At 33.5% G+C, this 72,089-nt stretch overlaps 1 protein-coding gene across 1 annotated transcript; it reads right to left on the bottom strand.

Annotated features, from left to right (window-relative positions):
- Nucleotides 1-11,853: 11,853 nt before the first annotated feature.
- On the bottom strand, nt 11,854-63,234 carry LOC114335411 (uncharacterized). The gene is made up of 2 exons (XM_050659656.1): nt 63,098-63,234; nt 11,854-12,361 (listed from the first exon to the last, which is right to left on the bottom strand). The coding sequence occupies exon 2, from the start codon at nt 12,277-12,279 to the stop codon at nt 11,911-11,913; it is 369 nt and encodes a 122-aa protein (XP_050515613.1). The 5' UTR covers nt 12,280-12,361; nt 63,098-63,234; the 3' UTR covers nt 11,854-11,910.
- Nucleotides 63,235-72,089: the final 8,855 nt, after the last annotated feature.

Below are 72,089 nucleotides of genomic sequence, written 5' to 3'. Positions count from 1 at the left end.
GATAATGATCTTTTTCTAGTTCTGTTGGAGTTTATCATTCTCTTAACTTTCACTCCAACAGAAGTTATCTTTAATGTTACATTAAAAAAAGGAACTAGGAATTTCAAATTAAAGACACGTGAATTTGGAATTTAAATACAGAATAGATATGATTTCTTTAAAATAATTATAGGATACTTATTAATAATGTTGGAATAATTCAAAAGAAATTTTGACTTTTGTATAATAAAAAAAAATAAGGTTAGTATTTTCTCTGAATGAAGATTACTTATAGATATTGGAATAACTAAAGAATACTAAATTCATTGAACAAATTTACTGGAAGATTTAATAGGAAAGAGATGTCACAATAAAACGGCTATAAAGATATAAGTAGGTAGTTACCATGTGACGATATTTTATGCAGAAAACCCCATTGGTTTGATTCCTTATTTCTTCCCAAACATTCCTGAATAAGTTTGGTGATCCATACTTCGAAATTCACATATTTTCACTATAAAACGAGGTCTTAACCTGTAAATTTGACCCAATTTGTCACATGCCACTCGTCGTGACCACCTCCAAACCAAAGTTGATGAGAAATTTCTCTGTCCGTCAAAATTAAGACTCAGAATACAAAGTCATATTTCTCACTAGGTGGCGTATAGTACAAACTCACCAGTGATACCACAACATAATTAGGTGTGCCATCATTGCAAGAAATTTTAAATATAAAGATAAATTAATTAAGAAATCAAGAGAAATAGATTTCGGGGAAAACTCATTACAACTTATTTAAAGTGTTTAAAAAAAGCTTCATTTTTGTTTTATAAAAAAAATTCTAGCATCAAAATTAAACAAGTTACGCTCAAAATAAAGTTAGTCCCTTTTGGTTTTGGTAAAAAAATCGAGAAAATCACCCCCTAATTAGTATCTTAATTGAACTTAATCGTTACGACTTCACAAGTTTCTTAACTCGTGTGAATATTGTTTATATAATCTGTAAGTTTCATCGGTTCAAAGTCCTTATTATTGAAAGGGCTGTAGTTAAAAGGGGTTGAACGGGTCATTGATCACGAATGTATGCAAATTTAGAAACACCAAATCTTAATCAATTTTTGTCTAACAGAAAAACAAAAAAATACATGATATTTAGAAAAGCAAATCTGACTTTTTTTTGTTTTTCGAGATTTTTGGAATCTCTAGCAATTTTTAAGTAATTTTGAAAAAAAGCATATTTTTCAAAATTAAAATTTTTAAAAATCTTATTTTGAAACCAAATTTTTTCAAAAATAAGCCCTTTGCATCGATAAAACTTACAGAATACTTACAGAATAAAGACGACATAAGTAAAATAATTTGTGGAGCGGTAACGATTAATTTCATTTAAGTTGCTAATTAGGGGGTGGTCTTCTCGATTTTTTTTTGCAAAAACAAAAGGGGCCAACTTTATTTTGAGCGTAACTTGCTTAAATTTAATGCTAGAAACTTTTTGTAAAAACAGAAATAAAGCTTTTTTTAAACACTTTAAAAAAGTTATAATGGGTTTTCCCCAAAAAGTTTTTGGATATTTCACGTCGAAATATTCTATTTGAAATTTGGTGAATATGAATCTATTTTTCATTGGCTATAACTCTGGTTTTACGAGATCCGGAGACCTAACGCGTACAGCATTTTTTTACTTTTTTATAAGCTATATTTTAGCTAAGAACGTTTTTTTTTCGACAAAATATTTACTTTTTGAGTTATTTGCGAAAAACCGTCTAAAAATGTGGTTATTTTGTTGAAAGATGAACATATTCACTCGCAAATAACTCGAAAAGTGTTGACTTGGCGAAAAAGCTCTATAGAACAAAAGTTACTTAAAATTATTCAGTTTACCCATTTCCGGACTTATTTTGGACATATATTTTTTCACCACCAAGAGGGGGTGAAAGTCACCCCCAGGGCAAAAGCACACATCGGCACAATATCACTTTTTTTCTTTGACATGTAAGCTATACGTATGCCAAATTTCATGTCAATCCAAGCGGTTCTTTAAAATTTAGAGCAAAAACCGTGAAAGAATGGACTAAAAATAATTATAAAAATAATTAAAGAGTTGAAAAATACTTTCGTAACGTGACGAACCCTTACACTATTGTGTGCACCACTCATATTTACGGCCTTTAGCGGTTTTTTATTCTTGTATAGATAGACACGATATGTTTACCATATTAAAAATAATAGTTATTTATGTACCAAGTCAGTAAAGTGACTCTATATCGAAAGAGTCTGATATTACAAGCATAGCGAGCGAGGCGAATAACAGACGAATTCGATAAAGAGTTTTTACTGACGTGGTGCATACAAAATTTTATCGCCAACATAATTTGATATTGGTTTTAACACTAACTTACAATTTACAATTTAAGAGCATTTTAAATTGTTGACGTAATAAAAATTTCATGACACTGATGATAAATGACTTGGCCGCTTTCGATTTTTAATCAATAGTACCTAATCAATATTGAATAATTACTAAATCAGTAAAGTTTTGATTTATATAATTACAAAATACTACAAAATTTCACTTTTTGACATAAATTTTAAATTTAATTAATAATATCGTAAATTTTGTACAATATTTTTAATTATTAAAGTAAATAACTCAAATAAATAATCGATTACTGCTATCGACCACTTACATTAAATCTCGGTTAACTTGATTAATATTTGCGGCAGGTAAAGTTCTTATTCTTTCAGTAAAATAAAGTGGTACTTTACTGCCGACGACTGGCGATAAAAACAAAAACACAAAATAATGCAACTACACAAAAGGAAAAATCGTCCATTTCCAATTTATTTTGAAAAAAAAATATCTTGATAAATTATTTTCTGAGGTTTCAAGCTGGACACTAAAAAATAATGAACTATTATTAGAACAGGTATTTATTTATACGCACAACGTGCGTGGTTATTTATACGTTAAGACCTAACCCTTAAACGCCCAACCTTTTTTAGGTTCCATGTACGCCCAAGGGTGGGTAAAAAATGTCCACCTCGAAAATAGCTAATATATTTATTGAGAGTTGTTGGAAATGGATTAAACTTAAGAATCATATTATGCTTCATAAACACAGCATTGTCTAAAATATTAATATAAACAATTTACAAACCTTACAACAAAATTACAAAGTACATCAAAATTAACATCCTAGTAAAAGCCAGTAAGTCAGATTTGTCGATTTTCTCCATATTCTTCCTTTCAACCTCCTCATTGGCGGATAATTATGTAGATTATGTAATTATACGTCGATAATTATATGGATTATCTTCCTACCAACGAGAAATTGTATAGAAACCTTTAGTAACAAGTTTTACCAAGGGTGTACTTTTTATGCCCACCCATCTTTAACTCAAGATGCTACTTTTATTTTCAAAAATATCGGTAGGACCAAATTAACATTCGATAAAGAGCTGTCTTTTTAACAATAAATAATTTTTTGAAAATTTTTAAACACGTAATAAATATGTTACAAGGGAATACGCATTAGGTGGACATTTTTTACCCACCCTTGGGCGTTTAAGGGTTAAGGCATTTTATAAAACATAATCCTGAGATTAACTAAATACAATTATTTTAAACAGAACTTGAAGCTAAGTACAGTATGCGGCAAAATAAACAGTACTGAAATGAATATCGAAATGTTTATGATTATTTGTATATCTAGTATATGATAATAGGTCTGGATCCCGCGTATGAAAAAAAAGTTGATTAATAGCAAGCTGAAAATTTGTTAATAGCTTAAGGGTGTCTGGTCGGATAAACTTTGATATATAGGAACTCTGGAACAGGGGCAGTTTTAATTGTGGAACAGGTTAAAAATTTGGAACGGTCAGACCACGAAAACGGCACATTTATTTTGTCCGACAGAACAGACTTAAACTCTCCGAACAGAGATTAAACTCTCATGCAAAAATCAGACTGCTATTTATCACCTGTCATAATTCCTGTCATTTGACATATTCTACATGTTCCACTCATTAAAACGCCCATTTGGTGATAAATAGCAGTCTGATTTTTGCATGAGAGTTTAATCTCTGTTCGGAGAGTTTAAGTCTGTTCTGTCGGACAAAATACATGTGCCGTTTTCGTGGACTGACCATTCCAAATATTTAACCTGTTCCACAATTAAAACTTCCCCCGTTCCAGTGTTCCCATATATCAAAGTTTGTCCGACTAGACACCCTTAAGCTATTAAAAAATTTCCAGCTTGCTATTAGTCAACTTTTTTTCCATACGCGGGATCCAGACCTATAAATTAGCCTTGATTATTCATGACGACGCACGTTTCCGATAAAACAGCTGTTAAAGATGCCCTCTGGAGAGTGGCGGATCTAAGGGGAGGGAAAATGAGAATGTTTTCCCCCTAACAAGGTCCACAATTAAAAAAAATTGTTTAAACATAAAAATATATTAGCCGACATGAAACCGAAACCACACAAAGACAAATTAAACCCAATAAACAAGCTAGTTAGGAAAATTAAAGAAACTTAATGCCTACAAGTGATTATTTACGTCTTTAATGTAATCTGAGTTTATCTTTTTTATGACTTTTGGTTGGTTTTTCGTTGTTTTCCCACTTAAGGCAAATTTCCCCTCCCAAGGCAAATTTCTAGATCTGCCACTGCCTCTGGCACGAAAAATCTTTAATTCTAATCCCCAATTCCGAAATGGCAGACGATGGATCTGTCTGACCCCTTCAGCATTCTCCATGTGTACGCATCTGGTGGCGTTAGTTCTGGTGAACGGAAACTCCCAAAATGATCGAGCAGTATTCGAAGAGACTCCTTGGCAATGTGACAGGTTGTCCCGTCCTGCTAAAACCATTGTTGATTTTAAGCTTGGACCGTTTTCGTGACCGTTTCCTTATGACCAAAAATAATACTCCACCATAAAAATTTTTTCTGTAAAACTGAGAACCATTCTGAAGCACCTAACATTATCACGACATTCACATACGTTATAAAGACGTTCTGAAACCACTCAGTATTTGAGGCATACGAATTTCAGTACTGTTTATTTTGCCCCATACCGTATATACAAAATTCCTACCTACTGTGAAGGACCTGATAAACAATAATTCTCCATTCACTTCTATTTTGTGCTTTTCTTTTCCAGTCCATCACTTTCACGTGCTTAAAATCTTCCTCAGCTTTATTAATCCACCTCGTTATGGGTCTACCTCTTCTTTACGGACCGATTAGTATTTTAGTCAGAACACGTTTAGGCATTCTGTTCACTGTCATTCTTTGTGACTCGACGAACCTGGTGATGGTAAGTTCTTTGTACAAACCCACTAATTCATTGTTGGTTCTTCTCTCCCACTCGTCTTCTGTCTTCCGTTCTCCGAATTCCCGTCTCAGCATTTTCCTTTTCCATCTTTCCAGAATATCCCGTTCTTTCTTATTTAATGTCTATGCCTCGCAGGCATATATTACTGTGGGTCTAATTACTGTTTTATATATTCGGAGTTTGCTTTGTCTAGAAACATATTTTGAGTTCATTAAGGCTCTTAAATTACTTAATTTTTTATTCCTTTTGCTATTCTGGCATCGAGCTCCCATTTCTCTAATCCATTTTCATCGATTACTACACCCTTCTTCTTCTTCAGTGCCTTATCCCGTCCGGATGTTGGCGATCATCAAGGCTATCATTGTTTTGTTGACTGCTCTGCGAAACAGCTCCGCGGAGGTTATCCCAAACCATTGTCGGAGGTTTTTCAACCACGAGATACGACGGCGTCCCGGTCCTCTCCTGCGAAATACTTTGCCCTGCACGACGAGTTGAAGAACTCGATATTTTTCTTCGTTCCGCATCACGTGGCCAAGGTACTCAAGCTTACGTTGTTTTACTAAATTAAGCACTTCTTTTTCTTTTGTCATGCGCTGTAGGACCTCAATGTTGGTGACATGGTCCACATAAGATATTTTTAGTATCCTCCTGTAGATCCACATCTCGAAGGCTTCAATCCACTTTTCAGTGGCTTGCGTCAGTCTCCAGGCTTCAACTCCATACAGTAGCACTTAAAGAACGTAGCACCTCACTATCCGCATCTTGGTTCCCAAACTGAGATCACTGCAGCACAGCAAGGATCTCAGCTTGGTAAATGTAGACCGTGCCATTTCAATTCTGGATCTAATCCCTTGAGCGTGGTCCCATTGTGAGTTGAGGGTAGTTCCGAGGTAAGTGAATCTGTCGACTCTCTGGATCTCTTCGCTATCTGCCATTAGTGCCCCGGGATCTAAATTCACACCGCTTACAACCATGAATTTAGTTTTCTTAATATTAAGGTTCAGTCCGTATGTTACGCTCACAGTTCTCAGACGGTCTAGTAAGTCCTGTAGATCATTTAGGCTGGTTGCTAGTAATACAGTGTCATCGGCGTAGTGGATATTATTGATGTGTTTACCGTTCACTCGGATTCCCATCTCTAGGTTTGTGAGGGCTTCAGTAAAATTACTACACCCAGGTATTTAAAATTTCCCACCCTTTTAAAACTATAGCTTTTACCACTTACAGACCTTACAGTAAATCCTTCTTCTTCTTTTTTTCCTCTGTCCCTGCCATGATCATAGGTTTGGTTTTGTCTTCATTTATTTCCAATCCAAATTTCTATGCTTCTTTGGGAAAAGTGAAAATTTAGGGTTCTATATATCTTTTAACCATATATAATTAAAAAAACAGTTTGCAAAAAATAATAAAAAAATGTCAGTGGGACAACCCACCTTATCACTTAGGTTGGTCGTACTAACTTAGAAACATTCGCGGGCTCATGTACAACAACTTTGCTCAACACATGATAAAATCCATAGTTACGATTCTATAAAGGACATGCAGACAGCCATTCATTTTTACCTATTTATATAAAGGGTGATTTATTTAGAGGTACTTTTTTTGGTGAGAATTTGTTGGGAGATCGGGCATTAATGGTATCACCTAAAGTTGTTTTCTTATTCAGTATTGTTTGACATTTCATCCTAGAAAGACTTAACTCGGCACAACGTCTAGAAATTATTTAGCTGTATTATGAAAATAGGTGTTCAATGAGGAATGTGTTTCGTGAGCTTAGAGCAAAAAAATGTTTTCCGATGAGGCCCGTTTTTGGCTTAATGAGGACGTGAATAAACAAAATGCCCGTATTTGGGTTGGTGAGCAACCCAAAGAGGTCCAAGAGTTCCCAATACATTCAGAAAAAAACACTGTTTGGTGTAGTTTATGGGCCGGTGTAATCGTCGATCCATGTCTTGGACCGCCGGCCAGAATGTTACTGTGAATGGAGACCATTATCGCGTCATGGTAACGGACTATTTGGTCCCAGAAATTGAAGTTCGTAGTTTAAGTGACAGTTGGTTCCAAAAATATGGCGCCAACTGCCATACATCCCGTAAAAGCATGGCTTTACTGAGAAAACGGTTCGGTGAGCAATTTAGTTCACGCTTCGGACCAGTGACTTGGCCGCCTATATCCTGTGACATCACACGTCTAGTCGTTTTACTCTGGGGCTACCTCAAGTCCAAAGTCTACATGAATAAACCGGCTACGATTGAGGCATTGGAGGCCATTATTACTCGAGTCACTGGTAAAATACCAATCGAAAAGCTCGAACGCGTCATCGAGAATTAGACCTTCAGAATGGACCGTCTTAACCGCAGTCATGGTCAACATTTGAAAGAAATTATCTTTAAGAAGTAATTGTAAAGAATGGTTCTTTTTACGACAATAAAGATTATCAAATAAAATTCATTTTTTTTTTCATTGTTTTTTCTTTTTTAAAAAAGAACCTCTAAATGAGTCACCCTTTAGAAGAATAGGTAAATATTTAGATGGCTATTAGGGGTTGGTGATAGAAAAGTGAAAATTGAAGGTTGTATGTATCTTTTATTTCCACATACTTAATATAAAATTAGCAAAAAACAGCCCCCTTTCATACAGGTTGGCGTACCAACTTAGAAACCTTCGTGTACTCATGCACAACAACTTTGCTTAAGATCAACACATGATAAAAAGCATAGTTACGATTTACGATTCTACAAAGGACATGCAGACAGACGTTCATTTTTACCTATTTATATAGAAGAATAGGTAAATATTTAGATGGCTAGCAAGGGTTGGTGATAGAAAAGTGAAAATTGAAAGTTAGATGTATCTTTTATTTCCACATAATATAAAATTACCAAAAAACAGTTTGCCCAAAAAATAAAAAAAGTGTCAGGGGTGCAACTACCTTTCACTTAGGTTGGTCGTACCAACTTAGAAACCTTCGCGTGCTCATGCACAGCAACTTTGCTTAAGATCAACACAACATGATAAAATGCATAGTTACGATTCTATAAAGGACATACAGACAGACATTCATTTTTACCTATGTAGGTATATAGAAGAATAGGTAAATATTTAGATGGCTATTAGAGGTTGGTGATAGAAAAGTGAAAATTGAAGGTTGTATGTATCTTTCATTTCCACATAATATAAAATTACCAAAAAAAAGTTTGCCCAAAAAATAAAAAAAATGTCTGGGGTGGCCCCTTTCTCTTAGTTTGGTCGTACCAACTTAAAAACCTTCGCAAGCTCATGCTCAACGACTGTGCGTGAGATTATCACATGGTCAAATGCATAGTTTACGATTCTATAAGGTACATACAGAAAAATATTCATTTTATCTATATGAAAGAGGTACATATTTAGATTGATATTAAAAATGGGGGTTGGTGATGGAAAAGTAAAAATTTGGGGTTGTATATATCTTTTGGTTCTACATCATATAAAATCAAGAAAAAATCAGTTTGCCCCAAAAATAAAAAAAATGCCAGTGGGACAACCAACCTTATCACTTAGGTTGGTCGTACCAACTTAAAAACCTTCGCGGGTCATTCACAACAACTTTGTTTAAGATAAACATATTATGATAAAATGCATAGTCACGATTCTATAAAGGAAATACAGAAAAACATTCATTTTTATTGATATAGAAGAAAAGGTAAATATTTAGATGGCTATTAGGGGTTGGTGATAGGAAAGTGAAAATTTAAGGTTGTATGTATCTTTTATTTCCACATCATATTATAAAATTAAGAAAAAACAGTTTGCCCAAAAAAATAAAACAAAATGTAAGGGGTGTAAACCCCTTATCACTTAGGTTGATCGTACCAACTTAGAAACATTCGACGGCTCATGCACTACAAATTTTTTTAACATCATCACGTAATAAAATTCATAGTTTACGATTCTATAAAGGATATACAGACAAGCATTCATTTTTATTTATATTATAGATATACCTAGATAAATTTCGCATAATAATTTTGCAGTTTAGTTTTTTTAATGGGCTTTGAACTATAATGTACTTTTTACAAGAAGACTAAGTTTTCAATCTAATAACACATAAAACAATACCAAAAATATTACTCTACATCCCACCAGATTGAAAACAATGGGAACCTTCTATGGTTACACCTCCGAGGCTTCTAAAATTTGCAAGCCATAACGGATGCTGAGACTAAAGAAAATGAGGGAATTTTACAATTTATAATTCACGTCCCATCTGCTCAGCGCGGTAAAGTTCCAACGAGAATGGTTCCCTTCGTACTTCTAACAGAGTAAACATGTAAATCAAAAATGAATAACCATTTTCAATTTCGTTGCACGAAACTACAGCCGCATTATATTCTAGTTCAATCAGAGAGTGCAGCAATTACCTCTACCGGTTACGAAATTTATTAGTCTCTCATCAGGAGGCACATATGCTGCTCTCTCTGTGACCCAACCAGGACAAACCCCGGCATGCAGTTACGGATTGCAACGAACGAAATGGAATGGATGCCCTAGGGGCAGCTGCTAGCAAAATACTAAGTTTTCAATCTAATAGCACATAAAATAATACCTACAATATTACTCTACATCCCACCAGATTGAAAACGATGGGAACCTCCTCTGGTTACACCTCCGAGGCTTCTAAAATTTGTAAGCCATAACGGATGCTGAGACTAAAGATGATGAGGAAATTTTACAATTTATAACACTGGTAAACACACAGTTTGCTGCCGGAATTTTTTTTACTATTTCTGGGTAATTTGGATCTGCTGAATCCAAAAATGCCACCAGATTTGCTCCATCAGATTGTTTTCATAAAATACGACAGACCACATTTCTAACATACCTATGTAATTACCCTAAATGGGTAATTACCCTATTACCCATAGGGTAATTTAACTCAGTACCTACGTAATATATGTAGTAATATAGTGCTGCTACCCATCAAATAAACAAAACACGAATAAAAAGTAAAATATTTATTGTACAATAATATACTTACAAAAACCATCACATATATCTGCCAAAAAAACATAACTTTTCATCTAATCAAACCAGCATCTCAGCACAAATCTGTTATTCGGCGTCACCCAAAAACTTCCTTTTATATGATTTTTTTGTAAAGGCTTTAAAAGTACGATCCCTTGGAAGACTCCAGCATTAATTTGCCATCATGTCAGTGCTCATCTCCCCTGATACCTCTCTTCCATGGTTTTGATATCTTTGTGGAAGCGTTCCCCTTATGTTCCTCAGTAAGGTCACCAAGATTTTCTGGGAAACGGTCTAAGTGGCTGTAGAGGTAATGAATTTTAATACTCATATGACAACCGTGTTTGTTAATATTGTTAAGCATTTCTTCCACTATATCCCGGTAATTTTCCGATTTATTGTTTGCAAGAAAATTTTTCACAACTTTCACAAAAGAGCACCATGCATTACATTCAATTTCAGTCATCGATTCTGTAAAATGCGAATCTTTTCAGGAGAAAGTTCACCATCTTAAAATCAATACAGATCACCCACTGATGTTGGCCATACTTATGTTTTTAGCACCAGCGGTATTGTTTTATAGTCTTCTTTCATTTTTGCAGAATGCCTAATGATATACTTCTACATTTGTTGCCATTATGTACACTTTAAACTTAGTTTGGAACTGTCGATAAAAAGACGCCAGTGATCTGGTGTATACGTTGATACACTTTAATTAAGTACACTTTAATTAGAAGTCATTAGTATGCATTTGGCTTAGAATTTGTTAAGTTTGTTTATAAACATATTGCAATTATAGTGGTGGAATATACAGATATGTAAGAATATTTAAGAATTTGATAAGTATGTTATATCTCGAAAACTAGAGCTGGTACAAAAGGTTTGTATTTTTGGAGTCAACACAGTTGAATTAAACAAAATCAGTTGATTTTTTTTTCAGCAGCAAGACAAAAAAATTTTTTGTTGGGCTGTGTAATTCACGTCCCATCTTCTCAGCGCGGTAAAGTTCCAACGAGAATGGTTCCCTTCGTACTGCAATCAGAGTAAACATGTAAATCAAAAATGAATAACCATTTTCAATTTCGTTGCAACACGAAACTACAGCCGCATGAGGGGTTTGTCTTGGTTGGGTCAGAGAGAGCAGTATATGTGCCTCTTGATGAGAGACTAATAAATTTCGAAACCGGTAGAGGTGCTTGCTGCACTCTCTGATTGAACTAGAGTATAATGCGGCTGTAGTTTCGTGTTGCAACGAAATTGAAAATGGTTATTCATTTTTGGCATATACTTTTTCTTTCGGTCGTCTTCTATAAATATATTCATGATACTCACAACACATATTATAATGATAAAAACGATCGGTGTTATACCAAAAATACCCAAAAAAACTAAGTTAAACCAAATTGAATTTCAAAGTTTAAAATCGGTATACGTAAAAAAATGTATTTTCTCCGTTTCCAATAGAACAATTTTCTTCGTCTTACTTAACAGTTAAACATAAAATTTAGTAACCGATATTTTACAAAACATCGTTTATCAAGAAGTTTATTGCTGCTTTTTGCAAATTAAATATAAAAGTTCATTAGTTAGATTTCTTTATAATTAGTTTCATCTATAAGTTCTTCATCACTTTCAGCAAAATTGGGATCGGACTCCTGGGATCTATTTGCCTTCATTACATCAGAATCTCCATTTATTTTTGGTTCTTCTTTAACTGAGACCTTTTTCTTTGAAAATTCCGCTTTCATTTTTTGTCCTTTATATTCGTCTTTTTCCATAAAATCTACTTTATCTTTTGGATCTTTTGCGCTTATAAGTTTAGTAAAGCAATTTTCTGGGAGAGGTGGAAGGCCAAACAGCTCAGGAACCATACATTCTAAACTGTCTAGTCTCAGTGTTGCACGTTTCCAACTTTCATACGGAACACTCGGATCTGGTATCATTACAACCTGCATACCAGCTGATAAAGCTGCGGTTACACCATTCGTAGCGTCTTCGAACACCAAACACTTTTCGGGGCTAGGGCTATCAGGAAATCTACATATTATAAAACACAATTAAATGGTAATATTACTAGAGCTTTTAACACATAATAGTTGATTGATGACCAACTGTTAGAATTAATAAAACATGTTTATATTAGTTTGTATTTAATTTTGATTAATTTTTTAAAAATATTCCGAATTCTAATTTTGGTCTAATTTCTATCCGTCTACAATAGCAGTAGGCATTGCCATTTTCTGTCTTTAACTCGTTCTGTGGATGTAAAATGCTCTGCTCATTATTTGCTAGTTCAGTTCCGATTTGTAATTGAAGGAATTCAGGCGTTGATATTTCAGCATTGATTCTGAATTCGTTCAGATAATGAGTTAATTTTTTATCTTATAGAAAAATCGCCAACTGCGTTAGGGCGTAGGCTCCATGTCTTGAGCTTTTCTTGAGAACCTTTAAGTTACCTATTTTTTCTGGATGCTACCTATTTCTGGATAATATATTTTCTGGATGCTACCTACTTCTGTATAATATATTTTCTGGATAACCTTTTCTGTATAATATATAGTTCTTAGGCCCCCATATAAAATTATTATTTATGACCACACCGTTGAAACTTTTTGTGCTTGTTATTTGGGTGGAGTCGGACAAATTTGGAGCTTAGCACAACATGGCAGTGGGGCGTTTGTCTGTCAAGCGGTCACGAAGTTGTCAATTTTATGCAAGAAAAAAATTTATAACCACATTGGTCATTTTATTTTAATCAATGGTTTTTATCATATAAACAGCGAAAATAATTTTGTTGGACAAAAATATTGGGGCATAGGACGCGTCGGACACGCTAAATATGTCAAATTTATGAAAATAATAAATTTATTACCACATGGATAATTTTAACGGTATCTATCATAAAACCTTTTTACAATCATGTGGTAACCTTGTCGGACAATTTTTTTTATTTATTACCACAGATGTCATTTTTATTTTGTACTGTTCTTTTACATGTGTAATGCATATTGGATCACTTGTCGGACAAAAATAATGGGGCGTTTACCGAGATACAGGGTGTCAAAGTTAAACTTTTTTTTTATTTATTATTGAATATTTCCTGACTGGTATGAGATATCAACATGAAATTTGGTATGTGGGGGTTTTTTGGGTCGATAAAACTAAATTCCCTACCAAAAATTATGCATTGCCCAGAGGGCGCCACATACGCCTTTCAGCACTTATTTATTACGTTCAATTTTTTTTATTCCTCACTCTGTATAATTTTGACATTAAAATTTTTTCATCTCTCTAAACTCAACCGTTTCGAGATAAACGCATTTTAAATCTGCGATACACCATCATTTTAAGCATAATATCATTGTACATAGTCCCACCCGAAAAATAACTTAAAACCATAAAATTACCCAAAAATGTATCGCAAATTTCTTCAAATGGAATTTGCGATGCAATGACATAAATTTGAGAACTGGCACAATTATTACGGTATTAAGTTATTTTTCGGATGTAACTACAATGATATTATGCTAAAAATGATGGTGTATCGCAGATTTAAAATGTGTTTATCTCGAAAACGGTTGAGTTTAGGGAGATGAAAAAGGGTACCCTTTTTAAGTAAAACTAATAGGAGAATAAAAATTTTAATGTCAAAATTATACAGAGTGAGGGATAAAAAAAATGGAACGTAATAAATGGGTGCTGAAAGGCGTATGTGGCGCCCTCTGTGGCAATACATAATTTTTGGTAGGGAATTTAGTTTTCTCAACCCAAAAAACCCCTACCTACCAAATTTGATGTTGTTATCCCATACCTGTCAGGAAATATTCAATAATAAATAAAAAAAAAGTTTAACTTTGACATCCTGTATCTCGGTTATTATAAACTTTGTACCAAGGTAAGTTAGCTTAAATCGGTCTATTTTAACCTCAGGAACCTGAGGTTAAGCTATGACCCATTCTTTACTAAACACCCTGTATATAAATTAAATGTATGAAGTTGAATATATTGCTTCTCGATTCCACGTTAAGATAAATGGTCGCCTTTCTATAATTATCTCTCAAATGATCTAGTGTCCATTGAATGTACACTAGAGTTTTTTTCTATTCGAAATAGAATAAAAAATTATTTTAATGGCCGGTAAATGAACTCGGATTGCTCTATTAAATTTAGCGTCGCAAGCACTACAACTACATAAACCATTTCGGCGATAATGGTCAAATGGATTATACTTTTGGAACTAGATACCTTCTAATCGGTATAACCGATTTTGATCACTAAATGTGAGAAGTAGTGTCGGATGCATCCAAGGTCAAGTATGATAACTGAAGGTATTATAGGAACTATTGAGCTTGAAAAACCGTTTTTCCCATAGGAAATAGATTTGATCACATTTATGAAGGTTATAACTTAAAAATTCGAATTTTTCCTGATATTAGGTATACACCGTTAGACGCGTCTAGAGTCCTCCTCAGTTATTGGCGCAATTCGTAGGTTGAAATTTTGAGTAATTGTCCAAAAACCAAAATTTTCAAAGTTTAGTTTTTCAGTTTTTCAGCTGTACTGAGCCGTGTGTATCTCTGATCCTAACCACTTAGGCACTATTTGAAAGCTTAATGTACGAATTTTATACATAAGAAATGTTTTTAGAATAATAAAACTTTTAATGAATTTAAATATAAATAAAGTTTTACAAATTGTACATGTTATGTATCTGAATGTTGAATGAAGAATGTCCTCGGGTTCTGTGTCCTTCCGGGGTAGTCGGGGTTGGCAGATGTCGGTACCAGGTACGAGCGGTACGGCCGCGCGGGGGGTGAAGGGATGGTTGGCCTCTGCATCTTAATATTTGTACTACGGGGGTGATCGAATAGTTAAACATACCGGCCCCCTTGACAGCTGGTAGGCTTCAACAAGCAACTAATGATTGGGAAGATCCTCTGGAAGTACACAGATCTTCATGGCGGGTCGTTTGTATACGGCGGAGCCAGTTCTAATGGTAACAGCTCTGACTATACCATCAACACCAGGATGAATGAGTTCAATTATGCCAATTTTCCATTTCATTGGCGGGATTCCATCTTCTTTAACCAAGACGAGGAGTCAGGTTTCAAAATTGTGGGGTAGGTCTTTTTCCATTTAGACCGTTGCTGGAGTTCGGAAATATATTCCTTTGACCATCGCTTCCAGAAACTTTGGATGATTCTTTGAAGACGTTGAAACTTGCTGAGCGAATTTTCTTTGAATGTAGAATAGTCATGGTCAGGTAAAGCAGTAATGCGTTCTCCAATTAGGAAATGTGCAGGTGTCAAAGACTGTGGATCATTGGGATCATTGGAAATCTGGGATAAAGGTCGGGAATTTAAACACGCTTCGACTTGATGAAGAACAGTTACGAAATCTTCGTAAGAAAGTGGGATTTGACCGAGTACCCTCTTTAAATGAAATTTAGTGAATTTGACTCCCGCTTCCCAGATACCACCAAAGTGAGGAGCATGAGGAGGTATAAAATGCCATTTGACATTTTCAGAATTTAAAATAGATTTGACTTCATTTTCACTCGTGCGTAGAAACTTATAAATCTCATTTTTAGCGCCAACAAAGTTGGTGCCATGATCAGAATATATATTTGCGCTTAAACCTCTTCTAGCGAAAAATCTACGAAGAGTAGCAATAAGAGCGTCTGTAGTAAGACTGTTTACAAGTTCCAAATGCATCGCTCTCGTTGAGAGACACACAAAAACACACACGTAAGCCTTAATTGTTTTGTAATTTCTAGTTTGTCGATCCTTTAATAAAAAGGGTCCGCAAAAATCTGTACCTGTATTATAGAAAGGCCGTTGAGGCGTTACTCGATGCTCTGGTAAATCTCCCATCAAATATGGAGTGGGAGAAGCACTAAAGCGAAAACAAGGTAAGCATTGCCTCACAACTTGTTTGATTAAGTTTCTGCCAGAAGTAGGCCAAAACCGTTCTCGTATTGAGGCTAGTAATAGTTGTGGCCCTGCATGAAGAAGGCGCAAATGTTCTTGATTTACAATTAATTTAGAAAGTACATGTTTACCGGGCATTATTGCAGGATGTTTCTTTTGAAAATCAAATTTGGAGTGTTTAAGTCTGCCACCAACTCTAATTATGCCCTTGTCATCTAAAAATGGGGCTAATCGTAAAATCTTACTTTTAGAGTTAATAGGTTTAGATTTTGATAAGTCAAGATATTCATTCGGAAATTCTTGCCTTTGAACAATTCTAATAAGAGTATTTAGAGCATGATTAAGTTCTTGAGCATCAAGTGCTCCGGATTTTCTATTTGCCTTAGGTACACGGCAATTATCAAAGAATCGATAACAATAAGCAGTGACTCGTTGAAGCTTGTTAAGACTAGAGAATCTGTTGATAAGATCTAGTCCTTCAGTAACTGTAGACTGAAAGGAAATTAACTTTTCTTTGCGCCTCTCAGGTAGATCAGAATTACCTATAGTGTTTGAAACACCAGTGGGCCATTGTTCTTCAGGATACAGCAACCACTTAGGGCCATTCCACCATAGAGAATGATCAATTAAAGACGTAGGGCTAAGACCCCGAGAGAGCAAGTCTGCTGGATTTTCATGAGTATTGACGTATCTCCAAGAATCTGAATTTGTTAATGATTGTATTTGTGTCACTCTATTAGCGACAAAAATTTTCCATTGAGTAGAAGGAGATTTGATCCATGATAAGACTATAGTTGAGTCACACCAGTAGAAGATTTGAGTAATAGAAAGATCTAAAGAGATTATGACCTTTTGAGTCAACTCTGCCAGCAACAAGGCTGCACACAATTCGAGCCTAGGAATCGTAATTGTTTTGAGGGGAGCCACTCTTGTTTTAGAGCAAAGTAAGTGGCAATGATAAGTACCCTCTGAATCTAAGGATCGAATGTATATACAAGCACCGTATGCCATTTCACTGGCGTCAGAGAAGCCATGGATTTCTAATAGAAGTGGATTGCTAGGTAGAACATGCCTAGGTATTTTTAATGTATTTAAATCTTGAAGTTGATTATGGAATTTAATCCAGCTGGTATAAAGGTCTTGTGGGATTGATTCATCCCAATCAAGTTTGTGTTGCCACAATTTTTGAATAATGCATTTTGCTATGATTATTGCAGGTTGAACTAATCCTAATTGGTCGAATATTTGAGAGACACAAGATAGTATTTTTCGTTTTGTTGGACATGAATTGTAAGGAGATTTTATTGAAAATTGTAGTGTGTCAGATTGAGAGTTCCAGAGAAGACCTAAAGTTTTGTTATTGCAATCCTCACCGAAATTTAATATGATATTATCTCCTTCAGATTGTTCACAAAGTACTTCTGGTGCATTGCACATGAATTTACGGAGTGGAAAGCCACCAGAAATGAGAATTTCAGAAAGCTTTTGATTAAGATATATTGCCTCATCAACTGATGAACACCCTGTGCAAAGATCATCAACGTAAAAGTCCTTTGCGATTATTCTGCTAATGTCTGGATGTGTATCTTTACATTGTATTGACAGTTCCTTTAAGCATCTCGTAGACAGAAAGGCTGCAGGTGCTGTGCCGTATGTAAGTGTATTTAATTGATACGTGTGTATTTCTGATTCAGGATTAGACCTCCAGAGAATAAGTTGTAGCGAGCGTTGTGATGAATCTACCAATACTTGCCGGTACATTTTAGTTATGTCTCCGGTCAGCATAATATTATGTTTTCTTGCCCGTAAAACTATAGAAAATAGATCATCTTGAATAGTTGGACCGGCTACTAAAATGTCATTAAGTGATAAGCCACTAGTTGTTGTAGCTGATCCATGGAAAACGACTCTTAACTTAGTAGTAGTACTTGACTCCTTTACCACGCCGTGGTGGGGTAAATAATAGCAAGGTTTATCTGATAATTCAGAGTCATTTATCTTGCTCATGTGACCAAGGGCTTCGTATTCGCTTAAGAAATCTGTATAGTTAGACTTTAGTTCAGGATTTCTCTGTAATCGTTTCTCTAAATTGAATAAGAATTTGGTTGCTACTTCCTTTGAATCGCCAAGAGAGCAAACCGGTTTCTGAAACGGTAGTTGGACGATAAATTGACCCGAGTTTCTAATTGTAGTAGTTTTGAAGAGTTCTTCACAGAGAATGTCATCTGAAGGAAGATGAGGATTTAGGAACATTGATTTCTTCAATTTCCCAGAATTTAGCTATTTGTGAATGAATAGCCTGATCAGAAGTGCTTAGATTGCATAAGATAGAAATGTTAGAAGGTTGTATGAACTGGGGTGAATGTATAGTACCCGAGACGATCCAACCAAATTGAGTTTTTTGCAATGTAGGCAAATGCTTGCCAAGTTTTACCTGACCTACCATGAGCGGATCCCAGAAGTTATCAGCACCAATCAAAATGTCGATTGGACCGGGTTCATTGAATGTTGGGTCTGCTAGTATCAGATTATGAGGAATTTTTAGGCTTGACGTATTAATAAAGTTTGAGGGTATTCTGCTTGTGATTTTAGGAATAACTAAACATTTGAAACTTGTTTTAAACGGAACTTGACGTGCTTGAACCGACACAACAGTTTGTTTTAGAATATTTGTGGTTTTTTGCCCAACCCCTGTAATAGAACATTGTATTGGAGTTGTATTTACGTTTAACTTGTTACACATTTCCTCAGAGATAAAACTTGACTCACTGCCGCTATCAAGAAGTATACGACAAGAAAATACATTACCATGATTATCAAAAATGTCTACCAGGGCAGTTGACAATAAAACAATGCTTGGGGAATTATTACCTGCAATTAAACAATTTGAGCTAATTTCAGGAGAATCAGAAGTTTCAGTGGAATGGTTAGCATTAAAATTGGAGTTATGATTATTTTGCGAGGTATTTCTTCTAGATGTATCAGGATTATTCGAGTTGAAATTTTGATTGTTATCTGGATTATTGACACCAAAGTGTAACAGGGTGTTGTGATTACTATCACATTTTCGACAATGCATAGACCGACACTGGTTAGTTGAATGATTATTTCGCAGACAATTGACACAAAGTTTCAATTTTTTGACCTCAGCTAGTCTAGACCTTGGACTTAACTCGATAAATGATTTACAGTTATAAATTGTATGCTCTTTATTGCAAAAATAACAAGTTGGAGAATTACTTGAAAAAAGGCTTTTTACATTTTGTTTGACTTTATTACCTTGAATATTTAAAGTTTCCAAAATTCTGCATTTTTCAGAGAGAAAATTGCAAAATATTTCTCTAGTTACCTTGTCATGTTTGGCGTATTCACTCTCCCATTCACGACGAGTTGTTGAGTCCAGCTTTATGGAGAATAAATGAATTATCAATGCGTCCCAGGAATCTACAGGTTCTTCTAGGACTTTTAAGGCTCTTAAATGCCGATTCATGTCATCTAGAATGTTTCTTAATTCTACATGGCATTCTTTTGTAGCAGGTTTTGTCTCGAATAAGGCTTTTATATGGTTCTCTTTTAATAGAGGTTTATTTTCATAGCGTTGAACTAGTAGATTCCATGCGACACTGTAATTATTTGCTGATATTTCAAGCGATTTCAATAAATCCGCTGCTTGACCTTTTAACGATAAGCGCAAGTAATGGAATTTATTGATATCAGGTATGGATTTGTCATTATGAATTAATGCTTGAAAGGTATCTTTATAGAACAAGAATTGATCGAAACTCCCATCGAAATACGGTAAACTTATGGAAGGCAGCTTAACGTGGTGTGTTGGTGCATTAGAACTATTAGGATTGCTAGAGATTGATGCATTTGCTACCTGCTGATCAGTAGACTTATTTAAGATTGCTTGACCCTCAGAAACGACACTAAAATAGCTATCTTCAAATTCTAGACGCTCGTTTTGATTTGCTACATCATTGCTAGTCTCTACAACATTCTATTTGAATCTGAATGTCATCGAAAGCTTGAAAAAGAGGTTCAACTTTTGATAGTCTAATTTCAAGCTGAGCAAAATCAGGATTATTTTTTGATTTTTCTTTATCTAGATAGGTTTTGAATTTTGTTATTTGAGATTTACAATTTCCACGCGTAATGTGGAGCCTTTTGAGCTCAGAAGCAAGCTCATCGTTTTTTTGGGATGGAACATTTTGTTCCTGCGACATTTTGAATAATAATAGTGTTAATAAAAGTGTTATGTACTGTTAAATGTAAACCTACCTTAATATGTGTAAATGTAAATAACAAAAATGTAGAATGTGATGTAAAATGACAAGAATAAGCCCGTCAGTAGACAACGTAAGGTTTAAAATGGTTTAAATGCTTGTTATAATCGATAGAATTAAAAAAAGGCTAAATATAAGAAGTGACGCAATATAATGTAAGTATGAGTTTAAAATAATGTGAAAAATGTATGTAAATTCAGAAAGAAATAATGTTATATTTTATAAAAGTAATGAAACGTTTGAGAAAGAATAAAGTGAATAAATCAAGTCGAAACGAGGATAAAATCGTAAAGGAATTGGTAGAATAGAATATAGAACGCTTACACTGACCTTTTGATTCTCGTTCCGGATGATCTGCTTCTCGTCTGCTTATCGTCGAAAAATGCGGCCTGGATTGTCACAGCGATTTTTCGGAATTTTGCACAATAACTAACTAATAATTATAATTGCACTGATTAATGAGGGCTTGAAGGAACAATTTAATTATGTACGAATTTTATACATAAGAAATGTTTTTAGAATAATAAAACTTTTAATGAATTTAAATATAAATAAAGTTTTACAAATTGTACATGTTATGTATCTGAATGTTGAATGAAGAATGTCCTCGGGTTCTGTGTCCTTCCGGGGTAGTCGGGGTTGGCAGATGTCGGTACCAGGTACGAGCGGTACGGCCGCGCGGGGGGTGAAGGGATGGTTGGCCTCTGCATCTTAATATTTGTACTACGGGGGTGATCGAATAGTTAAACACTTAACTCAAAGCTATTAATTTGGTGTATCTGCGGTTTTCCTGTCTCTCCTTGAACCTAAGATATGTATGTACCCCCCAAAAAATATGCCGTTTTGTACCTACCAAGTCTTATAGCTGGCTTAAGGGTGGTCTAAAGTCACAAGCTACACCGGTTCTGAATCGGCCTTGACCCCTTCTTAAAACATAGAAAAAAAAATTCAGATCGGTGTAACTTTTCCACAAACACACACACATAAAAAAAACATTTTTCCCTTTTTAAATAGAAATTGAATAAAATTTCTGAGATCGGTAACTTTTGAATGGTATAACTAATTTTCAAAATTAAACATGCGTTGGAAAGGTAATGATCAGTACTATAAGAAGCTGTAAAAGTCGGACTTAATTTTCGAAATTTTTGGGAGTCTTGGGGACGAGAACGAAAAACAGACCCTAAATGGGAAAGGCCGTAAAATCCACACCCTTGGACCAAAATGGATGATTGACATTTGGATGGGCGAGTCTTTCCCCATACTTTAATATTGGATTTGACCCAATTTTTGAAGTTATACTTCTTTACGGGCGTAATGACGGTGAAATTTTATATGGGAAAACCTAGCGACCGGGCGCATGCGCATTATAACTTTGTTCTGATTGGATGTTCAAATGACATGACAAAAATTATCCAATATGGCAGCTGTGGCACAGCCGTGGGACTGTGGTTTGGTTATAATGTATGCTTGTTGCGTTTTAAAATTTGTAGGAAGAGAAACAACAAACAAAAAGTTAGTTAATGGTTATACTGCCTTTTTAAATAGTTTTCATATTATATTTTTGGACTTATTTACATAGAAGAGATGATTGTTGCATGCCAATGTGAAAGCTCATCAAACTGTGACTAGTATGAGTGCCGCAGATCTCGCTTATTCAAAGCTAAAGAATCTTTCACTGGTAAGTGTTTTATAAATAGTTGATCAAATTTTGTTATGATATTTGAACATAGCCACTTTGCACGACGCAAGTGATTGCGAAATTTATTAGTCCTTATACGGGCTCCGATACCTACCTTGAACCTACCAAAATACATAAGTAGTATGTAATACTTTTATTTAAATAATATTCACCTAATATATTGTTTTCTTACTCTATGTTTTGTTGTATTTTTTCAATTCTAAATAATTTCAATTCAAAATCAAAATAATTTGATTTACATAAGTTAAAAATGTCAAAAGGTTAATCTGTTTAGTTAGACGATCTTCGCACATAATGACAAGCTGTCTCTATGGCGAAGTTTTAATGCGAGTGAATCCGAATACAACGCAAATACCAGCCGCTTGGTAAGTTGGTTCGAATCCCAATAGAAACTTTTATTTTTTTATTTTTTTTTATACATTTTATGATTGTAAGTATATTTATTATATAATTTGATTTTCAGAAAATACGTATTTAGTTAAAAAAATTTCCGACAATTAATGTTCAGAAATCATTTGTGGTATTTTTAATGTACTTGTGTGTGTTTTATTTTTTTATTATTTTACTTTTTGGCACTGTTTTAATAAAAATGTTTGAGAAGTAGTAAGTATAAATTAATTTAATATTTAAATAAAATATAAATAAAAAGTATATTAATTTCGTTTATAATCATATAATCATATAATAGAAGTATAACTTATTACGTGCGTACAAAGTACACACACATTCTTTTTTTTAATTCAGTCACATTTAGAAAATAGAAAATTTCTTGTACATATATATAGTGTCACAAGTACGGGAAGAGCCGTTCTCTGGGATATAAAAAAAATAATAAGCATCAAGGAGGCCAAAGCGAACTATAAACAATATTTCTCGGTTAGCTCTACATAGATCAAACTAAAAATTTGTAGAAATACTCCTTATAATATAAGGGCGTAACGTAGAGAATTTCCAAAATTTTCGAAAAATTTTCCGAAATTTTCCCTTTTGTCGAATTTTTTTAACTTCGAAAAAAAAAACTACAGAACGATGTTTGTCATTGTTCGAAGAGTATGTGCACAAATTATCAGATAACAATTTTTCCTAAATTTTCCCTGTTGTCGGAATTTTTTTTTGGAAAATTTTGGGTACAACTCTACGTCATGCCCTTTTAAGTGTTTTACTTAGTGTGTGTACCAATTTTCAGCTAAATCGATTCAAAAGTAACCGAGAAAAACTGTTTTAAAATATTATTTCACAACACCTCCTCGTCGATAGCCTAAAATAAGTTTTCTTTCGTTTGCCCCAACATTTTTGTCAGACCATTACATTTTTTGTTTAAGAATATAATTACTTATAACCCACTACTTTTGTCGGAAAAATGTTTGTGAAGATAAGGGATGCAGGAACTCAGCATAGCTTAAAACTATAGTTTGCTAATAAAAATTAAATTTTTTGTCCGACCATCGATTTGCCCCAATATTTTTGTAGGACACTTAAGATTTTTTGATTTAGAATATAACTACTTATAACCTCCTACTTTTGTCGGAAATTTTTTTTAATTCGAGAAAAAAATTTACAGAACGATGTTTGTCATTGTTCAAGAAGTATGTACACAAATTTTCAGATCATAATTTTTCCAAAATTTTCCCCCTTGTCGAAAATTTTGTTGGAAAATTTTGGATACAGCTCTACGTCATGCCCTTTTAAATGTTGTACTTAGAGTGTGTAAAAATTTTCAGCTTAATCGATTCTAAAATAACCGAGAAAAACTGTTTTAATTTTTTTTTGACAATACCTCTTCGTCGATAACCTCAAAAAATTAAGTTTTCTGTTCGTTTGCCCCAACATTTTTATCAGACAATTACATATTCTGTTTAAGAATATCATTACTTGTAACTTACTACCTTTGTCGGAAAAATGGTTGTAAAGGTAAAGGATGCACAAACCCAGCATAGTTTCAAAGTATAATTTATTAATAAAAATTAAATTTTTTGTCCGACTTTGGATTTGCCCCAATATTTTTGTCGGACACTTAGATTTTTTGATTTAGAATATAACTATTTATAACATGATACTTGTGTCAGAAATTTTTTTTAAATTCGAGAAAAAAACTATAGAACGACGTTTGTCGTTTGTTCAAGGAGTATGTACACAAATTATCAGTTCACGATTTTTCTCAAATTTTCCCTCTTGACGGAAAATTTTTTGGGAAAATTTTGGGTACAGCTCCACGTCATACCCTTTTAAATGTTTTACTTAGTGTGTGTACCAATTTTCAGTTAGATCAATTCAAAATTAACCGAGAAAAACTGTTTTAATATTTTCTTTGACTATACCTCCTCGTCGATAGCCTAAAAGAATTAAGTTTTCTGTTCGTTTGCCGCAACATTTTTGTCAGACAATTACATTTTTTGTTTAAGAATATAATTATTTGTAACTTACTATTTTGTCGGAAAAATTGTTGTAAAGATAAGGGATGCACGAACCCAGCATAGTGTCAAAGTATAGTTTATTAATAAAAATTAAATTTTTTGTCCGACTTTGGATTTGCCCAATATTTTTGTCGGACACTTAGATTTTTTGATATAGAATATAACTACTTATAACCTGATACTTTTGTCGGAAATGTTTTTTTTTTTTAAATTCGAAAAAAAACTATAGAACGACGTTTGTCGTTGTTCAAGGAGTATGTACACAAATTATCAGATCAAATTTTTTCTAAAATTTTCCATATTGTCGGAAAATGTTTTAAGAAAATTTTGGCTACAGCTCTTCGTCATACTTTTTTAAATGTTTTACTTAGCATGTGTACCTATTTTCAGCTAAATGGATTCAAAAATAACCGAGAAAAACTGTTTTAAAATTTTTTTTGATAATACCTCCTCTTCGATAGCCTAAATGAATTAAGTTTTCTGTTCATTTGCCCCAAAATTTTTGTCAGACAATTACATTTTTTGTTTAAGAATATAATTACTTTTAACTTACTACTTTTGTCGGAAAAATGGTTGTAAAGATAAGGAATGTACGAACCCAGCATAGTTTAAAAGTATAGTTTACCAATAAAAATTAAATTTTATGTCCGACTGTCGATTTGCCCCAATATTTTTGTCCGACGCTTTGATTTTTTGATTTAGTATATAACTACTTATAACCTGATACTTTTGTCGGAAATGTTTTTTTTTATTCGAGAAAAAACTATAGAACGACGTTTGTCGTTGTTCAATGAGTATGTACACAAATTATCAGATCACAGTTTTTCTAAAATTTTCCCTACTGAGAAAATCTGTTTTAAAATTTTTTTTCACAGTGCTTCCTCGTCGATAGCCTAAAAGAATTAAGTTTTCTGTTCGTTTGCCCCAACATTTTTGTCAGACAATTACATTTTTTGTTTAAGAATATAATTTACTTTTGTCGGAAAAATGGTTGTAAAGATAAGGGATGCACGAACTCAGCATAGTGTCAAAGTATAGTTTATTAATAAAAATTAAATTTTTTGTCCGATTTTGGATTTGCCCCAATATTTTTGTCGGACACTTAGATTTTTTGATTTAGAATATAACTACTTATAATCTGATACTTTTGTCGGAAATGTTTTTTTTTAATTCGGGAAACACTATAGAACGACGTTTGTCGTTGTTCAAGGAGTATGTACACAAATTATCAGATCACAATTTTTCTAAAATTTTCCCTATTGTCGGAAATTTTTTTAAGAAAGTTTTGAGTAATGCTCTTCGTCATACCTTTTTAAATGTTTTACTTAGCGTGTGTACCTATTTTCAGCTAAATGGGTTCAAAAATAACCGAGAAAAACTGTTTTAAATTTTTTTTTGACAATACCTCCTCGTCGATGGCCTAAAAGAATCAAGTTTTCTGTTCGTTTGCCGCAACATTTCCGTCAGATAATTACATTCTTTGTTTAAGAATATAATTACTTGAAACTTACTACCTTTGTCGGAAAAATGGTTGTAAAGATAAGGGATTAACGAGCCCAGCATAGTTTCAACTTATAGTTTATTAATAAAAATTATATTTTTTGTCCGACTTTGGATTTGCAACAACATTTTTGTCGGACACTTAGATTTTTTGATTTAGAATATAACTACTTATAAACTGATACTTGTGTCGGAAATGATTTATTTTAAATCCGAGAAAAAAAAACTATAGAACGACCTTTGTCGTTTGTGTAAGGAGTATGTACAGAAATTATCAGATCACGATTTTTCTCAAAATTTCCCTCTTGTGGGAAAATTTTTTGGGAATATTTTGGAAACAGATGTACGTCATACCCTATTAAATGTTTTACTTAGTGTGTGTACCAATTTTCAGCTAGATCGATTCAAAAATAACAGAGAAAAACTGTTTCAAATTTTTTTTTGATAACACCTCCTCGCCGATAGCCTAAAAGAATTAAGTTTTCTGTTTGTTTGCCTCAACCTGTTTGTCAGGCAATTACATTTTTTGTTTAAGAATATAATTACTTGTAACTTACTACCTTTGTCGGAAAATGGTTGTAAAGGTAAGGGATGCACGAACCCAGCATAATTTCAAAGTATGGTATATTAATAAAAATTAAATTTTTTGTCCGACTTTGGATTTGCCCCAATATTTTTGTCGGTCACTCAGATTTTTTGATTTAGAATATAACTTTTTATAACCTAATACGTGTGTCGGAAATGTTTTTTTTTTTTTTAAATTCGAGAAAAAAAACTATAGAATGACGATTGTTGTTTGTTCAAGGAGTATGTACACAAATTATCAGATCACGATTTTTCCCAAATTTTCCCTCTTGTCGGAAAATTTTTTGGGACAATTTTTGGTACAGCTCTACGTCATGCCGTTTTAAATGTTTTACTTAGTGTGTGTACCAATTTTCAGCTAAATCAATTTAAAAACAACCGAGAAAAAATGTTTTAAAAATTTTTTTGATAATACCTCCTCGTCGATAGCCTAAAAGAATTTAGTTTTCTGTTCGTTTGCCGCAACATTTTTGTCAGACAATTACATTTTTTGTTTAAGAATATAATTTACTTTTGTCGGAAAAATGGTTGTAAAGATAAGGGATACACGAACCCAGCATAGTGTCAAAGTATAATTTATTAATAAAATTTAAATTTTTTGTCCGACTTTGGATTTGCCCCAATATTTTTGTCGGACACTTAGATTTTTGATTTAGAATATAATTGCTTATAACCTGATACTTTTGTCGGAAATGTTTTTTTTAATTCGGGAAAAAACTATAGAACGACATTTGTCGTTGTTCAAGGAGTATGTACACAAATTATCAGATCACAATTTTTTAAAATTTGCCCTATTGTCGGAAAATTTTTTAAGAAAGTTTTTAGTAATGCTCTTCGTCATACCTTTTTAAATGTTTTACTTAGCGTGTGTACCTATTTTCAGCTAAATGGGTTCAAAAATAACCGAGAAAAACTGTTTTAAATTTTTTTTTGACATTACCTCCTCGTCGATAGCCTAAAAGAATCAAGTTTTCTGTTTGTTTGCCGCAACATTTTTGTCAGACAATTACATTTTTTGTTTAAGAATATAATTATTTGTAACTTACGACTTTTGTCGGAAAAATGGTTGTAAAGATAAGGGATTAACGAGCCCAGCATAGTTTCAAAGTATAGTTTATTAATAAAAATTAAATTTTTTTCCGACTTTTAATTTGCCCCAATATTTTTGTCGGACACTTATATTTTTTGATTTAGAATATAACTACTTATAAACTGATACTTGTGTCGAAAATGTTTTTTTTAAATTCGAGAAAAAAAACTATAGAACGACCTTTGTCGTTTGTATAAGGTGTATGTACAGAAATTATCAGATCACGATTTTTCTCAAAATTTCCTTCTTGTGGGAAAATTTTTTGGGAATATTTTGGAAACAGATGTACGTCATACCCTATTAAATGTTTTACTTAGTGTGTGTACCAATTTTCAGCTAGATCGATTCAAAAATAACAGAGAAAAACTGTTTCAAAATTTTTTTTGATAACACCTCCTCGCCGATAGCCTAAAAGAATTAAGTTTTCTGTTCGTTTGCCCCAACATGTTTGTCAGGCAATTACATTTTTTGTTTAAGAATATAATTACTTGTAACTTACTACCTTTGTCGGAAAATGGTTGTAAAGGTAAGGGATGCACGAACCCAGCATAATTTCAAAGTATAGTTTATTAATAAAAATTAAATTTTTTGTCCGACTTTCGATTTGCCCCAATATTTTTGTCGGTCAGTTAGATTTTTTGATTTAGAATATAACTACTTATAACCTGATACGTGTGTCGGAAATGTTTTTTTTTTAATTCGAGAAAAAAAAACTGTAGAATGACGATTGTTGTTTGTTCAAGGAGTATGTACCCAAATTATCAGATCACGATTTTTCTCAAATTTTCCCTCTTGTCGGAAAATTTTTTGGGACAATTTTTGGTACAGCTCTACGTCATGCCCTTTTAAATGTTTTACTTAGTGTGTGTACCAGTTTTCAGCTAAATCAATTTAAAAATAACCGAGAAAAACTGTTTTAAAATTTTTTTTGATAATACCTACTCGTCGATAGCCTAAAAGAATTAAGTTTTCTGTTCGTTTGCCGCAACATTTTTGTCAGACAATTACATTTTTTGTTTAAGAATATAATTTACTTTTGTCGAAAAAATGGTTGTAAAGATAAGGGATTAACGAGCCCAGCATAGTTTCAAAAGTGTAGTTTATTAATAAAAATTAAATTTTTTGTCCGACTTTGGATTTGCCCCAATATTTTGGTCGGACACTTAGATTTTTTGATTTAGAATATAACTACTTATAACCTGATATTTTTGTCGGAAATGCTTTTTTTTTTAATTCGAAAAAAAAAACTATATAACGACGTTTGTCGTTGTTCAAGGAGTATGTACACAAATTATTAGATCACAATTTTTCTAAAATTTTCCCTATTGTCGGAAAATTTTTTAATAAAATTTTGGGTACAGCTCTTCGTCATACCTTTTTAAATGTTTTACTTAGCGTGTGTACCTATTTTCAGCTAAATAGATTCAAAAATAACCGAGAAAAGCTGTTTTAATTTTTTTTTTTGATAATACCTCCTCGTCGATAGCCTAAAAGAATTAAGTTTTCTGTTCGTTTGCCCCAACATTTTTATCAGACAATTACATTTTTTGTTTAAGAATATAATTGCTTGTAACTTACTACTTTTGTCGGAAAAATGGTTGTAAAGATAAGGGATGTACGAACCCAGCATAGTTTAAAAGTATAGTTTACCAATATAAATTAAATTTTTTGTCCGACTGTCGATTTGCCCCAATATTTTTGTCCGACATTTTGATTTTTTGATTAAGAATATAATTACTTATAACCTATTAATTTTGTCGGAAAAATGGTAATAAATAAAAAAATTTCAGGAAATTGACATCTTCGGCGCATCCGACTGCGCATATGCCCCGTGAAAATTGTCCGACAAGGTTACCACGTTATTGGAAAAAGGTTTTATGGTAGATTCATTTAAAATTATCCATGTGGTAATAAATTTATTTTTTTCATAAATTTTACATATTTAGCGTGTCCGACCCGTCATATGCCCCAATATTTTTGTCCGACAAAATTGTTTTCGCTATTTATATGATAAAAACCATTGATTAAAATAAAATGACCGATGTGGTTATAAATTTTTTTCTTGCATAAAATTGACAACTTCGTCACCGCTTGACAGACAAACGCCCCACTACCATAATGCGCCAAGCTCGAACTTTGTCCGACTCCACCCAAATAACAAGTACAAAAATTTTCAACGGTGTGGTCATAAATAATAATTTTATATGTGGGCCCAAGGCCTAATAATCTTACCTATTATAGGTAAACATTGTTTCTTGTTCTGGATATAAATTTTGAGGTTGTGTATTATTGGTTTCTTCCCAGTATTCCCATCTTGAAGACATTTATTAGGAGTTTTATAGTTTCTTCTCGCCCGGCGTTAAACACGATTTTTATGGTGGGCTGAGTCCACGTGTCATATGGTTACATTCATGGAATATGGCAATGTCTAAGTTATGTAAATACAACATTACTGTTAGTCTAAGAGCTAGTGAACCCTCCGACTAACGGTCGTCCTGTAAGGCTAGAAATTTTTCTAGTGATAATTCATCGCACATCAAAACTAAAAACCATGACCTGGCAGGCATCAGCGGTGCACGTGTATCTACCAGGTGAATCGAAAAGTGCAAATTTAGGGGGTAAAATAAAGTTTCTCCTGTAAGGTTTAAATTTAAGTATGTGTTTGAGTAAGTCATTTAGAAGAAATTTGTACAATGACAGGCGATTCTGAAGAGCATAAGACATTGCCAGGCAAGGGGAAAGATTAGGGGTTTTTTCCTAAAATTATCTTTTTTGCATCGAACAAACTTTTTAGGTTTTTTGAATCATTCCAAACAGAAAAGGTCTTTAGTTATTTTTCTCTTAAGTTAATAGTTTTTTTTTAAATAAGCCATTAAAAATTTTGAAAATTGCGAAATCGGCCATTTTTAACCCTAAATCGGACATTTAACTAAAAATTTCAATGTTGTTAAGGTAAGTAGATATTCTTTAAACATTGATTGATGAAATCCCGAAGAGTTTTTTGCAATACAGTATCGAAAACCCCTTTGTTTTTAATTGCTAATCAAGCTGGCGCGACACTGTAGTATAAATGAGGACGTTTGAGTTTGCATAAATTCATTATCTCGAGAATGGGCAAATTTGAAGAGAAATACTCAGACAGGTCGATTTTTATTTTTAAATTAGGACTTTTGGCATATATATATAATACTAGTGACGTCATCCATCTGGGCATGATGACGTAATCGATGATTTTTTTAAAAAAGAGTAGGGGTTGTGTGATGGCTCATTTGAAAGGTTATTTAATTCTCTATTCAGTAATATAAACATTAACATAATTATTTATACAGGGTGTACAAAAAAATTTTTTTATTAAATTAATTTAGACGAAAACAAGAAAAAAATTTTTTGTACACCCTGTATAAATAATTATGTTAATGTTTATATTACTGAGTAGAGAATTAAATAACCTTTCAAATGAGCTATCACACAACCCCTACTCTCATTTAAAAAATCATCGATTACGTCATCATGCTCAGATGGATGACGTCACTAGTATTATGTATATGCCAAAAAGTCCTAATTTAAAAATAAAAATCGACCAGTCTGAGGATTTTTCCTCAAATTTGCCCATTCTGGAGATAATGAATTTATGCAAACTCAAACGTCCTCATTTATACTACAGTGTCGCGCCCGCTTGATTAGCAATTAAAAAACAAAGGGGTTTTCGATATTGTATTGCAAAAAACTATTCAGAATTTCATCAATCAATGTTTAAAGAATATCTATCTACCTTGGAAACATTGAAATTTTTAGTTAAATGTCCGATTTAGTGTTAAAAATGGCCGATTTCGCAATTTTCAAAATTTTTAATCGCTTATATAACAAACACCACTAACTTAAGAGAAAAATCACCAAAGACCTTTTCTCTTTGGAATGATTCAAAAAACCTAAAAAATCTTTGTTCGATGCAAAAAAAAATTATTTTAGGGGAACCCATAATCTTTCCCCTCGCCTGGCAAGGTCTTATGCTCTTCAGAATCGCCTGTCACTGTACACATTTCTTCTAAATGACTTACTCAAACACATAGTTAAATTTAAACTTTACAGGAGAAAGTTTAATTTACCCCCTAAATTTGCACTTTCCGATTCACTTGGTAGATACACGTGCACGGCTGATGCCTGCCAGGTCATGGTTTTTAGCCTTGGTGTGCTATGAATTATCACTAGACAAATTTCTAGCCTTACAGGACGACCGGTAGTCGGAGGGTTCACTAGCTCTTAGACTATGTGTTAACTTTACGAGCTATTTAAGTTTTAATTTAATTACAAATTCTTTTTAAATACATTATTTATAATACCGGGTGTCCACTTATATTTTCACCCATTTTAACTACCTATAACTTCTAAACGGCTCAAGTTAGAAATATGCGGTTTTCGCTGAAATGTATTATTTTAGTAAAAGTTTTGTCTGAATGGATTGAATTTTTTATATTGCTTTCAAGTACGAAAACAAAAATAGCGGATTTTTGAAAAAAACGTTGTTGATTTTTTTTAATGGAACACCCAGTATATTTTTTGTAAATTGAAAGAAAGGTCATTTACCTATCCAGCGATATAAAGTTTTTTAAAATCGGTTGTCAAATCACTGAGTAATTATTTTTTAAAATGAGAGGTGCAACATGGATATCACATACTTAAATAACATAACTAATAATAATATAAGCAAATATTGATATTATGTTATGTGATTTCCACATTGCATCTCCCATTTTAAAAATTAATTGCTCAGTCATTTGATAACCGATTTTAAAAAATTATATATCGCTGGATAGGTAAATGACCGTTTTTTTCAAGTTTTTAGGTAAATGACCATTTTTTATATCGCTTTTAAATAAAAAATGGCGGATTTTTGAAAAAAAAACGTGGTTGACTTTTTTTATTAAAACACCCGGTATATTTTTTTGTAACTTGATAAAATGGTCATTTACCTATCCAGAGATATAAAATTTTTAAAAATCGGTTGTCAAATGAGTGTGAAATTAAATTTTAAAATGAGAGATGCAATGTGGAAATCACATAACATAATATCAATTTGCTTAGTTATGTTATTTAGGTATGTGATATCGACGTTGCGCCTCTCATTTTAAAAATTAATTACTCAGTGATTTGACAACCGATTTAAAAAACTTTATATCTCTGGATAGGTGAATGACCTTTCTTTCAATTTACAAAAAAATATACTGGGTGTTCCATTTAAAAAAAGTGAACAACGTTTTTTTCAAAAATCCGCTATTTTTGTTTTCGTATTCAAAAACCGCATATTTATATATTGAGCCGTTTAGGAGTTATAGGCAGTTAAAATGGGGAAAATATAAGTGGACATCCGGTATAATATAAAATAAAATTATAAAATTATTAAATAAAACATTATTTATAGCTGGTTAGCATCTTTGGCACAGAAGTGTGCAAAAGTTACACCGTTAATATTCACGAAGATTCTGTCTCCCTGACACTATATACAAACTAATTATTATGCTTATTTTCATGAGCATTTTTCAATGCGTCACAAATGATAGAAAAAAAAAGGTAAGTCCGTGATAATATACATTTTAGTGACATGACATTTTAGTTAAATTTGACAGTTGTCACATTTTATTGGCAATTTGGCATAAAATCAAATCAATTGTGTTTATTACATTTATACAATGGTATTTTCTTTGATTTGTATAGTCTTATAAATTGTTTAGATTATATTCGTAGATATATTATATAATTCGCAAATTATTTTATGTTCGATTATGGCGGCATCTATTGACAACTAGAATAAATGTTATAAATGTCACCGACGAAATGTAATCACCGACGTGCGTTTTTTCTGTCACATACAATTTAATGCGTTAGACAGAAATCGAAAAACTGTGACGCACTGAAAGATCCTCATAAGAAAAAGCATAGTAGCAGTAGTAAGGAAAGTAAACTTTGTAAAGAATAAAATTAATATTATATCAGCTTCCAAATCATTGTTTTATATTTTGAAAACAATTTCCAAAGTGGATATCGAAACGTCAAGTCAGTAACCTTATTTGAAAGTAAAATTGTGACTTATTTCCAATAAAAATGGCATTTGAAAAATATGCGATTTAATGCATAAAAATAATGGAACGTATTAATTTGTGGAAATGGTGAATTCGCGAAATTAATCAGAAAAAGAATCAGGAAACAAACGGAATCAGAAAAGAGTTACTGTTGGGTTTATCAATGCAATAAAAAAACAAGAAAAGCGAGATATAAAGAAACACAAGCTAAAACAAACAGGTGAACAATATGACAAAAGTATAAAATAAATTCTTTATCTTAAGCAGGACTCAAACGACTCGTGTACTTGGTGAATAATCGTCACTTGCATATACTTGCCATGTCGTCTGAGTGGGTTATTCGTACAATTATTTGTTACTCGTTGCCACTCGTTAGTCTTTCAACTGGTGTCGGTAAAAATGACCCGAGTCAAAGGGATCACGATTATTCGCACACTTGCCTAGTACATACTTGTCTATACTTGCAGAGGCGGTCAAACGAAATGTATAAATAATTGGCATTTACTGCGATTATTCATTTAGACCAGTGCTTTTAGCACTAAAAACACCGGAGTAAATCGATTTTTAAATACACCACCTAGAGACTTGCTAGTTTTGCATTGTGTTGAGGATGATGTCAGGGAAAAAGTCTACAATAGAAAAATGGGTGGGAATGACTAATTAATAATTGCTTTTTAAAGTTTTAACAAAAACTCCCGAGTAATCTGTTTGCATAAATTTATTGCCGAAAACCCTCTAAACTCTAGATGACGTGCCTTAGCAGTAAACCTGGACACCAGGTGCCCCGATGGTCAGTTCTGATGGCGTATTCGTCCTCAGCGACCCAAAAACCCCCGAGTAACAAAATCTGGCCCTAATACACTTATTTTGACATGTTTATGCACTTTTGGATGCATGTCATGCACTTTAAAATGCAACTATGCATTTTCAGCCATTTTTCTATTGTTGACTTTTTTCCTGGTGTCATGAACACAATGAAAAAAGTTGCCCTGGTCTATTTATTAGTAATCACACCACTGATTCATTTGTCAAGGTCTTTAAGCCAAATGTTTACGCTCGCTTACTTGTAAATTGTACATGTCGTGTGAGTGCCCTGTTTGTCATTGCAATCGCAAACTCGTATACTTTCCAAGTAGGCGAATAATTCTGTACTTGCGAAGTACACGAGTGGTTTGACGCCGGCTTTAGAAACAGACGACGTAATGTCCAACACCTATATAGTAATTTACGATGTTTAAAAATTAAAATTGGCGTGTTTTAAATTTTTTTTAAAAGTCTTCTGTTTCTGAAATTATGAATAGGATTATGAGTAGGATTCCATGCATCCTACTTAACTAACTACATAATTTTGGTTAACCCTGTAGAAATAAATTTATAGTGAAGACGATTAGGAGACCTTCTAAATCATATATTTGTATTATCATATTTTCAATTTGTATTTAAAAAATCGTCGATAACTTCATTATGCAAACACTGATGGCGTCAAGTCCAACGCATAATATATAGGTCTTCCACGCTATCTTTTCCCATGCGTGAAATTATTTACGAATTACTTTATACTAGGTCTCTTTTTAGCTAACAGAAACTAGTATCGCAAAATAAGCCGCTTTTCCATAGAAATCACAATAAGTTCAACGAGGATAAACAATACGGAATTTTTTTGCTAGCTTATGAATTTTGACGTTTATAATTTTCAATGACAGTGACAGTTTATTGGTATATTTGCATTTATTGTTTATTTGGTTTTATATTTATTAAAAAATAAATGTAATAGTTCAGTTCAAAATAAAGGAAGAGTTGCAATACTGACTTTTGGGTCCACAGACAAAGACCAGTATTATGTAGTAATATCGTAGTGTTGATAACTCAATTTGTGAAAAATTTTCCCTTTTATCGCTGTTTCCCCAAAGGTAGGTACGATATATTAAAAATATTAATAATTTATTTTATGTAATTCACTCGATATTCAACCTTAGGCAATTTTAAGTCTTAATATTAACTTTTTTGTAGTGACTATTTTTAAATTTATTTCTTACCGTTATATATTTCGCTTTATAGGTCTGATTTTTATGTTTAATGTTGAGTCCATCAATCTCCTCGATAGTGAAAAAATATTAAACACTTCAATAAAAAAATTTTATAAAATACGTCAACGAGATAACAGGCTTTTCCTAATTATTACCACTTAGTATCACATCAATCTTTACAATAGATCAATAAAGTTAGTAAAAAATAAATATTTTTTCGACATAACTGAAAAGACGAATTTTGACAGTTGAAATGTGTAGTAAGAGATATTATAAAAATACTAATATTTAGGGATTCATCAATTTTTTAATGAAACAATTTTTAAATAAACAATAACAATTCAAACTTAGTTTTTTGCTCATAACTTAAAAACTTGTTTAATTAGAGATTTTACGTCTGCAGGTAACTTTTTCAAAAAAAAAAGATACTCCCCATGAGATACGCTAAATGAAAATCGGTTAATAAACAAAAAACTTATTGCAAAACGGACGACAAAATCGCTGTTTTTGAGTATTGTTAATAGAAATTTGTATTAATTATTATTAAAATTTGTTTAAATGTACCTAAACTTGGGGGCATTACGGTGTTTGAATGGTGTTCAAAAAATGGTCTAGATCTGTTGAATAGTTTTTGCGAAATTAAATTTGTTTATAAATTTATTTGAAAAACTAGCTAACTTCTGAGGCTGGTCCAGTTAATTTGGCAGAATATATCTCAATGATCCGAGGCTTATTTCCTTTGTTAAGATGTATACTAATAGACTATGAAAAAAAAAAAGAGTAAAAAAATTACATGTATGTTCACAAAATCATTTCTTAATAAATAGAACTTTTTAAGCTTAAAACCAATTACAATAACTCCTTAAAAATTAGATCAAATTAAATGGCAATAAAAAATACGGAAAGCTGGTTAAAATACACAACTTAAAAAAAATAAAGGTCCTATAACCCATCCAACATTAAGAGCTGAAATTAACCAATCTTTTATAAGAAAAGTCAAAGTTTTTAACAAAAGAAAAAATATTACAAATAATTGTTTAAACAGGATTGTTATAATAAAGAGTATTTTGCGTTCCGACTAGAGTAGAAAATAGTGGGCGTAGCCGAATGAAAATCCCCCACAACCCCCTTTTCCCTTCCCCCACCAACAAAAACTTCATTTTTCGTTTTTTTTTTTAGCTACGATGCAATCAGTTTTTAAAATTCAAAAAATCATGTCTATTTTTTGGGGACCCGTAGGTTGAGTGTACATAACCTAAAAAAAATTCTATTTTTTTTAAGCGTTTAACTTTTTCTGGAATGGCTGAAGTTCTATTTTTTTAATTTCATTTTTTTTAAGCTTTTTGCGTAAGATTCGCCACCTTCAAAAATACAAAAACTGTTTTTTAGGGTTTTTTGGGGGTTTGAATATACAGGGTGTTTGGTAAAGAATGGGCCAAAGCTTAACTTCAGGTTTCTGAGGTTAAAATAGGCCGATTTAAGCTAACTTACCTTAGTACAAAGTTTATAATAACCGAGATACAGGGTGACAAAGTTACACTTTTTTTTATTTATTATTGAATATTTCCTGACAGGTATGAGATGACAACATGAAATTTGGTATGTTGGGGTTTTTGGGTCGAGAAAACTAAATTCCCTACCAAAAATTGCCCAGAGGGCGCCACATACGCCTTTCAGCACTCATTTATTACGTTCAATTTTTATGCCCCACTCTGTATAATTTTGACATTAAAATTTTTATTCTCCCATTAGTTTTACTTAAAAGAAGTATACTTATTTCATTTTCCTAAACTCAACCATTTTCGAGATAAACGCATTTTAAATCTGCGATACACCATCATTTTTAGCATAATATCATTGTAGTTATACCCGAAAAATAACTTAAAACCATAATAATTGTGCCAGTTCTCAAATTTATGTCATTGCATCGCAAATTCCATTTGAAGAAATTTGCGATACATTTTTGGATGATATTATGGTTTTAAGGTATTTTTCTGGTGTAACTACAATGATATTATGCTAAAAATTATGTTGCACCGCAGATTTAAAATGCGTTTATCTCGAAAACGGTTGAGTTTAGGGAGATGAAAGAGGTATACCTTTTTTAAGTAAAACTAATAGGGGAATAAAAATTTTAATGTCAAAATTATACGGAGTGACGGATAAAAAAAATTGAACGTATTAAATGATTGCTGAAAGGCGTATGTGGCGCCCTCTGGGAATCACGTAATTTTTGGTAGAGAAATTAGTTTTCTCGTCCCAAAAACCCCCACATATCAAATTTCGTGTTGATATCTCATCTCTGTCAGGAAATATTCAATAATAAATAAAAAAAAAGTTTAACTTTGCACCCTGTATCTCGGTTATTATAAACTTTGTACTAAGGTAAGTTAGCTTAAATCGGCCTATTTTAACCTCAGCAACCTGAGGCCCATTCATTACCAAGCACCCTGTATTTTCCCATTTATAAATAATCTAAGGGACTTAGTTACATACTTAAATTTTCATATAACCATAAAAAACACTGATTTGATCTATTTTTAAATCTATTAAATCCGAAAAATCTCCAAAAACCCCATAAGAAAAACAGTTTTTAGAATTTTTGAAGGTGGCGAACCTTACGGAAATATCTGATAAAAATTGGAAATATAGTGTTTGATAAAATACACAAGATAAAAAAAATATACGCTTCTTTCCGAAAAAAAAAATAAAAATTTTTTTGAGGTTGTGTACACTCAACTTACGGGTCCATAAAAAATAGATATATGTTTTTTAAAATTGATTGCATCCCACCTAAAAAAACATACGGGCAAAAAATGAAGTTTTTGATGGTGGAAGTAGGGGGAAGGGGGTCGTAGGTTACAATTACGCTGACTCTTATTTTTTAATCACATACAACTTAAAAAAATCAAAAAGATTGAATTCTGTTAGTGAGGGAGGGTACCTTTTAATTGATTTATCCCGTCCATAAGTGGAAAGTTTGATGCGCCACTGTGGACGCATGTACCGCTAAAAATTGACGGCACAGTGTTCATACGTTTTCTTTTAGGTTCTACTATTTAAGGTATATACTCTTATCGTGCCTAAAATGATTACCTAAAATAAATACCGGCTCTTAGTGTAGTAGCGCGCGAAATCATTTCCATTCGCCTACGCCTACTATTTTTCACTCTAGTCGGAACGCAAAATACTCATTGTTTATAACACTCCTGTCTTAAGCCCCGGATTATTGAGCTCCATTCAGCCAAAATAACTGGACCAGCTTAAAAATTAGCTCGATTTTCAAAAAAAAATTTATAACCAAATTCAATTTCGCAAAAACTGTTTAACAGATGTGTACCATTTTTTGTACACCATTTAAACACCATAATACCCTCAAGTTTAGGTACATTTAACACATTGCGTGCCACGTCGCTCATATATGAGAGACACAGATATTTTGCCAGGGGCCACGTGGTTCATTTTTGTTATACACATATGACTTACTTTCATGGCCGTGGATATGAATAGCCCCTGAGAGTAGTATCCTGATTAAAGCGTGGCACTCAATTTGTTTTGTGAAACAAATTTTAATATACAATAAAATTTGTATTAAAAATATCGAAAAACAGCGATTTTGTCGTCCGTTTTGCAATAACTTTTTTGTTTAATAACCGATTTTCATTTGTATCTCATTCGATGTATCTCTTTTTTCTGAAAAAGATACACATGGACGTCAAATTTCTAAATAAACAAGTTTGACGTTTTGATTGTTTATTTAAAAATTTTTCAACTGCAAAATTGATGACTCCCTAGATGGTAGGCTTTTTGTAATATCTCATACTACACATTTCAACTTTCAAACCCTGTCTTTTTAGTTGTCGAGTAAAAACCTAACTTAATTGGCCTAAGATTAATATAACTACAGTTAATAAATACAACTATTACACATCAATCTCCTCAGTGGTGAAAAAGATTAAACACTTTATTAAAATAACTTTATAAAATCCGTTCACGGGATAATAGCCATTTTATAATCAGTACCACTGACACTATGACAGTATATATGAATGATATATGTTTACTACACATCGACGTACGATTCACTTTATTTTTTTATTTAACTTGTTTGAAAATGAATGCATGGGAAAGGTTAGAGTGGAAGGACTACAGCAATTAATGGCTATTTAAAAATTAAAGTTAGCGTGTTTTAAGATTTTTTTAAAGACGTCTGTTTCTAAAATAATGAAGGTATTCCATACTTTTGCAACATACTGTATACCGCAAAACGTAATTAATGAACTTTTTAACCTTTTAGCCGCTAATAAAAATGTATCAGGTGCAGGTTTGCCATGAATGACTTCAGGATCAGTGCCACCACAAACTACATGATGAAAGAGATCAAAAATCTCTCTTTTTTTGCTAAACTTTATATCAGCTGAATCTTGAGGAGATGAAGTGCCGATGGCTAATGGTATGCCATGTTGATGTAAATGTTTGATAAGCGTTACAGCACCTAAAATAAACATAAACGCCTAACTTTTTAGTCTTAATACAAAAGGAAATAAACAACTAAAAATTTTCCTTCAAATCGATATAGATGTTTGTAAAATTCCATATGAGAGTAACTTAAAAATATAATCTTTAATTCTTCAAGAATGCAATTAACAATTATACAGGGTGCTTAATTGGGAAACGGAAATACCTAAATGGTGAATATAGATCACTGAGGCGGTTCTAAATATACTACACTGAGCGGCACAAAGAATGGCCACCCCACAAAATGGGTAATTTTTGATGTCGTGCATTTTCTAAATTTGTTGTCCGATTTAAGTGATTTTTTTAAAATTTTATAGCCTTATTCTTTAACAATGTCGCTGTAATAAAATTATTGCTAGACAGGTAAATGATCATTGTATACCGGGTGTACAAATCAAACTCTGTTTTATTCTCAAAGTTCACCACACCCTGTGTAATATTCTAGCATTTATCAAATATTGAAATTAAAACTCAACTATAGCCGCAGGTTTTCTTAACATTCTGTTTTTTGATTCACTCGCTTATGTTGGATAATAAAAAAGTTAGGTACTTTAACAACTAGCCATGTTCTTTGTCTAAGGGTCAAATCTGCATAAAAAATAATGGCCGTTTGCTTTATAAAGACATGTCGGCAAATGCTTCGTTTCCGAGATACTGGATGTTGAATTATTTTCTTACAAATTGACGATTTATTTATTGCTCTAAAACCGGTTGAGATATGAGAATAAAATTTGGTAGGTTTTAAGATACAGTTATTGCACATTTTTTGACATGCAATTAAGGATTTTATATTCTCCATTGGCGCGCATACGGGTAATATTACCCGCATGCACGCCAATGGTGAATATAAAATTCTTAGTTGTATGTCAAAAAATGTGCAATAACTGTATCTTAAAACCTACCAAATTTCATTTTCATATCTCAACCGGTTTTAGAGCAATAAATAAATCGTCAGTTTGTAAGAAAATAATTCAACATCCAGTATCTCGGAAACGAAGCATTTGCCGACATGTGTTTATAAAGCAAACGGCCATTATTTTTTTATGCAGATTTGTCCCTGAAAGTTTGTCGCACTTATTTAGAAACACCCTGTATTAATGAAGAACATGGCTAGTTGTTAAAGCACCTAACTTTTTTATTATCCAACATAAGCGAATGAATCAAAAAACAGAATGTTTAGAAAACCTGCAGCTATACTTGGGTTTTAATTTCAATATTTTATAAATGCTAGAATATTACACAGGGTGTGGTGAACTTTGAGAATAAGACACAGTTTGATTGGTACACCCGGTATACAATGATTATTTACCTGTCTAACAATAGTTTTATTACAGCGATATTGCTAAAGAATAAGGCTATAAAATGTTAAAAAAATCACTTAAATCGGACAACATATTTAGAAAATTCACGACATCAAAAATTACCCATTTTGTGGGGCGTATACTAGTTCGCTCCGGCGGTCAGATTTTAATACCCCACAGAAAAGGGGCATAGGTAAGTTCGCTCCGGCCATATATTTCTTAGAAAAGATAGTTGAATAATGTCTTTATTGGGTACACAATGAATAATGATGAATAGCCAGGGTCAGCTTAAATAGATAATGTTGCCTTCATAAAGCAGGTACTTTGATACATTTTATTAATAAAATTTTTAATAAATATTTCTCAAACTTTGTATTTTTCTAATACGACAATACTATCATTGTTTAAAAGAATGAGTCTTTTTAAACAATGCTACTATATAACACTACTTCTTACTTAACCCTTAACTACAGAGATCCGGTATTTTTTACCGGCGGGCATTCCCAAAATGTGGATTTCGTGGTAACCTCACCACTTACAAGTTCATGTGTCTCTGTACCTCTCGGGCAGTTTGTATAATAATGCTAGTCAAAGCGTGTAGTGTGTATTGTCAATATTTTCTTTTCTAGCACACATCAAAAATCTTAACCGGTAAAAATTACCGGATGTCTGTGTTAAGTAAGTATTTTTATATGAGTACTATATTTGTAAATCTGAAATGTTTATAATATTTTTTTGTGGCTTTAGGAAAAAAGTAAAGAAATGGACTGTGGAAGTCATCCTGGACCTTCAATGAAGGTTAAATTTGAAGATAAAAATTTTCAGGCCACTTTGCAAAAATGAAATTGCCATTTAATTCTGTGATAATTTTACCCCTTGCAGATTTTTTCTCATTGATGTAAAAATTTTCATAAATGCTATTTTATGATTCCTTTGTCATTCTATGTTACGTTTATTTGTTAAAAAAAGTCTAAATTTTTGTCCATAGCATTTATGGCCGTTTGTTTCAATAGACCAAAAATGTCACCAAAATTCTCGTTTAACAGATTATTCTTTAAAAATCTTGTATTATATTATTAAAATCACTCATTTTACCATTTTTTCCCATATCTAGAGACTCCAGAAAAACACAAAATGCATATTTTTTTGTTTTTTTATTATTAACTTTATATTTTGACTCTATTTTATAATGACCGGTAAAAAATACCGGGGATCTGTAGTTACGTGGTAATATTGGGATGTCTGTAGTTAAGGGTTAAAAATATATTAAACTTATAACGATAAGATATAACTTATAAGATATTCAAATTGACACTTATGTAAAAATACGAAGTTCGGTGAAACTAAAAAAAGTGTACCGAAAAGTACTTCTAGAGCGCCAAAAATTTGTTGATCACAAAATAGCGGAATTAAAGCAAAGTAAAATTAGTAGATTTGATTTTGTCAAATGTATTTCACTTAGATTTCTAGCAAAATAAATGCCTCGTTTTAATTTATATTTGTTTAATTTTGTAATGGTAGAGGATATCCCATACCTATTATGTTAGTTTTTACACTTGTATTGCTTTTTTATTATATCTATATTTTAGAATAAGCACAAAAATTATTTCAGTAATTTTTAAAAACAATTCAAAATTTCTAATCTAATTTCTAATTCAATCATTAACATTTTTCAAAATATATTAATGAGCGCGCTAATAACCGGCAAAATAACGCAAAAGATGGAAATATTAAGTTGTGAGATAAATAGAAATGAAACTAGTGGAGATGGGAAATTTAGCGATAGAACCTATAAATTTACATTACATTTACTATTTCCCACCTTTGGACGTATCAGACGAGTTTGGCAACTACCGCTGTGACAGTGTCAGTTTTAGTTGACATCCTCCTCTAATACGTCTAAAAGTGGGAAACAGTGAACCGAATGTAAATGTATAGGTTTTTATCGCTAAATTTCCCAATTCTATTAGTTTCGCTTCTTTTTATCTCACAACTTAATATGTTTTCCATCTTTTGCATTATTTTGCCGGTTATTAGCGCGTTCATCACTGTATAGAAAAAAATTTAGTGTAAATAAAATAATTATTATTAGCCCAGTAAAGAAACGTGAAATCCGGCGATAGCTACCGTGTAATTTTTAGTGTCACCACTGAATTGCATGAACATTTGTATTTACGTTCTACTTACCACCGCGAAGTTGGACTTATGCCGTTGGTTGCTTTTACTTGGGGGGTGAAAGTCACCCCTTCTCGGGGGTGAAAAAACATACATTTAAAATATGGCCGCAAATAGATAAATTGACTAATTCTAAGCAACTGTTGTTCTATAGAGTTTTTTAAAGTCAAGATTTTTCGAGTTATCTGCGAGTGAAAATGTTTATTTTATTATTGTTCAACAAAAAAACACATTTTTTGGCGATATTTCGCAAATAACCAGAAAGTAAATATTTTATCGAAAAAAATATTCTCAGCAAAAATGTATTTTTGGAACACATTTTTCATAGGTACATATTTTTCATAAGCTACCTGCAACTCTTCTTTTGCTGGGTCTGTACCTACACTTCATGAATATACTGTTTTTCATTTTATTATAGGCTATATTTTTACTAAGAATTTTTTTTTTTGATAAAATTATAAAATACTTATTTTTCAGTTACTTGAGAAGAACCGTCTGAAAACGTGTTATTTTTTGTTGTTTAAAAATAAACATTTTTGATGTTAATCAAATCAAACAAGAAGTCAAACAATTATTGACTTCTTTAAAAAACTACATAGAACAAAAGTTACTTAGAAGTAGTCAACTTATCCATTTCTGGACTTATTTGAAACGTATGATTTTTCGCCCTCGAGAAGGGGTGATTTATACCCTCAATTAAATGCAACCAACGGCACAAGTCCAACTTTGAAGTGGAGGATAGGTAGAACCTAAAACCAAATTTTCAACCAAATCCGTAATAACGCCGAAAACTACACTCCAAAATAGTCATTTATTGGGCTAAATCTAAATTATCTAATTTCACTGTCTCGTTATACAGTTATGAGCGCGCTAATAACCGGCATAATAATGCAAACCGATGAAAAACATATTAAGTTGTGAAATAAAAAGGCATGAAACTAGTAGAGGTTGGAAATTTAGCGGTACGAACCTATAAATTTAGATTATATTGGTTGTTTCCCACCTTTAGCCGTATCACATGAGTATGTCCACAAAAACTGTCACTGTCACAGTGGTAGTTGCCAAACGTCTAAAGATGAGAAATAATCATTATAATGTAAATTTATAGGTTTCTACCTCTAAATTTCTCATCTCTACTAGTTTCATCTCTTTTATCTTACAACTTCATATGTTTTCCATCGTTTGCGTTATTTTGCCGGTTATTAGCGCGCTTATCACTGTATTTATATAAATAGGTAACCACCAATATTTTATATAATTTCTAATATAAAATACAAAAGTCACAGTACCAATTTTCCTGATATTAATTTTCCTAGAATAGAATAGATAAATACTTAATCCGCTTAACCACGGGAGCGAACTAGGTTATGGTTTTCGGAGCGAACTAGTATGTAATTAAAAGGGTTTTTTGACCATGGGAGCGAACTAGTGTGCTCCGATTTTGTGGGGTGGCCATTTTTGTGCCGCTCAGTGTCCATTTATTGCCCCACCGATTTTTGTAACCGAGTTAAAGTGTGTTATGTTGATTTTGCCCATTTTTTCTCGATCCATAACTTAAGAACCATTTTGTTTTTTATATTTTTCACACATATTGTCTCATTTAGAACCCAAACCACCCAACTACAAATAACAAGAAAAATACGGGTCCGGATTAACAAAAAAGTATAAGATCATGGTGATCTTAAAACTGAAATATGATTATGATTATTTATAATGATTGTACTGAAATTTACAAAATCCATTTTCATATTTGAAAAAGACAAAACAGTAAGTTTAATGGTTCGCTTTAATTTTTTTGCGCAGACAATTTAATGACTTTAATTTTGAAATTATATTGAAACTTTTCAGACCTATAAGATTAAAAAGCAGGTGTTATTAAGTTTTAATAATAAATTATTTAATTTAAAGAATTTTAAACTAATTTTAAAACCAATCAATATTTATTTACTACATTGGAACGAACCACTTAGTAATCACAAGAGAAATCCAGGTCGGGATTAACAAAAAAAATATAAAGAAATTGTGATCTTGAAACAACACCCTGTATACTAATTTTCAAAGTTCGTGTTCACATTTGAAAAGAGCACAAAAAACTGAGTTTATAGGTCCGCTTTCATTTTTTGAGCAAAAAATTTAATGATTTTAATTTGCCATCAATTTTCATATTCACAGATAACCAGGTACTTAATTATTTAGAGGTCAATTCTAAGTTTATATGGTATTGTGTGGGTATCCTAAATAAACTAGGAGATCATAGCAAGGTTACGTTAACCTGGGTACCAGGGCACGAGAGCCATAGGGGCAATGATAAAGCAGATTGAAATAGCTAAACAAAGTTGACCAATGTCATTGGACCGGAACTCTTCTATGACTGTCAAAGAGAGTAACGATAAGAGTTGCAAGAAAGTGGATAGCTCACAAATCTCTGGAATGGTGGAGAGATTTACCAGTGATACCGTGGACAATGGAAAACGATTGCCGAAACAGTTCATTACAGAACATTCTCCAAATTTTACAGTAGACCTAATTAGCAAAGATAGGAGACCAGTCAAAGCTATAGTAGGTCGGCTGATAGAACACTGTAAGCTGAATAGACCGTTAAATCAGATGGCAGATGATTGCCTACGTAGGTTCTGTCACCTAGAGAAAGCAGACGACATTTTGTGTCAGTGAAACAGCCAGTACAGCTCTTTATATTAAGGGAAGAAAAGCCGCCGACAAAGAGCTACGTAGCTCTCGTTAACTCTCGAAGCTATTAGACCTTCTAAAAAGACCTCTAAAAATAATCAGACTAGGAAATATAATCCAGGATTAGAAGACCACAATATATCTGAAACGATCGCAGTGAAACAGGTGAGTAGCCACCTCATTGAAACTTATTAGAACTATCCTTATGCATACTACGACAGCATTGCGGTGAGTTTGAATCTGGTCCAAGAGATATCCTGGCATGCCGAGTAATGTGCCGAAAAAATATCCCGATGAAAAAATATGTGCCGAGTTCGATCATGTGTCGACAATAAATTAACTTTATCATATATTTAAAAATGAGTTGTTAAGAGTAATACCCTTTAATTATTTGTTTTTTTTTTGGCAATATACAATCAGTGTTTCATTTCTAGATAACGAATGCTCAGCTAAGATAAAGTCGTAAAAAATATTCAATTTAATATTACAACCACATTTTTGTTATGGTTTATCGCACGACCAATTTTATTTTTTTCTAGATAAAGTTAGCCAAGTAAATAGCATTAATTTTCTCAATGACAAATCCGATATACCTTCATCCTATATTTTTCTTGTTTTGATGGAAAGTATCATGTAAATGCGTTCTTCCTCGGGTGTAAAAAGCTATTCATTAAAAGTAAAGCACTCATCGTTGCTCAATACAATGGATGTAGATTTACTTTCCATATATCTATAGTGTATTCAGTGTTTTTTAGTTATTGGCGCCAAACATAATTACAGTTCCATTATCAGTTTTTGCATTTATTTTTTTCGCAGGATATACGTTGTTAAATTTTTTAAGTACACCAATTGTCTTTTTATTCCTATGATCTATTTACTACTTCAGGAGTACGTAGATACTTAACACAACAGATATGAACACCATTACTTATCCTTTCTTTTTTGTCGCCTCTTAAACTACACTTGAGAGCAAAAAATCGACTCAAAAATAAAATTAGTTATTGTTTTTGATTACGCTGTTTGGCAAGTGTCTATTCATACACAATGTAAATTTAAAAGTAAATAAGTGTGAACATAAGTAATTTTTATTCCAATGACACAAATATTTATAAAATTAGTAACTAAAGAACATAATCAGCTATTTATAATGGGAAATAAGCCACAATTTTACCAAAAAAAGATTTTATTAACTTTTTTTTCCTGGTTTTCCCTCGTGATTTACTATGGAATCTCTAACGCGAGAATTTTACTGTCATCGTTGCATTTGGTTGTCTTTTTAAAGACAGATCACTTGCTATGATATTTTTGTGTGACCGATATTCTTGAGTTGGAATTGATTTCATGGAATCGAATGAACTACCTTTTAGTAAAGTCGTCCCAGGAACGCAACTCACAAATATTGACGATATCATTTTAAAGTCTTATACTTTATAAATAAATTATTAGAAGAATTTTTTTTACTTAGCAACAACATTTTAGTTTATTTTAGTAGTATTTTGTATTTTGACAAAGAAACCCGATTTCGGCTTCGAAACGTTAATAAAATCTTTTTTTTGGTAAAATTGTGGCTTATTTCCCATTATCAGCCCCAGTTCCCATTATAGCTGAGCCCCAGTTCCCATTATAGCTGATTATAAAAATGCCACATAGACCAGGGCGCATCTGTAAAAATATTAGTACATTTGGACGTTGAGAGGTGACTCTTATTTTTTTGGAGAAATTGCTTGAAAATAATTGAAATAATAATATTTAAGTTATCCTCCCTCTCAAAAAGGTCCGAAACATTTCCGATTTCTTTCTTCGTTTTTTGATTATAACTTTAAAAGTGTTCATTTCCGAGAAAAGTTGTGCCGACATAAAAGTTGCGTAATTAAATTTCCTACAATATAGAATTGGTTAAAAATTTTAAAAAATAGTTACCCTTGTTGCAAAATAAAAATAATTGCGAAAAAACCATACAAAAACAAGTATTCGCATTTTACGTTTTTTCACCATTCATGCTCCACTTAGGATCTTCATATTTCACCCCAAAAAACTTTAGGATACAGTAAAACAATATTATAAATTTCATTATGATCGGTTTAATAGATTTTGCAAAATAAATTTTGCAATCTAGCTTTCGCAAAAGAAATTCATTTTTTCAAAATATTACAGGACTGAAAATAAAGCAGAGAGCAAGTTGAAATTTTCTTTACTTATAGAAATGTACTGTACCTTTCATTTGCAATTTGCGAAACTAAAGTCGATTAACCACCACGGCGTCAGGATTTTTTTAAATAAACATTAATTATTGGTGCTACGCGCAGGACAGCGGATAGTTTGCTCTGATTGGGCATTCCAATGACCTTTGATAATGATTGATACATTTTAATTTTTATTACATTTCGATATAAATAAATAAATTTGTTTATTGCAAAATAAAAACACATACTCTATCCTTTGAAATGACACTTTTTTAGCAAAAACTTTCTTTGTTCATATATTTTAACTTAGAGAATTAAAGTTTATTATTTTTAAACATATGCAATTTTTTAAACAATATTTCACAAACAATAATAAAATCAGTTTGATTTTTGTGGAATTAAAATATTAAAATACAACTTTAAAATAGTAAGAAAATAATATATTAGATAAAGATTCGAAGAAATTTTGGTGGAAATCAACTTGTGTGAATCGAACACCGCTGTCCTGCGCGTAGCACCAAAAATTAATGTTTATTTAAAAAATTGCCTGACTCCGTGGTAATTAATCGATTTTAATTTTGCAAATTGCAAATGAAAGGTACAGTACATTTCTATAAGCAAAAAAAAATTCAACTTGCTATCTGCTTTATTTTCAGTCCTGCAACATTTTAAAATAATGAATTTTTTTTGCGAAAGCTGGATTGCAAAATTGATTTTGCAAAATCTGTTAAACCGATCTTAATGAAATTTACAGTGTTGTTTAACTATATCATATAGTTTTTCTGGGTGAAACATGAAGGTCCTAAGTGTAGCATAAATAGTTTAAAAACGTAAAATACGAATACTTGTTTTTGTATGGTTTTTTTTCGCAATTATTGCCATTTTGCAACAAGGGTGACTATTTTTTAAATTTTTAACTAATTCTATATTGTTGGAAATTTAATTACGCAACTTTTATGTCAGTACAACTTTTCTCGCAAATGAATACTTTTAAAGTTATAATAAAAAAACGAAGAAAGAAATCGAATTTTTCCTTTATTTTGTGACATTTTGATTATTTAAACAATGTTCCGGACCTTTTTGAGAGGGAGGATAACTCAAATATTATTATTTGAATTATTTTCAAGTAATTTCTGCAAAAAAATTTGAGTCACCTCTCAACGTCCATCTCAAAACAGATGCGCCCTGGACTAACAAGGAAATAGCTTCAGAACAACATATAAAGAACATAAAAAATTTTAATATCGTATTAACGATATTAATCTTAATATTGTATGTGAGAAATCATGTTATGAATGAAAGTCATTATGTAATAAAAATATAAAAGTATACTAACATAAAAAATTTGAGTAAATCAAAAAATTAATACTGGGTATTTCCTCCTCTGTGTTTTATTACACTTTTCATATGACCTTTTTAAGTTTCTGGCCGATTCCTGAAGAATCGCTTCGCACTCTTCATCTAATGCAGTTTTTAGCTCCGCCACTATCACTGGTGTTGGATTACGGACCCGAACTCTGAGTTTGAGCTTATCCCATAGGTGTTCGATTAGATTAATATCCGGACTTAATGAAGGTCAGTCAATTTTTGTTATATTGGTGTTGGCCAGGTAATCTTTCGTAATCCGCGCTGTGTGCCATCGAGCGTTTTCATGCTTTAGAATTAAGCTGTCGCGCTTGTAGCCATTATAGGTAACAACATTTTCTTGGAGAATATCCGCAATGTAACTATCCGCTGTCAAACCCACTCCGCGATCACCACCGGACTCAAGCACAAACTCTGTTTTTCCTTCTAAAGTTAAAATACCCCAAAATATATATGAACTATCTCTTTAGCTCACTGTTTAGACGTTGCGGCATTGGGCAAATCGTTCTATGGGCCTCCGATAGACGTATCGTCTTCTGTCATTGCTTTAGAAACACATTCGACTCTCATCAGAGAATAAAACTTTTGCCAAGGTCCCAGTTGACGTATTCTCGGGCAAACTGAAGTCGAGTTTGTTTCTGACTTGTGTTTAAATTGGGTGATGTGTTAGTCAACTGTGCCAGCAAAGTGGCAGCCTTAACCTTTCTCTTAACTTTCCAGTGAGTGACGGTGCCACCTCTAACATTCTTCAAGGATTATTGAAGTTCGACTCATGACAAGTGCCGATTTCACAAAGCACTCAGGACAATAAATCGATTATTTCTCTCTGTCATTACACGTAGCCGATCCAAATTTGGTGGTCGACTGCAGCTACCGGTCTTGTTGTGTCGACGGTAAGCCCTTGAGACTACACAAACTGTGTCATAAGGAGGAGACTGGTGACAGTCCTCTGACAATATACCTCTCGTAATTATGCAATTACCTGTGTGGCACGTTTCAATTACTACTTTTTCAATGCACATTTTTATTTTTAATAACTTTTTTCAAACCATATGCATAGAAGGGCCTGTTAGCTTTTAAGAAACGAAATATATCCCTATTCAGGTAAAATGCCTTTGCCGTTTTTAAAACACCAGATCTAATAAATTGTCGCCTGTATGGCCATATGGTAGAACCACATAATGACACATTAGTGTTGGTGGTCAAGTTCAGTAGAGTCACAGCGGGCACCCCGCGCGGTCACACCCTCGCTAAAATAACAAACCCTCTTTCAAAACATTTTCACGTTCTTTTTACCGATTGAAGTAAATATATCATTGACAGACAGTTTATTGTTTTTACATTTATTTTAATTTAACTTAATTGTTTCCGTGGACAGTAAAGTTATTACACCCAACTCAACCCCACCCCACGGAACACCTGGACCGCCTTCACTGGTGAAGTATCCCTTTCTAAAATATTCACTTACTGCAATTCGAAGTGTAAACACAGGTCAAAGTTTAAAAAGCTACTGAGAGGACCACCGGCAAATAGAGGTATAAATTGCGTAGAACATGCCCGTTACAATGTTTGCTAATACAGTGAGCGAGGAAAGGTTGGAATAAATTCATTTTCTCGAGAATGGACAATTTTGGAAAAAAATCCCGAAACAGGTCAATTTTTATTTTTAAATCGCGACTTTTTAGCATATATATCACACTAGTGACGTCACCCATCTGGGCGTGATGACGTCATCTACGATTTTTTAAATGAGAATAGAGGTCGTGTGATAGCTCGTTTGAAAGGCAATTCAATTCGGCATTAACATAATTATTTATACAGGGTGTCCAAAAAAAATTTTTGAATTAGATTTATTGACATAAAAAGAAGAATGTGTGTAATTTCTTTAACTCAAAATACATTTTACTGCTGTCAGAAAACAGAAAAAAAAATGTTTATTAATAAATATTGTTTTTTGCTTAAATTCAGTATTAAAGCAGCCACCCACCTTCCTCTTGACAGTTTGAACATTTAATTTAAGCGAAAAGCAATTATTATTTTTCAAAAAAACTTTTTTTTCTGTTTTCTGAGAGCAGTAGAATGTATTTTGAATTAAACAAATTACTTGCATTCTTCCTTTTATGTCAGTAAATTTAATCCAATTTTTTTTTGACAACCTGTATAAATAATTATGTCAATGGTTATATTACTGAATAGAGAATTGAATTACCTTTTAAATGAGCTATCACACGACCCCTATTCTTATTTAAGAAAATCATCAATGACGTCATCACGCCCAGATGGGTGACGTCACTAGTATGATGTATATGCCAAAATGTCGTAATTTTTAAATAAAAATTGACCTGTTTCGTGATTTTGTTCCAAAATCGTCCATTCTCGAGAAAATGAATTTATTCCAACTTTTACGTGCTCCCTGTATATTTCCTAAGCCGTACAGAAGAAGACAAAGTTTACTACACGTTGCCAATTTGCATAAAACAATTATTTTTTGGATCCTCTATAATAGACAATATTTTTCTGCATTAGTTGTTTTAATTCAAAGAACACAACATTAAATTACTAAGCATAAACTACAATTCATCGAGTGAGTCGATTTTTTTGCTCTCAAGTGTAGTTCGAATTATTGAGAAATAGCTTGATTTATCTGCTATGTTCATACTTTCATCACATGGTTCAAACGTTCTAAGAGTGACATGTATCACATATCCCGTTCCAGGTACAAGTCCGTATAAACCATGCCCCAAGCAACATTTATATTAGGGATTGTCAATTGTCACCACCAAATTTTCTTTAATTTTAAAAATTAAAGGGAAAATCCCAGTAGCTGGCTGTATTATACCATAGTTATATTCCTTTAATTTTGTTTTTTACAGCGCTTTGAAATTTGGTTCAATTTCCAAACTACAATGTATAACTACCGTGTACTCTTTCAATCTAATATTAGTACGTTCTTTAAAGGTAAAATATTACAAAACCTCTAAATTTTAAACAACCGCTTGGATTGACATGAAATTTGGCAAACACATAGCTAACAAGTCAAAGAAAAAACTGATAATGTGCCGATGTGTGCTTTTGCCCTAGGGGTGAGTGTCACCCCCTGTTGGGGGTGAAAAATATATGTTTGAAATAAGTCCGGAAATGGCTAAAATGACTAATTCTAAGTAACTTTTGTTCTATAAAATTTTTTCACCAAGTTAATTCTTTTCGAGTTATTTGCGAGTGAATATGTTAATTTTTCTACAAAGTAACCACGTTTTCAGACGTTTTTTCGCAAATAACTCAAAAAGTAAGTATTTGGTCAAAAAAAAATTCTTATCAAAAATATAGCACGTAAAAAAGTGAAAAACATAGTGTATATATTAGGTCACTATACCTAGTAGAAGCAGAGTTATAGCTAATAAAAAATAGGTTCATATTAGTCAAATTCCAAATCGAATATTTTAACGTGCCATAACCAAAAAACGAAGCACTTTTTTGGGAAAAACTCATTTTAACTTTTTTAAAGTGTTTAAAAAATGGTTATATTTGTTTTTTAAAAAAATTTTAGAATCAAGAGTAAACAAGTTCAAAATAAAATTGGTCCTTTTTTTTGGTAAGAAATCGGGAAAATCACCCCCTAATTAGCATTTCAAATGAACTTAATTTTGTTACCACTTCACAAGTTTTTTATTCTCGTATGTATCGATCATATCATCTGTAAGTTTCATCGGTTCAAAGTTCTTATTTTTGACAGAGCTGTAGTTATAACGGCTTGAACGAGTCCCTTATCACGAGTGTATGCAAATTTGGAAACACCAAATCTTAACCAATTTTTGTCATAGAAAAACAAAAAAATTCAAAATATTGTAGCAAAACAATGAGTCACCAGCCGCAAGGCGTAAGCCGAGAAAAGTCTAGATCGAAGCACGCTATACGTGGAACCGATGCGCGGTTGTTGGAAGGTCACACGATAGTCGGAGAGCTGGCTTAGCCCGGAATGATCGAGAATAACGACTAGGATATATAAGGCATAATTTTTGTGAATAGAGTTTAGTCTTAAGCTAAAGTTTGTAAAGTAAACTTGTATAAATAAATAATAAAGTCGTAAATAAATACACGAACCGCTAGTTTTATTGTAATTATAAGTAATTACAATAGTCTCGTTACAGTTGGTGTCAGGTGTGGGGTTAACTTAGTGCGATATAAATAAGTGAATTACAGAGAGACTTTAAAAGACTTTTGAACTTTATTCGTCGGGAATAACCGAAGTGCGTTGATTGTTCGGTATTCGGAAAGACTGTTAAAAGACATTTTGGAAAGTACGTGTGTGCCGACCAAAGATGTTGCTACAAGAACTTACAGTAAAACAGCTCCGTGAACAGCTAGAGGAACGGGATCTGGACAGCAGTGGGCTCAAGATAGTCCTACAAGCACGACTCGAGGATGTCCTCACGAAGAACGGAGAAGACCCAAAGACGTTCCACTTCCAGTCAGCAGAACAAGCAATCTTATCGAAATTAAAAACTGTTTCTGAAACGATCGATGATACTTCTAAGATAAATAATGAGAAATTCGAAACCATTTCTCAAAAGATCGATGAAACTTCTAGAAAGAACAACGAAAAACTTGAAGAAGTTAGTAGACAGAACAACGAGAAACTTGAGGAAGTTAGTAGACAGAACAACGAGAAACTTGAGGAAGTTAGTAGACAGAACAACGAGAAATTTGAAAGTGTTTCTCAAAAGATCGATGAAACTTCTAGAAAAAGCGACGAGAAATTTGAAAGTGTTTCTCAAGTAATTAAAGACGTTTGTAGACAGAATGACGAGAAATTTGAAGAAGTTTCTAGAACATTCGATAAGATGCAGAAAAGTGTAGAGACCGTAGAAGAAAAGATCAAACAACTAGAGAGCATGATAACCGATACAAAAGTACAACCATCAGTTAATGCAGCAGCGTTAGATCCTGTAGTGAAAGATGAACTACCGAGAGACGAAACGTCGCATAATATGAGATTCAAATTACCACCATTCGATGGAAAGTCCTCTTGGTCCATATATCTTAGACAATTTGAAGCTATTGCGACCGCCAATCATTGGACCGAACAGGAAAAGGCTGTTTCCTTGACTGCTGCTTTGCGAGGTGATGCTGCAGTTATATTAAGATCAATTCCTAAGGGTCAAGAAAATTGTTACCAGACCTTGTTCACTCGTCTAGAAAAACGCTATGGAGATGCCCATCTACAACAAGTATACAAAGCACAACTGCGAAGTAGAAGTCAACGAGCAAGTGAGAATCTGCAAGAATTTGAAGCAGATGTGGCTCGTGTGGTGCGGTTGGCTTATCCAGAGGTGCCAGACAGCGTTTTAGAAGAAATTACAGTAGATACCTTCGTCAACGGGCTGAAAGATAATGAACTACAGAAAGCTTTACGACTAGCAAGGCCGAAAGTTTTAGATGAAGCACTTGCTATTGCATTGGAACACGAAACGGCTAGTCAAACTTCACGAGGCCATAGAGTAAGAACCATTGAAGAAAGTGACGAACACAACGATGAACGTCTGGAGGAAATGATACGGAGAGTATTAAGTAATCAGATGCCAAAGAGACGCGAGCCTAGATGTTGGAATTGTGGAGACGTAGGCCACATTCGTCGTAATTGTAAGAAGATCGTACAGCCGTCGGAAAAACTAGAGCGGGTCGACACCAAGGGGCAACTGCCGACCTCGAGAACTAGAGCCCCCATAGTAACTGTCAACCTCACGTCCTCCGGTGGAATCCACAACTTATACATCGAAGGTCGTATCTGTAATAGATGTAGATCATTTTTGGTGGATGCAGGTGCAACGAGAACTATCGCACGTCCAGATGTAGTACGAGACCATAATAAATTATCACCTGCAACAGTAAAGCTTAGAACAGCGACTGGTGAGCTAATTAATACATATGGCGAGGCTAATATGTCAGTATCCATTGGCCAGACCACAGTTGAACATCAAGTATTAATTGCCGAGATCTCCGACGAATTCATATTGGGGATGGACGTACTAAGGAAAGTGGGGGCAATATTGGATGTTCAAAATGGGGTTCTCAAGATCAATGGTGAAGAGTTGCCCTTTCACGACGACAAAGAAGATGTCATCCGCTTACTTGCTACATGCGACGTAACCATACCCGGTAATAGTGAGAAAATTCTGATGACCATGCTTGATAGACACTGCCGAGAGGGAAGTTTAAGGATGGTCGAAGATGTGGATAATGTCGAGTTCCTAACGGCGAAAACTTTGGTAAAAGTTCGAGATGTGATCCCTGTAAGAGTTATGAATTTAAGGGAAACTGCTATCAAGTTAAGTAGAGGAGCTTTGATCGGGCAGTGTGTTCCCGTGGCTTCAATTTGCTCTGTGAATACCAATGAGAAATCATCGAAGGCGAAGTATCCAAAGGAGCTTGTTGAGATGATTATTGAAAGATGCCAAGATCTTGATCATGAACGAACGGAAAAAGTGACGTCTATGCTGATAGAGTATCAATATGTTTTTGCTATTGACACGAAGGATAAGGGAAAAACAAGCATAGTGACGCATAAAATAAATACCGGAGACGCTCAGCCAATCAGACAACGGCCTAGACGACTTCCATTTGCGAAAAGAGATGAAGCCGAAGAGATTATCAAGGATATGGACAAACAAGGGGTAATTGAACCATCGAACAGTCCATGGACATCACCAGTAGTTCTGGTAAAGAAGAAAGATGGTTCAACGCGTTTTTGTATCGACTACCGCCAGCTCAATGCGGTAACAAAAAAAGATAGTTATCCTTTGCCCAGAATAGACGATACACTGGATACTCTCTCCGGTTCTCGTTGGTTTTCCACACTCGATTTAAAAAGTGGATATTGGCAAGTAGACATGGAGCCAGCCGATCGGGAGAAAACCGCATTTTCGATAGGATCAGGGCTTTGGCAGTTTACGGCTATGCCGTTTGGTTTATGTAATGCCCCTGCCACATTTGAAAGATTAATGGAGGCAGTTTTAAGAGGTCTAACATGGAAAACATGCCTGGTTTACTTGGATGATGTAATTGTGGTTGGAAGGTCCTTTGATGAACATGCCAAGAATCTAATAGAAGTCTTTCAACGATTGAGGGCAGCGAACTTGAAGTTAAGTCCGAAGAAATGTCACATGTTTCGACGAGAAGTTAAGTATTTGGGACATATTGTATCGAGTAATGGTGTAACAGCTGATCCTGAAAAGATTGAAGCAATTAAAGATTGGCCAGTACCAAAAGATAAACATGAAATTAGAAGTTTCCTTGGCCTATGTACATATTACCGACGATTTGTCAAAGGTTTTGCCAATATCTCCAAGCCCCTAACAAAGTTGACGGAGGAGGGCAAAGAATATACATGGAGTGAGGAGTGTCAAAAAGCTTTCGAACAACTACAAAGGGCTCTGATCAGTGCACCAATATTAAGCTACCCGGGACAGGCAGGAAAATTTGTTTTGGATACCGATGCTAGCAACAGTGCCATAGGAGCTGTTCTCTCACAAATCCAGAATGGACAGGAAAAAGTCATCGCTTATTTCAGCAAAGTCCTGTCGAAACCAGAAAGAAACTATTGCGTTACCAGAAGAGAACTGCTGGGTGTAGTGAAGGCTTGCGAACATTTCCATAAATACTTGTACGGCAGAAAGTTCCTTCTTCGAACAGATCACGCTGCTCTAAAATGGCTCATACAATTCCGTAATCCAGAGGGCCAGATGGCAAGATGGTTAGAACGACTGCAAGAATATGATTATGAGATAGAACACAGGGCCGAAAGAGTTCATTCAAATGCTGATGCCCTTTCGAGACGACCATGCAGTGCAAATTGTAATCACTGTGCCAAATTAGAGGAACGATTTTGCCCCGTGAGACGAACCACCGTAGTTAATGAGCAATGGCAGCCCCAACAGTTACAAAACGCCCAAGAAGATGATCCATGTATAAAAAGAGTATTGGATTGGATGCGGCAAGGTGAAAGACCTAGTTGGCAGAACATTAGTGCATGTAGTCCAGAAGTCAAGGCCTACTGGAGCCAATGGAATTGCCTGGTACTAAAAGATGATCTTCTGTACAGAACCTTTGAGAACGATGATGGTACAGAATCTAAGCTGCAGTTGATTGTACCTAAAAGTAAAGTGTCAAAAGTATTGCGTCAGTTGCATGACGGTACATCAGGTGGACACTTTGGTATTACGAAGACTCTGCAAAAGGTTCGAGAACGGTTCTATTGGGTGAACTGTAAAGATGATGTAAGAAGATGGTGCCGGAAATGTGAACTGTGTGCATCCGGTAATGGTCCAGTTGGTAAAAAGAGAGCACCCATGAGACAGTACAATGTTGGAAGTCCTATGGAAAGAGTAGCAATCGACATTGCAGGTCCATTTCCAGAAACCGATGCTGGAAATCAATACATTCTGGTAGCCATGGACTATTTTACGAAATGGACCGAGGCCTATGCATTACCGAATCAAGAAGCTGCTACCGTTGCAGAGGTACTTGTTAAAGAATTCTTCAGCCGATTTGGTGTTCCCTTGGAGATCCACTCCGACCAAGGGCGAAACTTTGAGTCAGCTCTTTTCCAAAACGTTTGTAAATTGATTGGTACCAATAAGACCAGAACAACACCCCTGCATCCTCAATCAGATGGAATGGTCGAGAGGATGAACCGAACGATGGGTAAACACTTGTCCAAAGTTGTATCTGAACATCAGCGAGATTGGGACCAACACATTCATTTATTCCTGATGGCCTACCGCTCGGCCGGGAATGAAACTACAGGTCAAACACCAACCTGCCTGATGTTGGGTCGTGAAGTTCGTTTGCCCTGCGACCTAGAGTTTGGCTGCAGACTTTCCGAGGAATATGTTGCAGGCGAAGAATACGTAGACCGCCTGAAGTTACGAATGAACAACATTCATGAACTTGCCCGACAACACATCCAGATAGCCAGTGACAGAATGAAAGATCAATATGATTCTCGCTGTAAGAATGAAAGCTTCGAAGTAGGTGATCTTGTCTGGCTTTATAATCCACAACGTCGTCGAGGCCTGTGTCCTAAACTGCAAAGACAATGGGAAGGTCCGTATGAAGTTAAGAAGAAAATAAATGACGTAATATACAGAATTAAGAAGTTGCCAAACGGTAAACCAAAAGTTATTCACATAAATCGTCTCGCACCATATGCTGGCTCAAATGAAACAGAGGAAGCCCGAGTCCTCCAACAGGAGATGAAAGATGCACCACAGCCAAGTTTTAAGGAATTTATGTCAAATTACGCAGAAAGAAAGAGTGCTAGATTCGGCGTGACCACAGAAGTTCAGCAAGATCTGTTTGGTGTTCCAGAAAACGTCTCTCTAGCCCACTGTGTTGCCCAAGACCTCGAGATGACTAAAGGAATCTCGTCCGTATTCAATAGAAAGTTCGGCCGCCTGGACGAGTTAAGAAATCAGCAGCCTAAAATTGGAAGAGTACTGCGATTGGAAGATGGTCCTCGATCTTTGCTGTATATGGTGACCAGGAAGTCTTATACGGACAGGCCAAGCTATGAGAACATATGGCGTGCTCTAAGTAATTTGAAGAAAATCGTGTGTAATTATGACATCAAAGATTTGGCTTTACCAAAAATAGGCCATGCAGTAGAAAATCTGGATTGGAAGATTGTGAGAAGCATGCTTGAAGTGGTCTTCAGAGAAACTGGCGTACGAATTACTGTGTGTTGCATGAACCCGAAGATGTCGGATCCTTCAAAGACAGTAGACTGTTATTTCTTCTTGAAGGGTGTATGCAAAGCTGGAGAGTCGTGTAGATTCCGCCATCCTGGGCCTTCATCTAGAGTTGCTGATCGGGACGCTCAGATCTTAAGAGGGGAGCAATGTAGCAAAACAATGAGTCACCAGCCGCAAGGCGTAAGCCGAGAAAAGTCTAGATCGAAGCACGCTATACGTGGAACCGATGCGCGGTTGTTGGAAGGTCACACGATAGTCGGAGAGCTGGCTAAGCCCGGAATGATCGAGAATAACGACTAGGATATATAAGGCATAATTTTTGTGAATAGAGTTTAGTCTTAAGCTAAAGTTTGTAAAGTAAACTTGTATAAATAAATAATAAAGTCGTAAATAAATACACGAACCGCTAGTTTTATTGTAATTATAAGTAATTACAATAGTCTCGTTACAATATTTAGAAAAGTAAAGCCGACTTTTTTATTGTTTAAGATTTTTGGTATCTCTAACAATTTTTAAAGTTATTTTAAAAAAAAAGCATTGTTTTCAAATTTTAAATTTTAAAAATTTTGCTTTAAACCAAATTTTTTCAAAAATAAGCACTTTGAATCGATGAAACTTACAGATTATATAAACACAACATAATTAAAGTAACTTGTGAAGCGGTAACGATTAATTTCATCTAATTGGGGGGTGATCTTCCTGATTTTTTTTGCCAAAACAAAAGGGACCAACTTTATTTTGAGCGTAACTTGCTTACATTTGACGCTAGAAATTTTTTTATAAAAACAGAAATAAAGCTTTTTTAACACTTTAAAAAAGTTGTAATATGTTTTCCCAAAGAAATGCTTCATTATTTGGATATTTCACATTGAATTATTCTATTTGGAATTTTTCGAATATGAACCTATCTTTTATTAGCTATAACTCTGTTGTTGCTAGGTATAGAGACCTAATATATACAACGTTTTTTTCACTTTTTTATAGGCTATAATTTTGCTAAGAATATTTTATTCGACACAATGCTTACGTTTTGAGTTATTTGCGAAAAACCGTCTAAAAACGTGGTTATTTTGTTGAAAAATGAACATATTCACTTGCAAATAACTCGAAAAGTATTGATTTGGTGAAAAACTCTATGGAACAAGAGTTGCTTAAAATTAATCAGTTAATCCATTTCAGGACTTATCTTGGACATATATTTTTTCACTCCCGAGATGGGGTGAATCTCACCCCCAGGGAAAAAGCACACATCGGCACCATATTACTTTTTTCTTTTCATTTTAACCCGCCATTACACGCGCTATGAGGGAATCCCTCACCATATTTGTTTATAAGCAATGAAATTGTGTAAACTAATACGATAACCTTAAGCACCCAGGAATGCCTTTAGCATGGTTCATGAGAGGTTATGAAAAAGTTATAGAATATTTCAGGCGGTCAGTGTGCTGTGAGATAGTTGAAAGAAGAGACATCCCTCTTCAAGTGAGGGAATTCCTCACTGCGCGTGCAATCACGGTGAAATCACGTTTCTGTTATCTCAAAGAAACTTATAGGTTTTTATTTACTATTTAGGTAGGTTTAATTAAAATGTTATTGTTTGGATTAGGTTAGGAACAGTGGCACACCAAGGGGGGGTTGGGGGTTAAAATCCCACCCAGAGCATATATAAATATATATAAAAGAAGGTAGGAAAATGTAACTTGTCTTTCACAAATAATACAAAAAACTTTCGGTGCCCAAGCAAAGCCCCCCTCCCCCCAGAGGAAAAGTCTAGGTGTGCCACTGGTTAAGAACCCATTTTTAAATTTACCTATTCTAATTGGGAAATAAGCCACACTTTAACTTGAGAAATTGATTTTATTGACGTTTCGAATTCCACCTCGGACGTCGTTATCAAAATACAAAATATTAATAGTTAATTACATAAATGCCACAAAGAAATAGCTTCAGAACAGTTGTTAATTTTAATTTGTAATTCTAGTAAAATGAATTCGCGTAAAGAACGTTAATTTCTTCAGTGGCTTGCTGAAATTGAAAATTAAGAAAACTTGCTTTTGATCTATATTATTTTTACTTTTGTTTTGTTAAATTAATAAAAAAAATTGGTTTACGAACCTTTCTATAATATGTGAGTACAACACATTTTATATTTATACATGTTGACATTCATTCTTTCTCGAAATAAGTCGAATTTATGTAGGTGAGGGCGACGCTCATACGCGTGCAACCACGTCACAATAGAAGACGCGTGTAACGGCGGGTTAACTATGCGCGTGCCAAATTTCATGTCAATCCAAGCGGTTCTTTAAAATTTATAGCAAAAACCGTGAAAGAATGTACTAATAGAAAACAACTATGCCAAGATGATGGGTTTAAAAATCAAGAGTGACTATAAATATCTTAAAATTTATTTACCGTTTAAGAAAATTGTACATTACGCAAAAACTATGACTCCCAGTTATAGGATATTCATATACCATTCGAAAGAGTAAACTCTGTTTAGTATAATAGTTTATTAATATATTATATGGTGCTCTATTTAAAATAAGAATCATCTGACAAAATGAATAATCCCATAATGAAATTGTAAATTTTGACCACCGTGTAAATAAATCAATATTCAATATTCAATATTCAATCATGGAATACATTTAACCAATATCCAACTATTTAGACGTAAAATAATGTTTTTATTATTTTTTAAATAACTGGAGAGTGAGGTTTCTTTTAACACTTTACATTTTCAGAAAAGTCAACATAACCCAGAACACTCTCCTACATAGGTATGGGGAAGCCTTATGAAACTTACCTGATTTTTTGCGGAAAATCGGAAAATGTAATAAAATACAGGGTGTTCCATAAGAAAAAATATAACTTTAATACGCCGCCATTTATTGGAACATCTTGTATATTTCAAAATAATTTTAAAATGTAGCTTTTATGAACTTACAATCTACTGTTTGAAAATATTTTTCCACTCTTTTACCATTTCGCTGTAATCTTCCGTCCCGTTAGTGGTGACTCACCCGTATATTGAATCTCAAGAAATGTAGAAAGAGACTACAGATCACAACTATTGTTTCCAGCAAAGTACCATTCTCGATTTAAAATCCAAACAAAACAACAATTACACATGGTAATTCAGAGGAAAAGAAAAATAATTCAATATAATTTGTACCTACGTACCAGGCATAAAATCAACATCTGCTATAAGATGATCTGTTTCCTCCCTAAATTTTTTTCTAAATGGCTCTAATTCTATCGGCAACTCAAAGTCTCTTATTATTTTCTTTAATGTATCTGTCTCTGGCATTCCCGTTAATAGCTCATGATACTCATCAGGAAAAACCTTTCCCTCATAATCTTCGACCAAAGATTTTAATACTTTTTTGTAAACGACTTCTGACGCTACAATAAAAATTAATTTAAGTAATCAGACCTTTTAGTTTCTCAAAACTTACAAAGAATTGTCCCATCCAAATCAAATATGCAATGCGTTACAGGTTTAAATTTCTTCGTCGGACAACACCCCTTTAATTTTGACATAATTGTTAATTCCCTAAAATAAATATTAATGGAAATCCTATTCAAAAATCATAACTGTCACTGAAACTTTCTTCTTCTTCGTTTAGTTTATGGCCTCCACCTCTTAGGCACTTGGCCAATTCTCGTATTTGAGCTATAGACTATCAAGGTTGTAACAAAATGGCAGGTCATAAATTAATTGACATAATATTCTGGGACCAAAAATAGTTCGATGGAACCTAACTAACTACCTTAGTGTAAATGTGCATATAAAAAAGTTACAGCACTTTGAAGTTATAAAATGAAAATCGATTTTTTCCTATATCGAAATCTATTAGAGATTTTTTATTGAGAATGGACATTTTTTTATTTAATAAAATTCCAACATTAATCTTTTGATTATTGCTATCTGATCATTTACTATGATCAATAAGCAAGTTAGTTCTATTTACAAAATATTACAAAAAAAACTTATCTCAGGTCATATTTATTATTCAGCAATATTCCTTATTAGTCCAGAGAAATAAGGTTTTCGTAGGGACACTTGAGCATCCAGGTTGCAAATGGATTTTTTGGATACTATATACCTAATACATTATAAATACAGAAATGTCCGTCACAGTTCGGACGAGTTGTTATTACCTTAGTTATTAACAAATAAGGGTCAAAAATTGTAGTTTTTTCATTTAAATCGCTACAGGTAAAAATAGGGTAATTAAATATCTTATTTATAATATTCTTCTTTTTCTAGATGAGCCAAGGTTTAAAATGGCACTTTTTGAATTTTTGGTCCGATCCTTTTTTGTTTCGGAAAGTGCAAAATAAGACTAAAATGTCAAAAATAAAAACTGTGCTATAACTTTTGCGAACATGGCCTGAAGACTTTTATATTACAAGAAAAGTTGAGTCAAACATTCCATAATATGCACAAAAAATTTTTAGACGATTAGTCAATTAGTTTAAATTTTATTCAATTTGTTTATCGCAATGTCATTGTTCAGAAAATAATAATGACATAGCAATTCTGTGGAAACCACATGCAAGAATAATAGTTGTATTTTTAAAGTATTGAAAAAAATCATTAAAAATTTGTTTTTATCACTCCGAAAAAAGTTTAGTAAAATAGAGTCATTTTTGGATTCTAAATTTGAATATCTTTGTTAATATTGACTATAGAGTAAATCTACTTTAGGATTTCAAAAGCTGGTATTTTTATACTAATTTTCAGAAAAAACTTTTTGCCTAGGTTAATTAGGTTTAAAGTTAGCCACTTTTATTATTTAATTCGCAGTTACTTCTATATACATCAAATTCTCCTGTAACAGTGTTAGTTACCATACTACTCCGAAACGGCTTGGCCGATTTTTATAAAATTTTACACGTTTATCCTGTACGACGCACATAGGGGTATTTGACCGATTTAGGCGGCCAAAAGTCGATTTTTCAAAACAATAAGTACGTCAACAAAAATATTTACCTGATGTACAAGAACCTTCCGAGAATAGTACCCAAGCCCTTTCGACCCCTGACCTCCACTCACGTTCGTGTACGGTCAGTCTGAATTAGAGCTTGTCACCTCGTGCACGTGTATTGGTTCTCGGCGCTCCTATAAACGTTATTTACAAAGTGATATTTTACTTTATTAAAGTTTGTTTGTGTAGAAAAAAATCATGGATTCTCAGACAAGAGGTTAGTAGCTTATAATGTATATTAAAATTTGTTTGATTTATTGGTTTATTAATTTACTTTTATTGCTCTGAAAATAGGTTGTTTTTGGTCCAAATTTTCTCAAAAAAAATTACTTATGTAGTAGATTTTCATTTCTATCGGAATAGATCGGGCAACTATTTTTGTTAGTATGTATAATTCAATGTCATAGCTATTAGAAAGTCAAATAATTTGCCACGGATAATCCCGGATAATCAAAAATGTTGTACTTTGAAAATTATAAGATAATGTGGGATTGTGTCCAAGAGATATGAGATTGATAATGTCCGAAAAAATTCTTTATCTCTTTTTGGCTTAAACGAAATATATATTTGTTTTAGGTTCAGGGGGTACATCTGGGATGAAGATTGTAACCAGAAAATACTTGTTCGACTGCATAAAAAATGAAAATTTACATAGTTTAGAAGAAAAACTAAATTGTTTAAAAAATCAACTTTTGTCTAATGAAGACTACACTAATGAACAAATCGGAATACTGACAAGGAATTTTGCGTATTTCAAGTCAGAAATAAAGAAAAGATGGACGAACGCCCATAATAGAGATGTATTTCTTAAATACAACGATTCTTGGCTCGAGGGGACCTTTGAGGTTCCTGTTACCGATAGTACGGCAAATCGACCAGGACGACCTCATAAAACTTTTGGAGTTCTCAGTGAAAGAAGTAAACGAAGGAGAACACAAAGTATTCGCTCCAACCTCGACGAAGATACTCTAGTACATGCTGCTCAGGTCAAGTCAAGTTACAAGAAACAGGAAAGAGAGATGCTTCCAATGTACTCAAAGGAATTATAAATTCGCCAACTCGCGCATCAAAATATAAAAAGGCATACAATCGCACAAAGTCTTTGAGAGATAAAATTAATCCTTTGAGTATCCAGGAAGCCAGCCAAATATTCATAGACGCAGACCTAACACGCGCACAATATGATGTAATAAGAAACACGAATAAAAACTTCTTTCCGTGTTACAGTCTTCTACATAAAGTTCTTCTTCTTCTTCTTCCTTCTTGTATGTAGGCTTTAAAGCCTGTTTCTTCTTCAATATTATCCTCCTAAATTGTTTAGGTTATCGCACCACCTTTTTCTTGGTCTGCCAATACTTCTTCGTCCATTTGGTGACTTATCTCGTGCTATTCGTACTATCCTATCCTCTGCCATTCTACTAATGTGTTCGTTCCACTCCTGTTTCCGTTTTGTCACCCATCCATTTATGTCTTCTATATTGCATGATCTTCTTATGTTTTCGCTCCTCTCCCTATCCAACAGACTTTTCCCTGATATTCGTCGGAGTATTTTCATCTCTGTTGTTTCTAGTAGTCGTCTCGTTTTAGATGTGTCAGGCCTTGTCTCCGCCATGTATGTTAATATAGGTCTAATTGCTGCTTTATAGATTCTTGCTTTTGTGTCTTGTCTTAAGTGTTTGTTCTTCCAGATTGTGTCATTAAGAGATCCCGCCGCTTTACTTGCTTTTAAACTTTGTTGTCGTACTTCCTCTTCAACATCTCCGTAACTGGTTATATCAATTCCCAGATATCTAAACCTTGCTTCCTGCTTTATTATTTTCCCATCAATTTCGATTTTACATCGTAGTGGGTATTTAGATGTTGTCATACATTTGGTTTTTTCTGCTGATATTATCATATTGTATTTCTTGGCTGTTGTATTAAAGATGTGTGTTAATCTTTGGAGATCGTCTTCTGTCTCGGCGATTAATGCGGCGTCGTCTGCATAACACAATACTTTGATTTCTTTATTCCCCATTCTGTAACCACGACCTTTACGTACTGCTTCTATTATTTCGTCCATTATTATATTAAAGAGCAGTGGGCTTAATGAGTCACCTTGTCTGACTCCACTTTGTACTGGTATAAACTGCGTTAGTTTTCCATTTATCTTTGCCTGTATTCGATTATGAAAGTAGATGTTTTCGATGGTTTGTATAATATTGATTGGTATGTTTCTTCCATACAGTAAATGTAAGACGTCTTCGACTTGGATGCGATCGAAAGCCTTTGTCAGGTCTATAAAACATAGATATGCCGGTTTATTGTACTCAATGGCCTTTTCTGTGATTTGTCTCAGTACAAATACGGCGTCTACGCAGGATCTTCCGGATCTGAATCCTTGTTGTTCATTTGATAAAGTTGTTAGTTTATTGATTTTGTTGGTTAGGACTTTTGTGGTTAGCTTAAGTGCGGTGTTTAGTAGATTTATACCTCTATAATTGTTGGGGTCTTCTTTGTCTCCTTTTTTGAACATTGGTATCATTATGCTGTTTCTCCATGCGTCTGGTATCTTGCAGTGCAATATTAGTTTTTGTATAAGTTTTGTCATCTCTAGGGTTATACTTTCTCCTCCGTATTTTAGAAGCTCGTTGGTTATTCCGTCTGGTCCTGGTGACTTCCTATTTTTGAGTGAATTTATGGCTACCCCTACTTCCTGAAAACTGATTTCAATTTCGTGTCTTAATTCAGGTAGGTTATTATTTTGATTATGATTTTCCTTTCCTTTAAACAGTTCCGTCAAGTATCTTTCCCATTCGTTTGCTGGTATGTTATTGTATTCCTTCAATTCTGCCATTTCTTTCCGTTGGTTTCTTATGAATCTCCATATTTGTTTTTGTGTTCCGTAGAAGTCGCTTTCCATCCTTTTTGTAAACTATTCCCAGTGTTCATTTTTTGTTCTTCGTACCAATTGCTTTGTTTCATTTCGTATTCTTCTATAGGTGTCTCTGGATTCTGGAGTGTTTGATGTTTTATACTTCATGTAGGCGTCTCTCTTCTCTTTACATTTGTCTTTTATTTCTTTTCTGAACCATGGTGTATTGTTGTTGTTTCTTTTGTTCAGTATGACTTTGCGTTTTCCTAGAGCTTCTGTTGCTGCCTCTTCAATATTGTTTTTAATTTTCTCCCAGCTCGCGTTTATATCTTCGATGTCGTCTATCTGCTTCAGCTGTATCTTCTGTGCTAGCCTCCTTTGGTACATTTCTTTGGTAGAATCGTTCCACAGTGATTCTACATTGAATTTTTCCTCGGTGATTTCCTGTGGAAAATGTTTTGGTGTTAGTTTCATTCTTATTTTTGCTAGGACTAATTTGTGTTCACTCCCTGCGTCTGCCGAGTTTAAAGTTCGAATATCTAGAATCTGCTCTGGGTGGATTTTTCTATTAGTGACTATAAAGTCAATCATAGATTTGTGCCCCCTGGAGTTTTCAAACGTATATTTATACTGAAGCTTATGGTCGAAAAATGTATTATTGATTCGCAGTTCGTTAAAAGCACAGAGATTAGCCATGAGTTCTCCATTTGAGTTGACATGGTTTTCATTGAATCTTTGTTTTACTCCTGGAACTATTTCATTTCCGATTCGTGCATTAAAATCCCCCATAAGAATTAAGTGTTCTTCATGAGGTATATCGTCCAGGATGGTTTGCAACTGTTCGTAGAATGCCTCTCGTTCCTTCTTAGGTTTGCAGTCCTCGGGGCTATAGATAGATATAACATTTAATTTTTGGTAGTCCATTGTGATGTTCATATGTATTATTCTTTCGGAGACGTAACGGCAGTTACTTATGTTGTCTTTAAATTTTTTATGGACAAGTATACCTACGCCTGCTCGTGCTCGTTCTTCTTTCTTCACTCCACTATATGCTAAAATATATTGGTTATAGTCTATTTGACCTTTACTTTTCTTCTTGGTTTCTTGGATTGCACAAATGTCTATGTTTTTGTTTATCAGTTCTTCGATTATCTCTTGGTCTTTGTTGTTGAACGAAGTTATGTTCCATGTTGCTAATCTGATTGTTGGCTTCTTTTTCCTTCTCGTTTTCCTTTTCTTTGCGTGGTTCGTCATCTTAGGTTCCGTCGAGTTCCGAGGCTTTATATCGGTTCTTTGAGCCTTGTTTTCTTTTATAATGGGTAGGATGCTAACCTGGCTCATCAACCCTCCTCTTTTTTCCGGGCTTGGGACCGGCTGTGAGTGTGAACGTGACTTCTGAGCTACTCAATCCACTCAGTCTTCGCGCTCACAACCCCCAGGCAGAGTTCTTCTACATAAAGAAAAAAAGAAATGCTATCCGCCACCTGAAGCTTGCACTGTAACTAGCTCTAGTGCGGAAGCTAAATTGCAGCCTTTGATCGACCTTACCGTTAGACGATTATCGGAGTATCTGGAAGAGGTTTTACTATCTTTAAAAGAAAAAGAACGCGAAGCTCTAAAATTAATCTGCAAATGGGGTTGTGATGGATCCCAGCAATCGCAGTACAAACAAAAGTTTGATAGTAATGAGGACAGTGATTCCAATATATTTCAAAGCTGCTTTGTTCCTTTGAAATTAGTATGTGGACAAAAAAATTAAAAAACTGTATGGGAAAACCCCACACCCTCTTCTCCTAGGTTCTGTCGGCCAATAAGGTTTAGGTTTGTCAAAGAGACCAGTGATACCACTCAAGAAGAAATTGATTATATCAATAATTCTATTAACTCGCTTGTTGCAACCGATTTTGACTTATGTGGTCAACAATTTAGAGTGAAATATGAATTCATAATGACAATGGTGGACGGAAAGGTCTGCAATGCTGCCACAGGAACTACATCATCAAGCCGATGTTATATTTGCGGTGCTACATCAAAAGACTTCAATAGCTTAGACAGAGCAAATTGTGTTGATGATGGGGCAGTTCAATTCCCCTTCTTCAAGGTCCCAAAGAGATTTTTGTCATTATTTTACTACAAAGCTGTTATTTTTAGTTATTAACAATTAGCGCTATAGTCCGACTGTATCGTCGCCCCCGTTAGCGAAACTATTTCGATTAGATGTTTTTGCACAAACTTACTCAAAAAGAGTCCTTATAACAAACACATCCACAGGGTGCCGGGCGGTTCCGTTGTCAAAAAATTGTTTTAACAATTTTTATTAAACAAATTCACAAAAATAATTTTTTCATTACGAACGATTTTGTTTTAGATAATTTGGGTTATTCTTAGCAAAAAACATATCTTGCAAAAATGCGGAAATGGCCATATAACTCGACAATAATCAATTTTAGAGAAAAATCACAAGAGTCCTTTTTTGCCCAGAATAACTCAAATTATTATTAATTTGGGTTTAATTAAATTATTCATAAAAAATTCTTTTTGTGAATTTGTTTAACAAAAATTGTTTAAACAATTTTTAGACCACGGCACCGCCCGGAACCCTGTTGATGTGTTATAAGGACCTCTTTTTGAGTAAGTTTGTGCAAAAAAGTCTAATTTCGCTAACGGGGGCGACGATACAGTTGGACTATAGCGGTAATTGTTAATAGTTAAAAATAACAGCTTTGTAATAAAATAATGACAAAAATCTCTTCAGGACCTTGAAGAAGTTGTTTGAAACTTGATTTGGTCACTTATTGAAATTCATAATAATAATTTTTAATCGAGTTATTAAGCCTTGATTTTTCGCAATTTTAGAAAAAAATTGAAAGAAACCTTTTTTGCTCTTTTGCTCAGAATTCCCCAAATTATCTAAAAAAATATTGCTCGAATGAAAAAATATTTTTGTGAATTTGTTTAAACAATTTTTCAACCACGGCACCGCCTGGCACCCTGTGGATATGTTATAAGAACCTCTCGTTGAGTAAATTTGTGCAAAAAATCGAATCGGAATAATTTCGCTAGCGAGGGCGACGATACTGACCGGTCTAAATACTCGGTATCAAATTCAAAGAAATACCTACATAAACAACAAGGGGAAAACGACCCGTATCTGTCAACATCCGAAAAATATTGTTTTCGAATGAACCAAACGCAGACGTAACGTGTCTTATACGCTACGTTACGTGTCTTATACGCACAATATGAATGGTTCAATTTAAAAACCATTAAATTATATTTTTCGCAAACGAAACGCTACGTGACGAAAACGCGACGTGCATTATAATATGAGGCGACCTTTACAATACCGAGCCAAAATCTCAATACCAGTATTTGGTATTTAAGAGTTTGTTCACCACGGAGAGCAAAGGATGGTATCGCTAGTATCCTACTCTTAATTTTGGTGAACGCGCGCATTTAAAATAATGCATCTGGCGATCGAAAATTTGGTACGAGCAGCAGTACGAGGGATACCAGGGAGCGAGGGTCGGCACCTCGTCATGAGCACAACTTAAGATTTCAAATACCGGGATACCGGTATTAAAAGCGGTATTATAAATAAAAAATATACACGTTATATTATTTATACTATCCTCAGTTGTTATATCGACTTGTTATTAAATAATATATGAAATCTATTAAATTTTGTTTTGAAATGAGTAGATGTTGTTTATAACATTACATAGAGAGTAGAAATAGATAGATACAAAAAATGTGCAAGTAGAAAAACTATATATTTGATTCTAGGATAAATTTGGCATATAATAGGATAGTACTTTTACTTATGAAATTTGCTATTTGTAAATTAATTTAACTTTAAAATATATTAATACAAAGATTAACTTACTGTGACAAATATTTTATATGGATTAGTCTGTATTTAGACCGCTATATAATTTCAATTACTATTAATAATTCAGAAAATAAGTGAGATTAATTTATATACCACAATACACAAAAAAATGAAAAATAGATCTGAAAATGTAAAAACAATTCTGATTAATAAATCTTACGGCTTATTTATAAAATAAAGTAGTCTAATTTTAAATATTTAAGAATGTTTATACAGGGTGTCCCGGAAAATAGTGCGTTCCTTTAAGGTATGGAGAGAATACACAATTTGGAGCAAAAAAGTCCTATACCATTTTTTTCTAAAGTTAACCGTTTCCAAAAGAAAGTTAACATTGTTTTCCATATACCTGTATTTTAATGTTTGGAAATTTTAATAAACTGGCAACATCGTTCGCACTACGGAATAATAACATAATAAGAACTCGTTTGTGATTGT

Source organism: Diabrotica virgifera, chromosome 8, assembly GCF_917563875.1.
Source record: "Diabrotica virgifera virgifera chromosome 8, PGI_DIABVI_V3a".
NCBI lineage: Eukaryota > Metazoa > Arthropoda > Insecta > Coleoptera > Chrysomelidae > Diabrotica > Diabrotica virgifera.
This window is presented reverse-complemented; position numbering and strand designations above follow the sequence as displayed.

Excerpts from the sequence above, each read along its gene's own strand:
- LOC114335411 (XM_050659656.1), bottom strand. The coding sequence starts at position 12,279 with ATGCAGGTTGTAATGATACCAGATCCGAGTGTTCCGTATGAAAGTTGG.